General features: G+C 46.3%; 3 protein-coding genes, 1 non-coding gene and 1 pseudogene across 5 annotated transcripts; 3 read left to right on the forward strand and 2 right to left on the reverse strand.

The window, feature by feature from the left end:
* Positions 1-7660: 7660 nt before the first annotated feature.
* LOC136456486 (serine/threonine protein kinase OSK1-like) lies at positions 7661-13419 on the forward strand. The gene is made up of 11 exons (XM_066456388.1): positions 7661-7815; positions 8313-8494; positions 8974-9158; positions 9346-9528; positions 9619-9750; positions 9852-10037; positions 11420-11509; positions 11597-11680; positions 11914-12051; positions 12127-12339; positions 12949-13419. The coding sequence occupies exons 2-11, from the start codon at positions 8320-8322 to the stop codon at positions 13060-13062; spliced, it is 1500 nt and encodes a 499-aa protein (XP_066312485.1). The 5' UTR covers positions 7661-7815; positions 8313-8319; the 3' UTR covers positions 13063-13419.
* Positions 13420-19667: 6248 nt separating this feature from the next.
* Positions 19668-21831, reverse strand: LOC136458921 (uncharacterized; annotated as a pseudogene).
* An 8908-nt stretch (positions 21832-30739) lies between these two features.
* Positions 30740-35790, forward strand: LOC136456487 (uncharacterized). Its single transcript, XM_066456389.1, has 7 exons — positions 30740-31638; positions 32136-32375; positions 33150-33239; positions 33738-33887; positions 34183-34307; positions 34731-34860; positions 34937-35790. Exons 1-7 carry the CDS (start codon positions 31012-31014, stop codon positions 35060-35062), a joined length of 1488 nt encoding a protein of 495 aa, XP_066312486.1. The 5' UTR covers positions 30740-31011; the 3' UTR covers positions 35063-35790.
* A 223-nt stretch (positions 35791-36013) lies between these two features.
* LOC136456489 (subtilisin-like serine-protease S) lies at positions 36014-37739 on the forward strand. Of its 2 annotated transcripts, none has more exons than XM_066456390.1 (3): positions 36014-36499; positions 36589-36680; positions 36790-37739. In XM_066456390.1, exons 1-3 carry the CDS (start codon positions 36303-36305, stop codon positions 36876-36878), a joined length of 378 nt encoding a protein of 125 aa, XP_066312487.1. In that variant the 5' UTR covers positions 36014-36302; the 3' UTR covers positions 36879-37739. The 2 variants fall into 2 exon arrangements, with proteins under 2 accessions (XP_066312487.1, XP_066312488.1); XM_066456391.1 differs by having other exon boundaries at positions 37049-37739.
* Positions 37505-37613, reverse strand: LOC136462059 (small nucleolar RNA R71). Its single transcript, XR_010760583.1, has one exon. It is a non-coding gene; the product is annotated as a small nucleolar RNA R71 (small nucleolar RNA).
* Positions 37740-71570: the final 33831 nt, after the last annotated feature.

The raw sequence follows: 71570 nt of genomic DNA on the forward strand, positions 1-71570 counted from the left end.
TCTTCATTCCCCGGCTCGATGGATTCATCTACTGCCCTGGCTATGGATTTGCCTCTTGTCTTGACAATGGTTGAGTGAGAGGAATCAAGGGCTCTATTTCTAACACTTTCAAGGGTGGAGGTGCTATAGGCACTACAACACTGGTTCTCCTTCTTTCTGGTGGGTGGACAGGGATCCCCTCCAAGATCGAGGAATCCTGCCCTTCAGTAGCCAGCGTCCTTCGCTTGGCCCTAGTGAACAGATAGGCCTCTCCCAACTGATGAACATGTCAATCTTTAGCCTACTTCAGAGCTTCCGACATGGTAGTATCCAGACTCTCAGCGGCTGCCACACTAGTATGCGCTTCGGCAAGCTGCATCTGGAGCATCCTAGAGAAGATCTCGGCTTCCTCAGCTCGCTTGAGGCACTTCCTTAGCTCCGAGGCTTGCTGGTCATACTGCTCATCCAGAGCAAGCAGGTATGCGGTCAAGTGCACCATGGTAGGACTATCTTCTTGCATATCCTACCCTTGCAAGGCCTTCATATGAGCCCTCCATGCCTGTCGATTCTTGTCCAAAGGTGGAAAGAACCTCATGGGGGTATGGGCAATGGGCTCTTCATAGATCTGGCAAAGGTACCACAAGGCTTTGTGGGCCACAACCTAGTAGGTGTCAATGAAGCGAAATCTGATTGCAGTCACATTCTAGGCTTTGGTGAGATCAGGAAACTCTTCACTCTTTCTAATGTAGATGGTAACCTCACACAGCTCGGTGCCATGCTTCTCATACTCACGACCCTCATACTTAGGATGATCTTTGACTCTAAGCTTTTGCAGGGTGGCATGTAGGATTCTGAGAAAACCCTCAACATTTAAGCAGTAAGTACTAACCTAGGCTCCTGCCATTCCTAGCGATGGTTGCAAGGAAGGCTGAGCGAAAAGCTTGCTCCAAAGAAAAGCTAAACGAGCTAAAGTGCACTGAGTGGTGGTACCAATGGCTAAGCTAGACCCTACTTATAGAGGCAGAGCGGCCAGTGGTCCAGGCGTGGTCCACGAGGTTCCTGCGCGGGATCACTATGAACGAATCGACCAAATCCTTCGCGCGTTCGAGGCGAGTGATGTCTGAGGCTATTACTGACTAGTATGACTGTAGGGCAAGAGTCCAACAAGAGCGCATAAAAAGGGTATAGGGAGACGTGGGTCATGATGAGCGTGAACCATGGGCGAACATGGAGCACGAAGCCATAGTGCAGAAATAACTCTAGAACAGGAACGAGTCAATCATGCACAATATGACACACGTGACATCTATGGATAACGTATCCACAAGCAATACGGCCACTACAATGCATAACAAGATATGCATAAATATACGTCCTATACGTTCTTCCACTATTACCAACATATAGGGCAACCGTTCTTAGAATTTTGGCACATCGTTCTCTCTCTATAGCTAGTCGATACTATCGGACTATGCTCGAGGTCAGTGTACCTATAGAAAACTTGATTAAGTCTACCTAGGTCAGCAGAGTGCCATCTATCCTAGATACATAACCATAGTAATAGGGCTACTTATATAACTTCGCATGCAAATGTCCTATTCTTTTGAAAAGAATTTATTGTCAAATTTTATTTTAGAAAAGGTTTTCGAAGCTTTATTTCCTTATTTGTTCTCTAATACCACTTGTGGCAGAACCGCCCAATCTAATACCTCATAGGAGTGCTCGTCTTCCATTAGACATTTAGCACTCAAGGGAGGACACCAAATTACACGGTCTCATCGAGCACACCCTAGAAGAGAACCCAAAAATCCACATTTTTACATCAGGACCACAAATCAGAGAATAAAGCTTACATCATTAGTAACCAATTCTTACATCACTTTTAATACAATATCAGAGTAAAATATTTATTATTATAACAGCGGAATGTATCATATTATCAGAGTTATGAACCATTTAATTGAACAGCGGGGTATAAACATGTGAACATAGCTATAGCGGAATTAAACATCTATTTATGACATGATAAAGTATTGATATATAAACTACGACAATAGATTACAAAACTTTCATTTATAATTACAAAACTTTCATTTATAAAAACATTTTGTGAGATTTATAAATAAAAACTATGATCGCAGCGTAAAGAAAATCTTCTCTAAGCCCACCAGGAGGAATCCACACACAAGGGTCAGCTCTAGCATCCACCTATCACCTGCAATAGAGGGAAATAAAACCCTTAGTACTTAATTGTACTCAGCAAACTTACCCGATAGGAGGAAAGAAAAGACTCAAGGATATGCAAGGCTATCTGGCTTATGGATTTATTGCATCTGCAGGAGCATTACTAAAAGTACATCCTTATATTCGATTTTTATTAGCAGTGCATTAGTTCATTAACTACCATTCTATGTAAACACCTATGCTACTTTCAAGCAGGTGGTAAGCAATCAGAATCCTTTTTTCCATCTTTCTTCTTTCAGTTATTACTACGGTGCTAGGCCGTAGACAAGCCATACCGGATCGCCTGGTGATTCATGAATTAATGCCCCCAGCTAGGTACCCTAAAAACACATGCCCCGATTGTACCCCAGGCACAAGCAGGACCAACCCATCACTCTCTTGTCATGGGGTTCAGGCCTCTGTCCAAACTCTCCAAGCCCCCGCTTCTAAGTCCCAGACTTAGTGCGGTGCAAGGACCTTCACCATCCCTGCCTCCCATCAGTCGGTCCAAAAAGAGCCAGAACCCACGATAAGAGAGCAACAAGTCTTCCAAGCGCCCATATCCAAGTATATGCTTGGGATAATAAGTCTGTGACTTGCCTAGAGTTTTATGCAACGACCGGTCCTTAACCGACACAGATAGGAAAAGCAGTGTAACCAAGTCATGCCCCATGGTCGCAGGATACAACCTCTTACACCCACTAATACCCAATCCATATCCCTGCCCGGTCACCATTTTTCTTTTCCACCATTTATATTTCCAAGTGATGATAATACAGTAATATATTTTTTATATCTCGCGAGTGATAGGCAATCACTCGACTTCAACTGGAGTCTTATAGTATAACAATCTATATGATCTTGTCATACTAGTAAGACTCATGGGATGAAGATATATATATGCAAGTGAGTTTCATTCAACTCTTTAAAACTTAATGCACAAATATAATTTAAAGTGCAGCAAAATAGGGGTTATACACCGGGGCTTATCTGGGTAAAATATAATCAAAAGTTAGCTTTCCATCATGGCGACACGATCTCCAAAAGCAACATCTCTCCAGCAACTCCCGATGACTCCACGATCCATTGACGTCCCTATTATGTTATGCAATACGATGCAATACAAAGACGTGATTAATCAACTACAACCGTGACTCATAAAATACGATTTACGCCACTCAAGTTAATGAGCTAGTTCTAACGACGACCGTACTTTGGCTACATATCCATGTTGTCGAATAAAGCGTTATTTCCTAACAAATATTTTAGTTATACAAACCTAGGTTGTTTCTTTATTTCATTGTATCGATTTAATCTTTATTCGAAATAGGACATCATTATCTATCTCACAAACTAATTATTCTGGAGCTACAAAAATTACCGTGAGCGGCTAATAATATTAGTAATTAACTGTAAAATTTTCAGAGTCACCCTATCACCGATTTCTCATCGAAATTCCTATAAGTTCACCTTTTAACAATATTAAGCATGTTAAAATAATTAGAGCAATCCTAAAAATATATAGAACCTATGCGAACGAAATTAACTATTAGATATATCATGATTTTAGGAACCCAACAAAACTGGTTTGACATTTTTATGATTTCTCTATATTTTATTATCAATTTTCAAGTATTCAGACGCTTGCTGAAATTAACAAAACATCGAAAAAGGAAAAAGGTCCTTGAGCCCAAAGCGGCCCAGCTCGGCTTGGTCCAGCGAGCAAAGCAGCCTAGGCGGATGAGGCGCGCGCTGGCGCGAGCAGCCCAATCGCAGGTGGCGATAGGCCAGCAGTGCGAGCAGGCCAGCCCTTGCGCGGAAGAGCGCGGCCAGAGGACTAGGTGGGCGCGGGCGGGCGTGGGCAGGAGCGGCCCAACTAGCCAGGCTAGTGGCCCACCGGCGTGCACGCGGCAGCGGCCCAAGGTCGACTGCGGCCCACGCGGCCAAGGCCCAAAGGGGCACGCCACATGCAAAAAGAACCCTACAGTTTACCAAATTGATCCGTAGTCCAACATACACTGTTCATCTGAGTCTAGCGGTTCGTATTTGGACCCAACAAAATGTTCTATTTCCATTTCTCACCTTCCCTTTCTTCCCTAAACGTAGAGCACGGAGCAATCCACTGGCCCATGTGGCGGTCCGCCACCGGTGAGGGCGAGCTTCCTGGCCGCACGGCAAGGCGACGTCCGACTGCACCCACGCCAGGCCCTAGCCGAGCCCACAGTAGTCCGCGGTGGTCTAGCCACAGTGGCTGGCGGCTGCCGGCGGACACGGCAGGCAGCAACAGCGCTGCAGCGATGGAGGGGGGTCGGGGAAGCGACGCGCAGGCTCCTAGGCACTGGCGGACCTAGCGCGCACCCGGCTATGTGGTGCCATGGAGGCAGAGCCTCGTGGTAGCGGCAGTGGCAGGGCGTACCGGGCGGACGGCGTCGGGGGAGGCCACTACGGCACGTGAGCGCATGTGAGGAGACAACGACGACGCAGCAGGCGTGACTGGAGGCGGTGGGGTGCTGCGGGGCAATGCGGGCCTAGGCGCGTGCTCGCGCGAAGACAGGGGGAAGGAAAACCGGCGACTGATGAGAGGAGGCGGGACAACGACAGCAGAGGTGCGGCCGGACGTGGACGATGGTGGAGGAGGCGCTTGGAAGGGACAGCACCATGGAGCAGCTGTACTAGCGCGGGGCATGGAGCTCGCACGCGTAGGAGGTGGGAGCAGTAGGGCCCAACGGCGGCAGCGGCCATGACGACAACGGGCGCAACCTTGGCGGGTGCTGCACAGCAGCGGCATGGCAGGCGCCGACCCGGCCGAGACCAGCAGAGTGAGGCGAGATGCTGGCGATGGAGGCCAATAAGAGCAGACGCGCGAGCGAGAGAGCTAGGAGTCGTGCGATTCATCGTCAATTTTGTAGTCGCGACGTGGAACAGAACCACGTGTAGGCAGCAGGACAGGCACCACAGCTCGGCTCTGCGCGCGACATAGTGGTAGAGCGGAAGTGACGCAACGAGCTAGCAGCCAGCGCAGCCAGGCCGGGCAGACCCACGCGCGTGCATGCGTTACACGGGCCACACTCGTGGGGTCACGAGTCCAGGTGCGGTGACTACGGAAGAGGCAGCACAACACCGTTACCGACACAGCATGGCCCACCTAGGCGTCCTTGTCACAGTGGTTGACATGGTACGCACAGGACCGGTTGACGACGGGGAAAGAAGGCAAGGCCAAGGCCGTAGTCGATGGTGTGATGTTCGCGCGATGCGGCTTAAAGAAGACATGCCGCAAAGTATCATGACGAGATGGCTCGGCTTGTCTACGTGCGGACGGCGACAGCAGAACAGCGGCCGCGTACCGAGCCCACCGCACAAAACCAACACACAAGGCGACGTGGGGAGAGCAGCGGCATCACGACAAGGTCATTAGTTCGACGGGACAACGGAGGCAGTGGCTACTCGGTGGTGCACGGCAGAGCCAGGAAGAGCAGTACACGGCAGCAGCAAGGACGCTCGCACACGACGCCGGGCGCAGGACAGCAGTGGTAATCAAGGTGCAGCAGAGATGATGGACGAAGCTGGCAGTGACCAGGAGCATGTAATTTTAAGCAACGCGAAATTGCTAATGATCATGATTGAGGTTCAACTAATGTCACGGTGCTAAAGTTGAGCTCATCAGCTATCTCACGGAGCAATCTGCACAACAAACGGGCCACTCGAGAGGAAGATACAAATGCACCAACTTGGGTTCGTCACTCGGGCACCAGTTCGCGAACTGAGTTCCGGAACATGGGTTACAATGCGTTACGAAAGAACTTCGGGATATTTTTAGGGTAACCTTGCAACATCAAACCAACCTACGAAATACACCAAGCCAAGGTACTCGCCGTGAATTATCAAATTATACAAAAACATGAATATATTGTTTTTATCATTTTATGTGAGTTTAATTTTTTTAAACACGAGAGCTTGGTTAATTAATTTCTTTTAGGCCTTAATTAAGGTGCTAAGTGAGGTCGTAACACCAGAGGTGTTACACCTGGCCTAGCCCTAGCCAGCAATGGCCCCTCTCCTGGGGTGCTCCTGGCGTCGCCGCGAGCGGGATGTGGACGTTGGGCCCGACGCATCAGAGGCGGAGGTCTTCCTGGCCGCCAACCAGGCGTCCGGACCCCGTGGTGGAGCGACAGCGGCGGTCGAGCGGCTACGGTCTCCCTCTCCACGAGCAGCAACGCCGGTCGATCGGCAGGTTTGTTGCCCGCGGTGAGCGGCCCCAACGGTAGAGAAAGCGAGTGAAGGGCGAGCGATGCGGTGGAGGTGCCTATGGTGGTTGGTGCTGCGTGGGGAAAGTGTCGCTCTCCTTTCTTTTTTTTTAGAAAATGTGTATATGCCGTGAGGGTAGGAGGAGTGTGAGCCAGTCCGTAGGCTAGCTAGAAGTGTTGGTTCGGATGAATGCGGGACGGACGTCCGCGCTGGAGCATTAGTGTTTTTCTTTTGCCCCAAGAGACTGTGAAGTGTGAACCACACTACAGTGCAATTGCTTTGCTTATGGTGTGTTTGCCATACCGTGGCATTGTTATGACGAGTGAACATGACCGAAATTGTTCGCTGCTTTGCATTGTGCTCGTTTTTGTTACTAGAAAACCATCCGTGAAGTGTGAACCACACTACAGTGCAATTGCTTTGCTTATGGTGTGTTTGCCATACTATGTCGTTGTTATGACGAGTGAACGTGACCGAAATTGTTCGCTGTTTTGCATCGTGCTCGTATTTGTTACCAGAAAACCAACCATGAAGTGCGAACCACACTACAATGCAATTACTTTGCTTATGGTGTGTTTGCCATACTGTGTCGTTGTTATGACAAGTGAACATGACCGAAATTGTGCTGCTTTGCATCATGCTCGTATTTGTTACCAGAAAACTAACCGTGAAGTGCGAACCACACTACAGTGTAATTGCTTTGCTTATGGTGTGTTTGCCATGTGTCGTTGCTACGATGAGTGAACATGATCGAAATGGTTTGTTGCTTTGCATCGTGCTAAGCCTGTTCGGCTAGTATTAAAGTCGGCTAATAAGCCAACTAAAACTGTTTTGTTATGAGAGAAAAATACTGTAAATTTTATCTGATAAACCGACTAATAAGTTCAAACGAACAGGCCCATTTGTTACGAAAACCAACGGTGCAAAGGAAAGGAACAACGAAACTGGGCAAATCACAACGGGAACGTGTTGTCACCACCGTTGCAAAGAAAAAAGGGCACCGACCCGTCACATCTAACCCCGCAAAACGACAGACCGATCGATCCCCCGGCGTCTGCCGTTGCCCCTTGCCCGCCCGCCTGGCCCTCACCGCCACCAGCGAACCGCACGGGGGCGCACGCATCTCCGCGCGCCACGGACTCCGCCTGCGGCCTCGCGAATCGCGTCGCGTTGCGGGGGTCGCTTTCGGCCCTGGACCCCGCTGCCGGAATCGAATCTCCCCTCCTCCCCCTTCCGGCCTTCCCCTCCGTCCTCCCGACCCGTGACGACGCATCGCTTCGCACCCTTCCCCTCCCTCGTGTCTCGCCGCATCTCCGCCCCCTCCTGACGAGCCGCCGCCGCCGCCGCCGCTTCCCCTCCAGCGGTCAGGTAGGGGTCTCCGCCTCAGTGCCTCCATCCCCTTTCTCTGCCTCCTCCTCGCCCTCATCCTCCGTGGTCCGGGATTAGACGATGCGCCTTTTTCCTGAGCAGCGAATCAGTGACGCGCTTGTGTTTCGGGTCATTGGTGCTCGTTTTATTGGTCGGGAAGTAAGCGAGATTCGGTGGTTAGCTACCATGCAGATCTGTGAGCTCTCGAGCGTGGCATCGCGTCCTGGTTGTTCGGGGGCTATCGGGCTTTTTAGACCTGAATCAGGTGGGGAAAAGGTGGAGTCAATTTTGAGGGAGATGTTCATTTTCCCCTTCGAATTAAGTATTTCCGTGATTTGGCTCGAACTAATTGGAAGTGCGGGGGCAATTTCAACTGACGAATCAGCTGGATCTGACCTGCTCAATAAGCCTTCATAGCCGAGTGTGATATGCATGTGAATTTTGCAGCGATTGCATTCGCGTTTCCTTAATCATATTTGGGTTTGGCTGAAATTTAGGCGGAAGATGGAGGGAACAGGCAAGGATGGCAATCCTTTGAGGAATTACCGGATTGGTAAGACTCTGGGGATTGGCTCTTTCGGTAAGGTGAAAATTGCGGAGCATATAAGTACTGGACACAAGGTGGCAATCAAGATCCTCAACCGTCGTAAAATCAGAGGCATGGAGATGGAAGAGAAAGGTTGGTGTCTCATGGTTGTTTGCCTTGCCCTGTTAACCTTACGAATTGAATACAGAGTCTAGTATTACGTATGTGCAAACATCCTCCATGGCAATTCGATTTTCGTCTAATAAACCGTAGTTAGTTCCTGAGGACTATGCAATTATCTGGTTTAGTGGTATGTGTTAAGGTTCTACACCATTGTTATACTGATTGAACTTCTCATATGGCATGACACTGTCCTTGCACTATAATGTACATAATTACAAGTGATATAAGCAACTTGCAAGCGCACCACTATTTTCTTGCTGTTCATTTGGAAGGACAACTGTGCATATTTCTTCGTTACGTTGGCTGGGAGTAATGATTACCTGCAACCTTTAGCTAGTCACGATTCCAATGAGTATCATTCATCCTCTATATTTGCTATTACCTATCTAGTTGCTAGGCTGTTATGTGAACATTCTGCCTGAACTGCTTGATGTTTTACCTTTTTGCAGTTAAAAGAGAGATTAAGATATTGAGGTTATTTATGCACCCACATATCATCCGCCTCTATGAGGTTATAGACACGGCAGCTGATATTTATGTTGTTATGGAGTATGTTAAGTCTGGGGAATTGTTTGATTACATTGTTGAAAAAGGTAGGCTGCAGGAGGAAGAGGCTCGACATTTCTTCCAACAGGTGATGTTTTATGGCCCTGATCCCTTTATTGGCGAATTTGTATTCTATTTCTTTGCTTTGTTTACATGTGCTACAATTGCATGATAAATATACGGTGACTAGAAGGCTAAAGGTCAAAACATATGTGTTATTCCTCTTAAGTGCTCGTATGTGATAGTATACTCTTTTTTTGACCCTCTTGCTACAGATTATATCCGGTGTTGAATATTGCCATAGAAACATGGTGGTGCATCGTGATCTAAAGCCAGAAAACCTCCTTTTGGATTCAAAATGTAATGTTAAGATTGCAGATTTTGGCTTAAGTAATGTTATGCGGGATGGCCATTTTCTCAAGACAAGTTGTGGTAGCCCAAATTATGCTGCTCCTGAGGTAAGCTTTCTCTATTGAGTTGAAGATAAAAAGAATAGATCAACGTGGTGCTGTATTTCCACCCTTACAATATCCTTTTATTTTCTGTAGGTGATATCTGGTAAATTATATGCTGGGCCTGAGGTTGATGTATGGAGCTGTGGGGTTATTCTTTATGCTCTTCTATGTGGCACTTTGCCATTTGATGACGAGAACATTCCAAACCTTTTTAAGAAAATAAAGGTTAGAAAGCATCTGCAGTGTTCTATATTAGCAATGTACATTATTACTTGTTCGTGCTGATTTAGAGCTTATCTATATCTCCCCATCCTCTTGCATTTTAGGGTGGAATATATACACTTCCTAGCCATTTGTCGGGTGCAGCAAGGGATTTGATTCCAAGAATGCTGGTTGTTGACCCAATGAAGCGGATCACCATTCGTGAAATTCGTGAACATGATTGGTTCAAAATTCATCTCCCACGCTATTTGACTGTGCCTCCTCCAGATAGTGCACAACAAGTTAAAAAGGTACAGTTTGTTCTGCATTACTTTGCATTGATGTACTTCGCACTCAGCTAATATAAGCTACCCACTGTGCTTTGGGTGGCACTTGGGCTAAATATTTCTCCTTGTGATATCTGAACACTAACCCCTATTGGGCCACCGCAGCACCAAATGGGCACATATGTCAACGTCATTGAATTGGGATAATTAGGCCAGTCTCAGTAGGGATTTCATCAGAGTTTTATGGGCATTAAATATGTTGATGTAGCGCCGTATTGATGAAAAGAGAGATGATAAAAGTTTCATGAGAGTAGAGATAGTTTCATGGGGATGAAACTCTTTTACACTATTTCCAAAATATGGATGTGTTGGAAACCGGACCATGAAATCCCCACTGAGACTGGCCTTAAGTACCCCTCCGTTCCAAATTATATAGTTCATTTTAGCTTAGTCCTAAGTCAAACTTTCTAACTTTGACCAAGTTTATAGAATAATTCATCAACACCTATAATATAAAGTTAGTTTCATTAAATTCTCCATGAAATATGTCTTGATAGTCCATTTATTTGAACTTGTAGATGTTAATATATTTTTCCTAAAAACATGGTCAAAGTTACAGAAGTTTGACTTAGAACAACAAAGCTAAATGGAAAGTCTGGAACTTAGGGAGTACTATCTATTTTCTATATGTAGCACTTCTCTATATGAGGCCATGGTCTATATTTTCAGATAGCAAGAATGTTGAAGCAGAAATGACTCCACTCTATGTTTAGACTCTACATGTCTGTCCAAAAAAGAACCCCTTCTTCGTCTGATGGCAACGTATCAGGTGCAAACCAACCAATCTGTGCAAACTTGGAAACTACCAATCAGGACCACTAGATGTTGATCCAATGGATGGGGTGAGAGGTGTGATTTTTTTGCGTTTAAGCCCCCCACCCGCCGGCCTTTTTTTTTTGCGCATAAGCCCCGTCACCCCATCCATTGGATCAGTATCTAGTGGTCCTGATTGGTAGTTTCCAAGTTTGCACAGGTTGGTTGGTTTGCACCTGATATGTTGTCTCGTCTGATAACATCCAGGGCTCCCCTGTATGGTGTTTACCTTGATATGATATAGACATCATTACACACTGTCTCTTTTTGTGTTATATTTTTCTTCTGCATTGTTAGTATCTTCTATCTTATTAAAGTATTTCATCTTCCTAATAATGTTTTCTGTAACCTTTTTTCTTTAAACTGTATCTAGTATCCACTATTTCCCATTCCACTTGTGTAACCTTTTTTCTGTCTTGTGTGAATGTGATCTACTCTAGCAGTATTGGGTCTGCATTGTGGTAGCATGCTTTTTTTCTTCTGGCCACGTAGTTTACATAAGATAATGTTTAAATTTGCTCCCCCTTTTGTAGATTGATGAGGAAACTCTCCGTGAGGTTATAGGTATGGGGTATGACAAGAACCTGTTGGTGGAATCAATCCAAAACAGGCTGCAAAATGAGGTATTATATTTTTTGCACTTTATTGTCTTCATACATCTTTTTTTACTGTAATGGTTGTGACTGGATCATTGGACTTAAAATGTACAGGCGACTGTTGCTTATTACTTACTGTTGGACAATAGGCTTCGCACAACCAGTGGCTATCTTGGAGCTGAATGTCAAGAAGCTATGGTGAGCAAATGAGTCATATTATATTTTTATCCCTTGATAGTTCAGCTTACTCTGTTGATCCACAGTTCCACATCATATATTGTTTGCTGTGGTAATTTAAATCCAGACAATTTTCCTCATCATATATTGTTTGCTGTGGTAATTTAAATCCAGACAATTTTCCACATCTTATATTGTTTGCTGCGGTGACTTAAATCCAGACAATTTTTCTGTTTTGTTTTCTTGGCACACAGGACTCCTCATTTTCAAACATAGCATCATATGAATCACCAAGTTCAGCACGTGGTAATCGACAACAAATATTTATGGAGTCTCCGGTTGGCTTGAGACCGCATTTTCCAGCTGAGAGGAAATGGGCTCTTGGGCTTCAGGTAATCTAATTTCAAGTTGCCTCTATTGTTTAACTATTTGCTTCTTCCATTCAACATTTCTTTGTTTTGTGCTAGTCGCGAGCACATCCAAGAGAAATAATGACTGAAGTGCTGAAAGCTCTGCAAGAATTGAATGTTTACTGGAAAAAGATTGGTCACTATAACATGAAGTGCAGATGGAGTCCTGGCTTTCCTGGTCAAATTCATAACAATCATAACTTCAGTGCAGAGTCCATTGAAACTGATGGCCAAAGTGAGAAGTTAAATTTAGTTAAGTTTGAAATTCAGGTATGATTCATGTTTTTTTTTCTATTTCTGGTATATTTAATATTTATTACTAATGTCTCAATAGAAGACCTTCTGGTGCGATTTACAATCTCCTACTGTCTTTATACCCTCTGGTTAAACGCTGGGACCTTTATAGATGTTATATAATACTGCAAATCTGGCTCTTCCCCTGAGATCCCTTGCGCTTCAATATCCTTTTATATATATATATATATACTAAATTTCCAGTTGTTAACATGTGGAGATAGCCCATTATTTTAAGGATGGGACATCTTCACAAATCTCGTGGAGTACAAATTGCACTTGATTTCATATCCCATGCACTCTGCCATCCTTATGCTTGCTCCAATAATGATGACTGCTTCCATCCAATGCATATATAGTCAAGACTTATTTGAATTGAATTTATCATTATGTATAACACACTATACATTTTGTTTCCATATGTATTTACCACTTATGTTGCGCACTAAATTGTGGCGCTGACATACCTGCATCTGATGCAATCTCGCATGATCAAGAATCCTATACGACTGGGACCACATTTTCTTTATTCGTATTGTGTGCGCTTTATTTTTCATCTTTGTGATGTGTCGTCACTTGTTGCAGCTTTACAAAACAAGAGACGAGAAATACCTCCTCGACTTGCAAAGAGTCAGTGGACCACAGCTCCTCTTTCTGGACTTGTGCGCGGACTTTCTAGCTCAGCTTAGAGTTCTTTGATTCCCTGTGTCTGCTTTCCATCAATTGCATTCCTTGCATTACACTAGAGGAATGTCGAATTGCTCACAAAGCTGTAAATAGTAATCATATCTCCAGTAGTTTGATTTCTGGAGTATGTAGATCGTAGACATGCGAAGCTGTTGTGCCTGGCTATCATCTGAACCAGACTTTGTGGAGCTAGATGGCTCCTGGTTCTTTACAGCTGGCCGGCTGCCGGTGAAGGCACTAGGATATACAATGAACTAGATCAATGCTTTTGCTGGCTTTAATGTCTATCTACATGAATAATTTCAGCTCTCATAATGGTTAATTCAAAGCTGAGCAGCGTACAGGTCAATTGAGATGCATTTTAAGGCATTGTTTACAGCCTTTTGGGGATTTTTAATCTCTACCTGGTAATCAGTCTGGCATTACTTTTGACTGGAGTTAGGTACACGACGCAACTTCCAGTTTACAGTCGGACAGGTTGCAGCATGATCATGAAACATTCTGTATGTGCTACAGTCGAACCCAAATGTACTATGATGAACCTATTTGCTTGAAGTACTGAACCTGCTTGGCCCAGGCAAGGATTCCCAGGCGCTGGATTTTGGTGGCCTGGGTCCAGATTCTTGCCTGGCTGCAAACCTCAAACCTGCCTGGCAGCCAGCAAGCAAGCATGCCCGCATGAATTTTGGTCCTCTTTGAACTTACTACAAAGGGTAAATCGAACGACATTGATAGTTCATCCAGTTTCGATCAATATCATTTTCTGTATTATAATATTGCTTTTTACCATGGAAGTTCTCATTTTGAGGTTTTAGCACAGCCTTTTTTTTTACCGTTTTTTTAAATCCCATACCAATTGGTTTCGGATTTTGTATTACAGTACCGTTTCTGATTGTTTTCATCCCTAATAGTTTAGGGATAATAAATATTTTTTTTCAAAAAAATATCTAATTTTTTCTAGAAAAACATGCAATTAAAATACCTAAAATCTTGTTTAACTTAGACAGTTCTATTTTAGTTTCGAAAAATATGGAACTAGTTTCAGTTTTTTTTTCCTAAAAAATCATTATCTGTCTTATGATGCCTCACCTGGAAATATTTAAGTCTTCAATGTATTCCTTTTGATGTGTATTTGTTATTAAAGTAGATGTCAAATCCCCTAGCACCCTGCTAAATACCCATATACCCATAACAGAACGTCATATGCTTCAACTATCAAACCGGAGGTACCAATTACCGTCACATCGCACATGAGCTGCCTACACGAACACAAAATCTAAGTATTTGCTTGCTGAATAGGCTCCTTGTTCCAAGATATAACAGATTATAAATGTATAATCAAGTATGGTGGATAGTAATTGGGACTATAAGCCAAGAAGCAGGTACTCGATCTTGAGTCCGAGAAAACAGGGGAAAACGAGAACGTGTAAGAGTATGTTTAAGAGTCTTTTTTAAACTCATTCTTTAAATCCTTATTTGAAGAATCATTTGAATAAAAATCGTGTTCCATATATTTTCATCATCCAACAACTTTTCTATATCTTTTATATGTTTTAGAGAGCCAGTCTCGCTATTCATTTTGGCTAATGAGAAATCAAAAATAGAGGATGATAATGTTTGGAGATTTAATTAAAGAAGCTATTTGAGCATTTTTTTTTACAAAAATCTCTAGTCATATGAATAAAAAACGATATAGAGACTTTTGGAGTTGCTCTAATGGATGGTTGTCCATAGCTGCCATAGCTTTGATGTCATCCTCCCTCAAGGTTTACGATTTGAAGGGGATTTAATAAACTCCATACAATCTCCTTCAATCCCTTCCAATCCTCTCGGGTAGGAGATTAACTGAACAAGACCTCAGTGTCTTTTTGGTTGTGCTTGTTGTCGTCGAAGCCACTTGGCCTTCTACATAGTCTGAATTGTCAATATTGCCTAATTATAATAAACAACAAGAACATCCACTAGCAAAAAGACAACTTGTTAAGAGCTAAATTAGGCAATTGAAATAGGGAGAGTAAATCGAACAAATAGTTAGTTTAGGGGGCTATTTGAACATAGGAAAAACTTAAATTGACTAATTTGGACTTTTTTCTTCTTATTGTCCTTCTCAGTGCAACTGTAAAGATATAATATATTGTACACTTAATATTGAAAGCAGGAAGAATTATTTCGTAAGTCATCTGACAAGTTTCTCTGACATGTGGAACCATGTTATCGTTGCCTTCTATGGAGTCTCATTCTTATTTAATGAGATGACATGCAAAAATGATGTCGTGACATATAGGCCCCGTTCGCTGGTCTGAAAAATATTGTTCTGGCTGAATTGTTGTAAGAGAAAAAACTGTTCCGGCTGAAAAAAAAAAAAGAAGCCGAGCAAGCCGAATATAGGATAAGCCGAACGAGGCCATAATTGAGAGAGAGAGAGATGAACCTAATTCACATAGTTATCAACGTATTGGAAACTGAGTGAAAATCCATTAAAAACATTCCATTTCATAATGTCGTGCATCGTTCAAATATTTAGACCTATAAAACTGAAATGAAATTGTGTCTGTAGATTTTATTTCATTTTATCATTCACGCCTCACTCTTAAAAACAGTATAATGAAACCTAGCATTGGAAATGACCTAACGAAACTATGCACTGTAAATTTTGTTTCATTTATCATCCACACGCTGACACGCCTCACTTTCAAAAGTAATGTAATGAAACACTGAAAATGCCCTAATGAACGCATCAGAGCGATTGCTACGGTAACGCATGACAGTATTTTAGTTACAGTGGTGATTTCGCGCCGGTATGCTACAGTGCTTGACGGCCAATCTGGACGTCTCGTTTTGATCCCGTGCTGGCGGTACCTACTGGCTACTGCTAAGTTGCGGTATTAGCGACCACACAGAAATTTGTCCGCATGAAGAACTGATCCAAAATTCCAAATGACAGGTCATTGCACTTCAAGAACGACAATGATTTAGATTAAAAAAAAAAGAGAGAGAACGACAATATTTGCCACGCTCTGATTGGATTTTGACCAGATTTTACAATACATAACCGCAGGAAAGAATCACATAGCAAAAGAACTACACCATTCTAATTAAATCTCAGATCTAGCAAAGACAAAAGGAGAAACAACGGAGGCCTGGCGAAAGCAAAGGTCAGTCAGATGGAGCAGTCCCGAACAACAAGGCGGGCGCAGCGGCGGCATCGCATCACTTCAAGCGAGCGTGCGCGGCGCCGGAGGGCGGGTCGCAGGAGAAGACCTGGCGTGGGAGGCGCCACGCCTCGGTGGCCCCGAAGCACATGTCGTCGAGCGCCTCGCTGCGGCACCACCGGCACCCAGCTCTCGCCGCGCAATCGCCCCGCGTCGCCTGATCCTGGCACGGTGGCGGCCGCCCCGCGCGGCCCGATCCGACCTTGCCCTTGCCCTTGCCCGCCCCGGCGGCGGCAGCGGCCGCCGGCGCCGAGACCGCCGCCACGCAGACCAGGAGGACCAGCACGGCTGTGGCCGCGGATCTGGTTCTTCTGGCCATCTTCGGCTGCAGTTGTCAGGGCTCAGGGGTCCGAAGGGAGTCCCGAATGCGGAGAGCCGGAGACAGCACAACGCGGGCACAGTGGGTAAATAAACCGATAATAATAGAGAAAATTGCTATTATAGGACACGAAACAATGCGCTTTGTTATTATAGGATTCTAATCGTCGACTTCGCTAAAACGATACTGACACTTTGTTTTAGATGACATTTGATCATTTTAATCACTTTTCTCATTTCAAATACATGTATTTTATCATGGGAGGACCGTATTGCCCTTGCGCATGGGCTGCCTGGCTGCTGTTACCGCCGCCGCCGGGCCTGGGCAGGCTGGCTGGCTGCTGCCCAGCACGCGACGAGCACCCGCGGCGGCCTGCGCGCTAGCGGGGTGGCGCCGAGCGCGCCATGCCGGAGAGCGCGACGAGCACCCGCGGCGGTACGCGCTCATTGCCGCTCTTCCTCCTCGCCGTGGCCACAAGCTTGTCTCGCTTGACTCCGACGACGATGCTTTTGATAATGACTCCGACGAGGAGGTGGTGGCGGTGCAGCTCACCGCACAACGCCGGCAAGCTCTGGCTGAGAGCCTGAGCATGGTTGAGCCGAAGCCGCCGCGCGCTCCGTGCCCTGCCCTGCTGTTAGCTTGATGACGGCATCATGACATCGTGTCTATGTCATATACTTCCTTTTTCCTCTTAAAATATAAAACCAAAATACATAAATACCTTTACTCATTCTCGTCACCACGGCCAGTGCTCGTCACCACGTTTCGTTTCATCTTCGTTTGACGCACCGCTCACAGCCGCCGCCGTACCTGGGGCCTCCGACGCTGCCTGGTTAGTAGTACTCCGTCTTAGATCCTCCTCGTTTACATCAGTAGGCCAGTCTCGACGAATCCGCGAGAGCTAATCGATAGGCACATCAGATACAACTCGAGATCGTGTGAGAAAATCGGTTTTTAGGGCAGATGCGCAGCAGATTCCCAAGCCGAATGCGCGCACCTGCCGCTCTTGGATTACGCTGCCCTTGTTCCAAGATTTTTTTTTCTTTTCCTTGCTGGGATAGTCTACTGATGGGTGATATGTATTGGACTAGGGATACAATGCTTAATATCTAAACTCATCTGTAATTTGTCTTCAGGCGTTGGCCGGCCCTGCCATGGCCGCGCCGGCAGCAGAAGGCATGGACGCGGCAGTAGAAGGTCCAGCAAAAGGTCTGGACGAGCCGGCAGAAGACATGTCCACTGCTCTAGCCCTAGCGAGATTGCTGCTTCCAACTGCTTCTCTTCCGGCAGTAGAGTGCAACCTTCCTGTTCTTGAAGTGCAAAGGTATATATGCTTGTATGCTTTCTGTTTGTTTTTTACCACGATAGTAGTACATATTAGTTAAAGTTGATTTCACTTGCTTATGTCCCAAGTAGATCATGTGAAAAATATGGAAAGAGTCGGTTGGGATAAGATACAAATAGTGGAGACACATGGTGATGAAGGTCGTATTGCACTTATGAGTGAGTCGCAGATTAGATGAATTATTTTAGCTATGATAAGATGTAAACCTATGATTTATTTGATATGACTTGAATCTTGTTGGGAACAACATTATGATGTGAGATGAATTCATGTGTACTTAATATTGTGTTATATGCCTGAATTTTACTCTATTTTTTTGATTTTTTACTGTATTTTTATAAATTTTAATAATGTGTGACATACCCGTCGGCGACGGCAAGTGTGCCAGCCAGCCTGCCCAGGCGGCGGCGGCGGCAAGCCTGCCAGCCAGGCCAGGCGGTGGCGGCGGCAACCAGCCAACCTGCCCAGGCCAGGCGGCGGCAGGCAGCCCACGCACCGGTCAAACGAAACGTCGGAAGATGGAGATGAAGATGAGACGATACGTGGTGACGAGCATTGGCCGTGGTGACGAGGATGAGTAAAGGTATTTATGCATTTTTGGTTTTATATTTCAATAGGAAAAAGGAAGTATATGACATAGGCACGATGTCATGATGCGTCATCAAGCTAACAGCATGACAGGGCATGGAGCACGCTGCGGCTTTGGCTCAGCCGCGCTCAGGCTCTCAGCCAGAGCTTGCCGGCGCTGTGCGGTGAGCTGCACCGCTACCTCCTCCTCGTCGGAGTCACCATCGAAAGCATCGTCGTCGTAGTCAAGCGAGACGAGCTTGTGGCCACGGCGAGGAGGAAGAGCGGCCATGTGGACCATGTGGAAAGGTGGCCATGTGGACCGGCCCCATAGCCATGGGATGGGACTATGGGAGCAACGCGGTTCCCTCATCCGCTTCGGTTTGAAAAAAAAGTCTAAGGGCTCGTTCGATTCTATTTAATCTGGGCTATGAACCATTCCTGTTGACAGAAGCTTATTCAAATTATATAATCAGCATGTTCGTTTTGGCTGAAACGATCGTGGATTATTACTGCTGGCTGGTTTGGTGTGAGAGAAAACATGATTATTACTGCTGGCTGGTTTGGTGTAAGAGAAAAATACTGTTCTGGCTTATAATCCACGATCGTTTACGATCAAGCGAACAGACTTAATGAATCCGGCCTGGAATATTTTCTGGCAGTTATTCCCCTTCAAACGAACGCGGCCTAAATCGTCTCACTCAACTTTTGCGGAAATCTGCTTTTCCTCACTGAATTCTAAAACCGGGTAAACCATCTCTCTAAACTTTTAAAACGGATCGTTTTACCTCACTGACCGAGTTACTCGGTTTCAGAGTTCATGGAAGAAAAACAGACTTTCGCAAAAGGTAAGGGAGGTAATGTGGACTTTTTCCATTCAGTTTTACATCAGCCAACGGGGGGTGCTACTGCACTGGAGTAAATCTCCATCTTCCACAGTTTTTAGGTCGAACTCATGGCACGTTTTATAAGTTCAGTTGGGGAGATGCATGCACGCCGCGCCATGCCGCCATCCAACTCTTCAGGTCAGGATAAGTAAGTTGAGTTGAAATCTCACTCTGATGATCTGGTCAAGACGGCATAAACATACACCCTGATCTCTACATGTACTATGTTCTTCCAATCACCTCATACATATACCATGAAATTATCCTCCAGTAGTTCTAACCGTACTCAGATGTTCAATAGGACGGAGTAGTAGTATAGCCTCTGAAACGAAGCCTGCACAATTGACGACTCACACGAGGAAATAGACTAACTGTGGGTCGACGCTCTTGGGAATACGTCTAGCACGAGTGCTACTGAGCCCACTGCAAGTGGTGGTAGCCAAGGACTCCGCCAGGCAGTGCGCGAATGCCATGTAGCTCTGGTAGCCGTTCTCGGCTTTGACTCGTCCACCGGGATTGCCGACGTTGTTTGGCACGAGTCCACGGGCGCAGCTGTGGTCGTAGTGCCAGTCTCCGGTTTTCCAGTCGAAGGTGTACAGCGGCAGGAACCGGTGGCCGAAGCTGGCGACGAAGGCAACGGCGTCCAACACGAACTGGGCCTCCTGCATCGACGTGTAGTAGGCGAGGCTGACGCGCGTCCACCCGGGTCGCACCCCGTGGTAGCCCTGTACACATACGTACCATCCGAGTAAAACAAGTGATCGATCACTCGATCCACGTTTAATCATTGGGTTTACGTACCTGCTCCACGGCAGATCTGATGGCTTTGGCGCGCGCCGGACTGATGCCGAGGAGCCGGTGGGCGTATGGCCCCGCGCACGCGCATCCCTGCGCGCGCCTGCACACCGAACAGGTCGTTCAGAAGCTTCGTCACGAACCGGCAGTGCAGCTGCAGCCTACTGCCCCATCCGCCCTCGGCCTCGGGAGGCTCAGTCGCATCTCGGTCTCGCGGGGCGTACACCACGAAGGAGAGCACCGGGAGCCGAGGCGCGCTCGCGGCGTTGTCCGCACCTTGCAGCAGGCGCAGGTTGGGGTTGGCCCCCGCGCGGACACGGCGGAGAGCCAGCGCGAGCATGCGTGCCTCCTGCGCCTCGATGCACGCCTCCCCGACCCACTCCTTCACTCGGAACGCCAGCGCCGCCCGGACCTTCTGTATGATCGCCGGCGTTCCGGCGTCCTCGCGCTCCTCGGCGTCCTCGCAGTACACCGTGTCGCCGTAGGCGCTGACGTAGTGTACGGTGCCCCCGCCGCAGGTGGACGGCGCGGTGCCGCGGAGGGCGTAGAGCCGCGACGCCATGGCCAGCACGCCGGGGCTCCCCGGCCCACCGAGGAACTTGTGCGCGCTCAGGAACACGGCGTCGTAGCCGTCGTCCGCGTCGCCGTCGCCCGACGGCCGCATGTCGACGCGCACGTAGGGCGCGCTGCACGCGAAGTCGAAGCAGGCGTAGGCGCCGTGGCGGTGCAGGACCGCCGCCACGGCGCGGGTGTCTGTGCGCAGCCCGGTGACGTTGCTGCACGCCGAGAAGGCGCCCAGCATGGGCCGCCCCGAGGGCGCGCGCGAATGCCAGCTCCGCCTCCAGCGCGGCCAGGTCCAGGACGCCGCCGTCAGCCGTCCTCGGGGTCGGGGCGCAGCCCGATCTCCACCACCTCCGCGAGGCTCTCCCGCCAGCTGAGAAGGTTCGAGTGGTGCTCGTAGGGCCCCACGAAGACCACCCACCGGTCGGACGGCGGCAGCGCGGCCAGCACCGCGGCGCGCAGCGTGGGTGGGACGGCCATGCCCGTCACTTCCTGTAGCCGCTTGATGGCCGCGGTGCACCCCGTGCCGCAGAACAGCAGAATGTCCTGCGGCCCGGCGCCCAGGCTGCGCTTCACGTACCGCGCCGCGTCCCCGGCCAGCTTGCTCGTGTGCAGGCCCACGTAGCTGTCCGTCGTGTGAGTGTTTCCTGCCAATCGCCGTCCACATGCGTATATAAGCACCGAGTCGTATTTGTGTGTCGAGGAAAATAGGAGCTATTCACGGCACGTATGGTACTCACCATAGAAAGGCAGAACGTTCCGAGTGACGAACTCCTCGACGAACCGCAGGCAGCGGCCGGACGCCGTGTGGTCCGCGTACGTGATGCGGCGAGTGCCGAACGGGGACGCGAACTCTGCTTCCGCGCCGATGATCTGCGACCTCAGCCGCTCCAGTTTCTCGGTCGGTGCGTCGTCGTTGTCCGCCTCGGCCTTATTGTTGACGTCGTCACCATGGCCCAGAACAAGACCATCGAACAGGAGGCCATCGGAATGCTCTGTTGTTGCTGCTACTGCTGCTGCTGCTACAGGAGATGCAGCGCCAGTACATACATTATTGGTTGAAACGAGCGGCACGCGCAGAACGAGAAGCGGCATATCCAATTGGTGAATAAATGGTGGTTTAAGCTGATGGTAATCTAACCCGATCGAGTGGGCAGACAAGAGATGATGTCGCTGAACGAAGGATCGTTTGAGCAGGCATATATAGGGAGCTAAGGCTAGCTGCTCTTCCGGCCTTCACGTAGGAGTAGAACCAACACACAAACATTTTCCTGTGTTCCGTGATCTGTGTGGGTGCCTGCCGGCTTCCGTGCCGTGGGAGACGGGACGAGCAAACCAAGGACTGATCACATACCAAGGGGCCGGCACGGCAATACCGCAGACCGCCACGCCAAATGCAAGTGCAGAAGTGCTAATCGGCGTGGCCACCTGGGTCGGCGAACGAAATTAGGCAAACGGTGCCCGTAGCCCGTAGGCGAGCGCGCGACACGGTGGGGGCGTATCGTTTCGTTTCGGTGGATGGCCCCTGGGTCTGATTCGACATCACCAATGCAGCGGGCTGCAGGCCGGCCGCGTCACTCCACCAATCAGAGCGAGCAGAGCATGTCATTCTGGCACCTGTGGGTGGGCGGTGGTTTTGCGTTTGCAGTTGGAACCGGCCCATTGGAAGACTTCTCTTGCTCCGCCGAACATAAGGGAGAGGGCTGGCGCAGCGCGGCAGCAGGCAGCAGGCAGCAGGCAGCATGAGCTCGGACTGCCCAACGAAAACATGGAGTTCAAGGCCCATCAGGAAGCATGGGCTTGGCCCGTCTTATACGCAGGACCTGTCCAAACAAACAGTTATCACTTATCTCCTCTACAACGTGATCCATTTTATTCTACAGGATAATTTCGGTTCATAGTTCATTTTCACATATCACTTTCTTTCTCCACATGACACAGCGCCACACCACCTGCTATCCTGTATTCTACTAACATGTTCTTCGCCATGTTCCTCACATATATCCTCAGATCTCCACGCATGGAGCCGATTCTTGACAGAAGAGATCTGCATGTTGCAACACAGCTGCATGCAACTTGCAAAAGCCGGAATGATGCGCTAAGATATCAGTGTACAGATTTCGTCTTGCAGCGGATAATAATATAATAAGCCGAGAGGTTTGGTTCGTCCTTGTACCGGCAAAATCCAGATCCATTGAAAATTTGACCAAGCAACAAACCATCTGAACCTGAATATATATCTAAATCAATTACCTGTCAATGCACGCGTAAGTGGCTATACCATGCATCAGCCTGACTTCAGATACTTCGCGGGCGTACACGTGGGTACACCCGAAAAATCTGAATACCGTGTCGTGTGGCTACGGTCAATTCTTTGTTTCCGCTGTATGATTCACGGAAGACACTGAGCCGATCACGATTAAATTCACTGAATTCGCAACCCGACTTTATATGTTATCCAGAACGAGAAGGATCGTGAAAGCGAGAGCATCTTTCGACTGTTAGCAGCTTATACGCGTATAGCGAGAGCATCTTTCCACTGTTAGAAGCTTATACGCATACATATGTGCAGATCAGTTGGAAAATTTCTTGTTGTCATGAGCTAGGTGCACATGAATATCCTTGCCGGCTGCAGTCAGTCCTGTCATCGCGCGTTAATTGTGGACGGGTATTTCTTTAGCTCTCCTCTGTTTTTCTCGACCCCATGGCCGATCATGAAGAAAGGCCGGACGGGTAGAATAATGCTTATTTTGCTTGATTTTGCGGTGCTAGCAGACTGCTTACAAGTTACAACACCTCCATGGCCAAGCGTCGTTTTCACCTCTTTTTCTTGAAGTATATGAATCTCACAAGTGGCGCCACTTGGTGGCGTGATTCTGCTGGTGCCGCGCGATATAACATAAAAAACAGCGATACGTATTTTCTTTCATTCTTTTTTTTTTCAGAATTTGCATGGCACGGAAGCATGGAACAACGTCTCCAATAGTCCTAACGAGTAACGACTAACAAGACAGCTAGTGGCCGCTTCAAATATCTATCCGTGTTCTTTCCAGATTTCGGGCAATATTTTACATACGCACTGTAGCTGACTGGAGCATTTCTGTGTCTTGTACGTGGACGCGCCGTTAGACCCGCGTACATCTGCTGAATATTGTGCTCTTCAATTATCGTCAGTAGGCGTCGACACGCATACTTTTCTCAACATGTCACTTTCTTCTCCTAACGCAGTAGGGCCGAAGAATTGAAACGCGCTGTTGCTTAGTGTGTCCTGTGTGGCAGCGAGAGGATTAGAGGAAGATTAGGGGGTTTTTATTTTTATAATAATATATACTCCTGCTTGGTTGCGTTCCCATCCCATCAATCTTCAATCTCCGTCGGCCACTGACCACTGACGAAATATTTTTAGTGCCATTGTGTTATCGAACATTGTTTATGCGTTAGGAGACGGGGTTCGATCAGCAAGTTCGTCATTTGGCTCTACAACAAGCCAGTAGCCACCAAAAACCTGTCGGCGTCCATCAAAGTTTAGGTCAAGCCTTGTCGACCTTTCTTTCCATTCCAGGGGTAACACCGTAACAGGCTAACAGCTGCACTAGTGCAGATAAAACTGGTTTTTTTTTTTGGAAAGTAGCCATATCGTTTTGTAACAAAGCATCAGCCGGATGGTTTAGCTTCGATCGCACGGCTGGCGGCTGCGCCTGTCGCCTGCCCTGAGCTGAATTTCCACGCCAACACAAATAAGCCGCTCGCAACGCACCAACGCAAGTTGAGATTTGCCCCATGCCGCGTCGACCGGTTTCCCACTTGCAGATTAACTTCCATACCCGTGCATGGTGCATGATCAATGCTTTTTTCAGTCCACGATCGCGCTGTTTTGGTTAACATGCACGAATATGCTCTTGCAAGGCTTGCCGTTGGTCACACAACCGGACAACGCAGCAAGTGGGAAAAGGAAGCGACAACGAAATAAAACGGGAGCTATCAGAGCACACACCACACACTCAGAAGGAGCATCATGCAATGTGCAACTTGTTTGATGAAGCACCGGAATTGCCCTGCTGGGGTTGCCAAACTGCGCACGCCACTGCGGCACTGCCATTTTACTTGAGGCCTCGTTTAGTTTAAAAAGTTTTTCCAAAAAGTGCTACAGTAACCATCACATCGAATCTTGCGATACGTGCATGGAGCATTAAATGTAGACGAAAAAAATTAATTGCACAGTTTGGTTGGAAATCGCGAGACGAACATTTTGAACCTAATTAGTCCATGATTGAATACTAATTGCCAAATAAAAATGAAAATGCTACAGTAGCCAAATTCCCAAATTTCGCCCAACTAAACAAGGCCTGAGTCGTCGCTCATCGCATTGGCAAGGCAACGGAGAAAACACGCGTGCGCCCGAGAGGAAATAGACAAACCAGTAGGAAAAAGCGGCCAGACAGGGTTCGCGCGGAGATAATTGGAATTTTGTCATTATGAAACGTGGGATTCGCTCTTTTACCATCTCGCAAAAGGGATTCGCTCGTTTGCCACTATAAAATTAGACACACTTTCCTAGAATGCCCTTTCCATATTTTGTTGCCAATTTTTTTTCGTGACCTCTTTTCTTTCCCGTTTTGCTCCCTGCTCACCAGCAACCGTATCCAATCCATTCGATCCCCCATTCGTTCGGTCACGGGACAGACCGACGCCGCCAGGGCTGACGCGTACTCGCCGAGAGCCCGCCACCCCGACGCGTCCACGTCGGCCCCCCGCCGCCGCCCCGACGCGTCCGCGCCAGCCCACCTCCTCGGTTGTCTCCCCGTAGCCAGCCAGGGGTCCCGGCACCGTCGCCCACGCCCGCGCTGCTCCAAGTGCTAGATGGACAACCACCGGCCAGATCTCATCCTATGGTACGCATTCTTGCTAGCGTGTAGATTAGCCTAGCACATGGTTCGCCATAATGCCTGCTTCTTTTGTGAGCCTAGTGCGGTTCTACATACCTTCTTCGTTGTCTTACAAACGCTCTACTACTTAGCTTCTTTTTTACCAGTGCTCCCATATGATAGTTTCTGAGTTGTGAACTTGATTGCCTGGTTTTTTAGACCCATCATTAAAATGAATTAATCTTTCTTGTTTTCAATGGTCTGGACGTTCGCGATAAACCTGATGGCTTTTGATTTATTAAGTTGACCCTCATAACCCAATGCCTTTTCATTTATTAAGTTTACGCTTATGTGCTGTTTTTCAATGATAAAATGGCACCTAGGCTATGCTCATGTACATAGAACTTTGAACCATTCTGGTGGTAATTAAGAAGTAAAAAAAGAATAGTTCTTAGTCCTCTAATTTATGATGGTAATCTAACTTTGGAGATCTTCTAACTGTACCACTTTTTTTTTCTGTACTAGGCTTGATGGAGAGCCTGAACTTAGCTTAGCAGCGATAGAACCTCCTGCACAACAGCTACGGACACCTCTTGTTGATTGGGATACGCTATGCATTGAAGAAAGTCGAGATTTAGAGGGAAGAATAGAGATGGTGGATGATGAGGTGATGTATGCATTGTTGGGACTTAGGCTTGAGGATGAGGAGGCTGATAAGGCAAGGGAGGCAGCTAGGAAAGTTTGCGGTGAACAGAACGACGATACTTGGGAAGTTGATACAACTGGGGCAGCCGTTGATGTTGATGACTATTTACCAGGGGAGAGGACTGTGGTGCATGATCCAAATCGGCCTAGAATGGATCTTGACACAGTGTATCCTAACATGAAGGAGTTTAGATTGGCTGTGAGACAATTTACTATAAATGAAGAGTTTGAACTACACATTGTCAAAACAGACCCAACTAGATACATTGCTGATTGCCAATGAGAAGATTGTCCTTGGCATCTTGTTGGGCGTAGACAACCTGATGGGTGCACCATTATGATACTAACTTGCATTTTTTGTCCTTCTATTATTGTTTGCATTCACTAATTAATTTTTTTTGTAGGTGACAAAGCTTATTGGTGACCACACATGTACATCAAGTGCTAGGAGGAAGACTACGACACCAACCAGTGCTTGGGTTGCTACAAAGGCAATACATCACCTTAGAAAGAAAACAAGTATGGGTTGTAAGGAACTGCAAAAAACTTTACAGGATGAGCAGAAGTGCCAAATTCATTATGGCACTATTTGGAAAAGGTAGGCAAATTGCTTTGAGAGAATTGTATGGCAAATGGGAAGATAGCTTTCAGCTACTATTCAATTAGAGGGCAGAGGTACTAAAGAAGTCTCCAGGCAGTGTTATTGAGATTGACATTAAGAAGGTAGACGTCATGTTCTATTTCCATAGATTTTTTTGTGCACTACAACCTTGCATTGAAGGTTTCTTAGAAGGATGTAGGTCATACCTTAGCATAGACTCTACTGCACTTAATGGTAGATGGAATGGTCATTTAGCTGCTGCTTGTGGTATAGATGACCACAACTAGATGTACCAGTTGCTTTCGGCTTCATTGATGGCGAGACAACATAACTGGACTTGGTTTATGACTCATTTACATAAGGCCATAGGAGATCTTCCTGTTTTAGCTATCTCGTCAGATGCATGCAAAGGTCTGGAAAATGCAGTTCAAATAGTGTTTCCTAAGGCTGAACATAGGGAGTGCTTTAGACATCTAATGAACAACTTTATTAAAAAGTATGGTGGTGATGTATTCTCTAAGATGTATCCTGCAGCTAGAGCTTATAGACAAGAAGTTTGCGGTTACTTTTTCAATTCAATTGTTGAAGCTACTCCTGATGTGTTGGTTTGGATAGAGGCTCACCATTATAAGCTATGGATGAGATCTGCCTTCAATCCTGACATTAAATGTGATTATATCACTAATAACTTTACTGAAGTGTTTAACAATTGGATCAAGGACTGGAAAGACCTTCTTGTTATGGAGCTCACAGACAAACTCAGAGAGATGATAATGGTGTTGTGGGGGAAAAGGAGAAGAATATTAGAAAGGCTTTATGAGATGCTTTGGCTTTGATAACAAGTGTACAGTCCGCTAATGTAAATATGGAGGACTTTGTGCATGAGTATTACTCGGTTGAGAGGTTCCAGGCAGCCTATAAGAGACTTATAAAGCCATTGTCTGATAGGTCACAGTGGCCAGATGTTGATTTGTCGTTTGTGCTTAAGGTACCCCTTGACAAGAAGGCAGTTGGTAGGTACAGAAAACTCAGGATGAAAAGCTTCCTTGAAGGTAGTGGAAGCAAAGGATAGAAGACAGCCAAGGAAGCAGCAAACAAGGCAGATAAACAAGTTGCGAATGAGGCACAAAACAACAAGAAAACGATGATTAGAGGCAAAAGGAAGTGCAAGAAATGTGGAGAATTGGGCCATGGTGAAACAAGCTACAAATGCCATCTTAATAGGACTAAGAAAAGGCAAGACCTACTATATTCACTTGCTGTCCTAAATTGTTGTGCTCATTAGCTTGAATATTTATCTCTAAACTTGCAGGCAAAGAAAGCCAAAGAAAAATACAACAAAGTATGATGACAATGCAAAGATCCCAACAAAAAGAGCAAAGAAGGAAGATGACAGTGCTGCTGAACCAACACTGCAAGAAATGGCACCACCAGCCCCAAATCCTTCCAATGACCAAGTCTTGGCACCAGCAGCCCCAAATCCTTCCAATGCCCAAGTCTTGGCATCAGCAGCCCCAAATGCACTCTCCAGCCCCACAAGGCTCACAAGAGAGCAGATCCTTCAAAACAGCCCCGTTAGGGTGACAAGAGGGTATGCAACAGATTAATTCTCACTGTTTTATACTTGTACACGAGCAAAAATTGACTCATAGTGGTACTTTTATTGCAGCCGACTCCACACACTGCTAGGTAAAGGTGTGGATCCCATCATTGCTGTCTCACCAGACAAGACAATCCAAAAGAGGAGCCCATAAAAAAAACTAAAAATCAATTGATGCTTTGTGTCTGGAATGTCTAAAATTATATCTGGACCTGATCCTATGTACAATATCAGAAAAAGGATGGCCATTGATCTACACATGTAGCTTCGTGACCAACTCCACCTCCAGCTCTAAAAATTTCTAGAGCCAGACAACCAGCTCCAAAAAATTTCATAGAAATAGAGCTGGCCGTACATCCAACCCCATTTACACATGGCAGCCTCAGATTCAAGGGCAAGGGAGGATATAAAATTACAATCAAACAATAAAGAAAATTCATCAATCACAGCTTGTCGATTTTCCCCATTTCTGTGTTCCAGCGCCCGACTTTCCTGTCCTTTTTCTCAATTCAGTTCCAGCGCAGCTGAACGTGAAACTGAAGTGATCACATATGAATGCTGTGTTTTTTATGTGTATAAACTGACGCTGCAAAAGGCTGCATAGTTTGTTTTTTTTGCGAGGAAAAAAGCAACAAGATCAACAGAAAGTTGCAAGGTGAGCTAGGTTGACAGAACATGTGTAGATTCAGTACCATGGTTAGCTCAGATAACAAGGTCAGACAACGGCAAAAAAAATGTGACACTAGCAAACACCTATTTAACATATATTTCAGTTTCATGTTTACACTCAGCCAATCACTAATCGCAATAATCAAACTAGTGCCACAAGCTAAAACTAGTGTTGCCAATTGATCACAGATGAATAGGCAGTTCACAAAATCATCTGTGCATATTGGCATCCAACTAGCAGCAAAAGCTAACTAATCGGTACTGATACAACACAGTTCTAGAACATAATCTTGCTTCACTTGCTAATAAGCACTACCACACCTAAAAGAACTATGACAGTCATAACTAAACAGAGCACCACCAAAGTTTGGACCAGATCGATAAGCTTGTCCATCTTAAGATAGATCCTATCTTCATCAAAAATCCTGCTTAAGCTTCGTTTCTTCTTAACATTTAGTTTCACCATGACCTTCTAATGGCACTGCAGCTAGCAAATCTTCTTTAAGCTTCTTTGCGACTACTTTCTTGTACTCTTCCAACCACCTAAAGAATGGACATTTCTTCACTGCCTGTGGAAATGACAATACAATGATACATAACACAGTTTATTTATCCAAACCTTGACACAAGTACTTAGTTCATCCAGTTGTATATGACAATAAACAACAAAGCAATATATACTCACAAATTCATTATAGTTTACGCATTTGAAGAAAATTCTGCCGTTGTTTTTTCAGGATTTGCATTCCACTACTTTATCACCATATTCTGGGCATAGAATCAGGGGATCCCACTAGGACCAAGTGGATACAGAGAAAGGGCAGATGTTGGGATGAACGACGAACTAGACGAACCCTCACTCATAGCCTGGCGTGTGTGGCGGCGACCTGGGGAAGGAGCACCCGGACGGGCAGGACCAGCGGCCGCAGATCCAACGACGGGAGAGAGCGGGGACCTGCTCGTGGCGGCACCGGCGGGTTTACGTAGACGCGTCGGGGCGGCGGCGGCTGTGGCCGGGCGGCGGCGGCGGCTGTGGGTGGAATAGAGCCATCGAGAACCTGGAGTTGCGGCGGCGGCGGCTGTGGGCGGACCTGGAGTTGAGCCAGCAGAGGTCGTCTACCGGCCAGGGCTTTCCGTGAACTCCTGTGAAGAGACCGTTAACGAGTGAAACGAAGAGATAAGGCTCACGAGTAAAACTGAAAAGAAAAGAGGTCGCAAAAAAAAAGCAACCAAATACAGAAAGAGCATTCTAATGTTCAGTTTTATAGTGGTAAATAGATGAATCCCTTTTATAGAATAGCAAAAGAGCGAATCCCACGTTTTATAATGGCAAAATTCTAATTATCTCGTACGCGCGAGAGCAACCGGACGGATAGGCACGGGCGCATGGCCACCGTTCTCAGCTCTCACCCCGGCACACCACAGGCGCGAGCTGAGCAGAGATGGCCGTGCCGCCGTGGTTGTCGCGCAGGCGGAGTCTGGGCACGCGTTTCGTTCTTATCCACTCCGGCGCAGGGAGCCGAAGCGGCACGGGCCCAGCCGGGTCAGGCCACGCTGCGGAAGCGGTGCGGGCGATCTTCTTCATCCACGTCGACACGGTCAAGGTCAAGGCCTTCTTTATCCTCCTCCTCCCCGTCCCTGATCCCTCCCGGACCTCACCCGGCGCGACCATCCCCGTCCTCTAATTATCATCATCATCGTCATCACACATCACACCTACCCGCTGCCATCCTCCTTTCCCCATCGCCGATTCCTCGCCTCTTCTCGCCAGCTCCGATTCGCTTCGAATTCCCGATTTGCTCGAACTCTAGCGACGCCGTGGTGACGCGACGCGCATGGAGATCTCCTTCGAGGCGTGGGAGGGCGTGCAGCGGCACGGCCAGGACCTCGCGGACCGCCTCGCGCAGGGCTTCACGGGCCTGCTCCAGGCGCCGCCGCAGTTCCCGTGGCCCCCCGCGCCGCACAAGCGGATGCCCTTCGACATCGACCTCCCCGTCGTCCCCTTCGGCGCCGCCGCCCGCGGCGTCCCGGGGAAGGACTTCCCCTTCCCCTTCCCCGCCGCCGCCGTCTCCTCGGTCATCGACATCGGCGGCAGGCTGGGCCAGGCCGGCGCCGAGCTCGGGGCGTCCGTAGGCGGGGCCGTGCAGCACGCCGTGCGCCATCTGCCCGTGCCGTTGCCGTTCCGGAACGGCCAGATCCGCCGGCGCAAGCTGCCGCCGCCGCCGCCTCAGGCGCCCCTGCCCCCCGCGGCTTCGGTGGGCGAGGGGGCGGTAGGGCTCTCCGTCGAAAGGGCTGCTGTGGATAGGTGCCCCCTCGAGGCGGCGGCGGCCGCCGCCGCTGCGGCGACTGGGAGCGCTGCCACATCGAGCGTCAGCGGTCATGTTAACGGAGACGATTTGGACGAGGACGACGAGGGTTTCGGCTGTGATATTGGTACTCTTGGGAACTTCAAGAAGGCCAACGTACGATCTAACTCGTGCTTGCTGTTTTATGGATTTTGGCATGTCGTGAAGTTTGCATCTCATATTACACACGATCGCACTTAGAATTGAGGGTGTCCGGTCTAGCAACTGGGTTGTATGTCTCTGCCATCTGATTTATTGCGATCCTCTTCCTCACAGTTAATCATATAGCCACTGGAAGGATCTGCCATTTTAATCCACAGATTTAAGCCATGATCTTTTTGTGTCAAGAAAAAACTAAGATTATTGCATGCAACCCTGAACTCAACTCACGGACAAGGTATAACCTAGACATCAGAGGCAAATTGCACTTGTACCGGTGGTACACACATGGATGTTATATCAAAAGTTGTACAAAAAGTACTTAGGTTAAAACTAACCTAACATTTTGAACCAACCAAATATTTTTTTATGGACTTGTGGAATCCTAATCTCTTTTCATGTTACATTGGCATGTTGCAACATAGTACTTATCTTCTCGCTTGATGATTATATAGGGTACTGTAAATATGTCGGCAACATACAATACCAGGACTCAAGACATTGAGAGTTCTGTTGTTGCACGTGGGGACCTCTGGAGGCTAGAGGCATCGCGTGGTGGATCAACTTCTGGAAATGATACTTCGCCCCTGTACCTTATTCAGTTGGGCCCTCTACTATTTGTTCGAGACTCTACGCTTCTCTTGCCTGTTCATCTATCAAAGCAACACCTGCTTTGGTATGGTTATGATCGCAAGGTACTCAACCTTTCTATTTTGTTATAAGCTTGAACTTTGACAAACCTCTCTCTTTTTTTTTAACACCACAGGCGAACCAAATTTCATTACCCAAAAGCAACTAAATTACAAAAGTTTTACGATCCATAGTGTTATACTCCACCACGATAACGACCTGCCAGATTGAACTGAACACGCAGGGTTCTGCCAACAGGCAACCAAACACTTTTGTAATGGTTCATCAAACCACTTGTAATGATTGATCAACTAGTTTGGTTTACACTTGTGTTTGGTACTTTATTTTGTCATTTTACTACCATTAAATATAGCTCTCCTTTATATGGGCAATGTTATGGTCTTTATTATTTATTGAAGATTAAACTATATGCCAGGTCTACCTTGATTTGCAAATCTATCTAGGTTATTATTTGCTAGTCTATTGCAATGCATATGATGTACAAAGATGTTACTGGTAGGTTTGCTATGTATGAGCTTATGTGGGACTGTTGGTCATTTTTTCTATTGTGTTTCTCTGACATCGTATACGTCAGATATTATCTTCTTACTTCATAGTTAAAATAAAGTGCCTGTTTTTAAAGGCTTGAAAGTCACCCTTTTTTTTTTCTCCAAAATAATCACCACACTCATACCCCAAAGCTAATCAAATAGCTATGGCATTGTCTTAAACCGCAGTCTACAATCACTTAACTAGCTTCTATGATGCATACATATGCATCTATGTCTTTCTAATATTTTGTCCTTTTACATTACTATAAACTTGATATTTCATTACAGAATGGAGTCCATTCCCTCTGTCCAGCTATATGGTCAAAACATAGGAGATGGCTGATGATGTCAATGATGTGTCTCAATCCAATAGCTTGTGTAAGTATCATTCGTCATCCTCTTCAATGATGTGAGATCTATTAAGAATTAAGATTAAAATAACTGACTCAATGATCTTTCAGGAGAGCTTTTCTTTGTATTGCTTTGTACTGTAGTTATATGCCAATATTAAAGGATACATTTTGTCATGGTTCCTCAATTATAAGGTTACCTTTTCCCAGGTAGTCTGAGAGATAAGCACATTCATTTGGCTTTGAGGCTAACGTACTATCGATCAGAATAATACTAAAAATTAATTAGCGTATAAGCTTCTTTTCTGTATTTGGCAATGAGTGCAGTAGCCACCTGTTTTCTGAAAATTGTGTTCAAAAGGCTATGTTGTTGTTGTTGTTGTTGTTGTTGTTATAATGCCGCAGCAATGCTTTCAAAAATATCAACAAGCATAGTTCCAGTGATTCCAGTTAAATTTGCTTGGTAGTCCTTGCATTTTCCTCGTGCATATGAAGCTGAGTATTAATAATACTACCTTTATTGCAGTCGTTTATGGATCTGCAATTCCCTAATGGGCAACTAACATATGTTGCTGGTGAGGGCATATCAGCCAGTGGTTTTCTTCCATTATTTGGTGGGTTGCTTCAAGCTCATGGAAAATATCCTGGAGAAACAAGAGTGAGCTTTTCTTGCAAGGTTAGTATTTTCAGTTTATGTTCCCTATATTAATCAGCTGTGGTGTCAAATTTTGTTTACATGCTCTTTAAGTAAGTCTCTATCAACATTTATATTGGCCTGGCAGGTTGCAGGCCCTGGTATTTCTTAAACAAATTGTGCTAGTACATAGTGAGGCATTAAAGAATGGTGATATGTATTAAATGTGTGACCAGTAATTGCTATATATTATGTCTTGTCATCAATTTTTTATGATGTTTACCTTGTTCCAATAGTATATGAGTTCAATGACACTTGTTCCCTCTTTTCTTTGAAGAATAAGCGTGGCACAAGGTTCACTCCTATGTTTCAATGGCCCGACAAATCTGTTTCATTAGGAATTACTCAACCCTTGGCATGGAAAAGATCTGGTCTTATGGTGAGACCCAGCATACAAGTCAGGTAGTTTTCTGAAAACATATGGACGACACTGCAACATTTATGTTAGGTAGATATTTAGGTTTTGATATCAGTACTATCCATCCAGTAAAGAGGTGTTTGGATTACAGAAACATCAAATTACATGACAAGTATTACTGGATTACAAAATAGTTATCTATAGTATATATTTAGGGACCTATAAACAGATTTCTTTTTAGTAACTTGGCTTGAAATGATTACTTCTTCTTGCTATCCTTGTTCATGTTGTGCTAAAAGCTGTGCTTCGTTGCGTTAGAATTTAAAATCGCAATGCTTGATAAATACTGTATGCTAGGGAACTGTTGGCAGATGTAGTTCATGAATAGTCCTGTTCTTTGTTGTTGGTTTCTTTGAATCCTTGTTCTCTTTGTTGTAACACCCTTGTTCTCGGTGCTCTATTGGCAGTGTGTGCCCTACGTTTGGAGGAAGTGATCCTGGGGTACGTGCAGAAGTTGTCCATTCATTGAAAGAGGAATTGAATCTGATGTGTGGCCTCTCTTGCTCACGGCATCCATCAGCTTATACTGCTCTCTCTGTAAGTTCTAGTTAACATTTCTGATTGGTTATTTCTAGGATTATAGTTTGGATGTAATATAATCTCTACATGGCAGATTGGACGATCAAAGTGGAATGGTCAAGTGGGCAGTTCTGGAGTGGTAATCACCTTGGAAACACCTCTTAATAACATTGGAAGGCCATCCTTATCTGTTCAACTGAATGGTGGTTTTGAGTTGTGATCCTTCTGACTCCTTCACTGAAGCTGTACATACCAGTGTATATATTGCCATCACTAATGTTCGTGCTACTCAGCCGATCAACCTAGAAAAGTTTGTTGAAGTGGGCTGCAGGCTTGCAGGTCGTTTTTGTTACTGTAGTCTATAGGTCTCAAGTCTCAACTCAACAAATCAGCAGCTATAGTACCCATGTGGGCACAGAAGTCAACCGCTTTGTTCCCCACTCAGACAAATCGCAATCCTTAAAAGGGACACTGATACTTGCAGCTGTTGAGCTCATATTTTTAGAAGTTCATGAAAGGGGAGAGCCACGGGCTCATGTTGCTATGTCCTGCCTCCGTGTGGGAGCCACGCGGTCATGCAAGATGTTCGTCCAGAAGCTCTTCTTTTGGTGCAAGACAGATAATGCGTGACGCAAACTCTGCAATTGAACATTAACAATTATTGTCTTGTGCGGACCTTATTAACATAAACGGTCTGTTCGTTGGTTGGTTTCTAGGCTGATAAGTCTGGCTGGTGCTGGTTTATTGTGAGAGGAAAACACTGTTAGTTGGCTGATAAGCCCTGGCTGAAACCAACATCCGAACAGGCCGAAAATCTGGCCACTGTTTAGTTTGCATCGTTGGATGTTGAGACAAACTAGCTGGTGCTGGTGTATTATTGGCTGCAATCTTGTATTCGTCTACATGTATTGATTAATGAATGGAAGACTAGCCAACAAATCTGCTGTCGCTGGTGTCTTCAATTCGAACTTATGAGAATTTTGACTTATCTTTGCGAAAAGAAATTTGCCGATTTATTTTAACAAATCTGGTAACGGTGTCATCAGCATGTTCCTGTGTTTTTGTGAGGAATACAGGTAGTTACATGTAGTTTTGTGAGATTGTGTAGTTACATGTAGTTTTGTGAGATTAGGTTTTAACTACTTGTTCCAACGCTTGCATTTATGGATGCTATGAACCAGTTGAAATAATGTTGCGATTTGTAACCGAGTACCAATTCAATATAAGCGCAAGGAAGCAGTTATGAATGTTATGGACTAGACGAAATAAATTTGTGCGCAAGCAAGCAGTTTTGAATGTTTTGAACTAGACGAAATAATTTTGTGATTTGTAACCGAGTATCAACCCAATATAAGTGCAAAGGAAGTGCCCTCGTTAAGCAGCAGGTGAAGCATCTGTGTCTACAACACAAAGCTACTCTACACGCTTTTAGGCCTGGCGTTGCAGACTCCAGTTCAGCCATGAAGCTCGCTCTCACAGCTGTGCTACCACTGCTACTGCTCATCTTCTTCTCGCCGGCCGCCATGTCGTCCTCGGCTTTGGCTCCATCCGGCCCCGACGGGCACGGCCCCGGCGTCTACATTGTCTTCGTCAGCCGCGCCGACTACGTTGATTCCGTGGACTACGACCTCCGCCTGCTCGCTTCCGTCGTCGGCAGGTCGCTGTGACCACGTCCATGCCTGCACTAGCTATGACAGTACGTCCGGGGACCTCACCAGCACTGACCCATCCTTTGCTTTGTTGCAGCACGGCAGAGGCGAAGGCCGCGCTGCTCTACCACTACAGCAGCATTGGCTTCGCGGCGCGGCTAGCACCGGAGCACGCCCATCAACTGTCAAGTGAGTGCACCTGGTTAATCTAGATCAGCATTATTATGCCTCATGGGATTTTGTTACGTCCGAAGTTCCGAATGAGTTTCAGAGAACGTTTCGGTTTAATGTGTTTCAGAGAAGGACGGCGTCGCGGTCATCAAGGACAAGACGTTCCCTATCCAGGAAGACGGTGGCTTGCCTGGCTTCTTCAAAGAGAATGTCTGAAAGATCAAATGTACCTCGCTCTTCTGCACGATGCTTAGACACGTTTGGACTTTGGAGCACACAACTGCGGCGATCTGAAACGTGTTATATGAGAACATACTCATTCCCTTCTCACGATCTGAAACATGTTCACTGAAGTTTGGAGTACACTTTTATGTCCTCTTTTGCAGATCTCCTGAATGATTAACCTAGCAAATCTCATGGAGTACACTTTTATGCTTACTTGAAACATGTTCACTGAAACATGTTCGCGCGGAGGTTGAAGATGACTGTAGGGGAGACTTCGCGATGGGCATCTGGTTGGGAGTTGGGGCGCTTATGGACCAACGTTATTAATGGGACGCTAACTTTGAGCTTAAGTCAACGTTAATCACGATGGTTCAAGCTAGTCCGTTTTGTGGTAAAGCCCACGAGGATACAGATGCTCACCTCCAACACTTTTTTGAGATTTGTAGCACATTCACCACTAAGAGAGTGACCCAAGAGGCTATACGTCTTCGTCTTTTCTCCTTCTCTTTATTAGGAAAGGCTAAGCAATGGTTTTATTCTAACCGTAACGCTGTAGATACATGGGACAAGTGTTCCAACGCTTTCCTAGTCAAGTTCTTCCCTATAGGGAAAGACTAATGCTCTTCGCAATAAGATCTCTAGTTTTCAACAACTAGCAGAAGAGTCGATTCCTGAGACTTGCGAACGAATGCAAGAGTATGTCTCTGCATGCCCACACCATGGCATGGAAGACTGACTTTTGATCCAGAACTTCTACCATGTGTTAGTTTTGTTAGATAGGAGCCATTTAGATGCTGCTGCTGGTGGAGCATTCTTTTCGCTAAGTGTTGCAGATGCTAAGACACAGATCGAGAAGATAGGGTTTCCAATCAAGGATGGAGTGTGGTAGAACCGCCTAATCTAATGCTTCCCAGGAGTACTCGTCTTTCTTTAGACACTAAGTACCCAAGGGAGAATACTAAATTACTCGATTTCGTCGGACACACCCTAGGGGAGAACTATGAAAATCCATATTTTTACATCAGGATCACAAATGAGAGAATAAAGCTTATATTATTCTTAACCATTTCTTACGTCACTTTCAATACAACATCAGAGTATAATATTTATTATTATAACAGCGGAATGTAATCATATTATCAGAGTTATAAATAATTTAATTGAACAGCGGAATATAAACACGTGAACTAGAGTTACAGCGAAATTAAACATCTATTCATGGCATGATGAATCATTGATAGGTAAACTATGACAACCGATTATAAAATTTTTATTTAGAAAAAAATATTTGGTGAGAGTTATAAATGAAAACCTATGATCGTGGCATAAAGGAAATCCTCTCTGAGCCTACCAGGAGGAATCCACACACAAGAGTCAACTCTAGCATCCACCTGTCACCTGCAATAGGGGGAAATAAAACCCAGAGTACTCAATTGTACTCAGCAAGACTTACCCGATAAGAGGAAAGAAAAGACTCAAAGGATATGCAAGGCTATTTGACTTGTGGGTTTATTGCATTTGCAGGAGCATTACTATAAGTGTGTCCTTATATTCGATTTTTCTTAGCAGTGCATTAGTTCATTAACTAACCCTTCTATGTAAGCATCTGTGCTACTTTCAAGCAGGTGGTAAGCAATCATATTTTCTTTTTCCATTCCATCTTTTATCTCCCAGTTCTTACTACGGTGCTAGGCCTTCGACAAGCCGTACCAGATTTCCCGACGATTCGCGAATCAATGCCCCCAGTTGGGTATCCCGGAAAAACACACGCCCCAGTTTGTACCCAAGGACACAAGCAGGACCAACCCATCACCCTCCTGTCCTGGGTGTCTAGGTCCCTGTCCAAACTGAGACTCCAAGCCCCCGCCCCTAAGTCCCGGACTCAGTGCGGTATAAGGACCTCCTAGCCCAAAAACCACCAAAACAGTCGGTCCGAAAAGAGCCAGATCCACGATAACAGAGCAACAAGTCTTCCAAACGCCCATACCCAAGTATGTGCTCGGGATAATAAGTCTGTGACTTGCCTAGAGTCTTACGCAACGGCCGATCCTTAACCGACACAAATAGAGAAAGCAGTGTAACCAAGCTATGCCCTGCGTCCGCGGCGACACAACCTCTTACACCCACCAATACCCAAACCATATCCCTGTCCGGTCACCATTTTTCCTTTCCACCATTTATATTTTCCAAGTGATAATAATACAGTAATATATTTCATATATCTCATGAGTGGCAACCATCACTCGACATCTACCGAAGTCCTATAGCATAGCAATCTACACGATCCTGTCATACTAGTAAGACTCATAGGATATATATATGCAAGTGGATTTTATTCAACTCCTGAAAACTTAATGCATAAATATAATTTAAAGTGTAGAAAAGTAGAGGTTATGCACCGGGGCTTGCCTGTGTAAGATATATATTAAAAAGTTAGTATCTGCATCTTCAGATCATCCACCATCATCTGAATAGAAAACCCATTGCATCATCTCCTAGAGAGAATACCATTACACCACCTTCGGATTCCCAATCATCCTTCAATTGATTCGTTGATCCATCATCGTACCTATATGATATGCAATGCGATGCAATGCCAAGACATAATTAATCGACTGCAACCATGACTCGGAAAATACGATTTACGCCACTCAAGTTAACAAGCTAGTTCTAACGACGATCATACTTAGACTACATATTCATGTTGTCGAAAAAGACGTTATTTCCCAAATAGTATTTCAGTTATACAAACCCAAGTGGTTTCTTTATTTCATTCTATCGATTTAATCATTATTCGAAATAGGGCATCATTATCTATCTAACAAACTAATTATTTTGGAGCTACAACAATTACAATGAGTACCTAATATTGCTAGGAACCTACTATAGAAATTTCAGATCCAACACTATTACCAATTTACCATAATAATTCCTACAAGTTTACATTTTCATAATATTAAGCATTCTAAATCAATCAGAGCAACCCTAGAAACATCTTAAAACTAGGTGAACAAATTATACTAACAAGTAGATCATGATTTTAGGAGACTAACAAAATTGGTTTGACATTTTTATGATTTTCTACACTTTATTTTCAATTTTTGAAAGACACTGAATTAACAAAACCAAAACAATGCAACAAGACTAGGCCCGGGTGGCCAAGCTCGGCCCGCAAGCGCGTGGTGGCCCAGCAGCCAGAACGGTCGGTCCACGCGGACTGCGACTACGCGCGCAGTGGCTGGCCCTAGCGAGACACGACAACCTAGGCGCGCAGGCAGCGGCGCGAACGGGCCAGCGCGCTGGCGCGAGCGGCCCATCAAGCCGGCCCACTCGGCCAGGGCAAGACGGCAGCGAAACTTTTGCGATGAGCCCCCTGGGTTTTCTCAAAACTAATCCGTAGGACATAAGCACTATTTACTTGAGTTACGTATTTCACAATAAGAACCCTGTATAAAACTTCTTCTTGGATTCTCACCCATTTCTTCATCCTCCAAAGCAGAGCAAGCACCGTCCGGCAACGGAAACGCGCGCATCTAGGTGGCTACAGGGCACGGCGGCCGGCGAGACAAGCTCCGACATCGGGTGGGCATGGCGTGCTTGCGCGCGTAGCGACACGGTGGAAGCAAACGACGGTAGGGACGTTGCGAGGCGTGGCACGATGACCTCAGCGTGCAATGACGCTGGCCGAGCGGCTCCAGGCGATGTGGGCACAAGGCACGACGTGGTGGCGTGTGGCCACAATGGGCCAGGGCGGGCACGGATGTAACACCCCTAGTGTTACGGACTCGTTTAGCACCGCGATTTAGGCCTAAGTCAAATTTTTGAAATGAGTTTCTCAGAATTTTTGATTTAAATATACTTGATGAGATAAGTGAATTCGGTGACCTAGTTTTGTGGACTCGAATCAACACCAAGTTAAATTATTTAGTGCGTAGAAATATTTAGGAATGTCCGATAACGGTTCTAGCAAATAAAGAGCATGATTTTTTGTTGCATTTAAAATATCGAGTAACAAACTTTAGTGCTTTAACCGTGTTTGAAAATATAATAGTCGGCTTGTTAAATGAATATTTGAGCGCTTAAATAATAACGAGAGTGTCGCTAGCCACTCGCCTCACCTACCTCACCGGTACGACGCGCGTGCTGTTGGATGAGTTGGTCGGACTGCTGCTACCATGTATAGCTTTGCTTGTTTTCCCTCCCTCACTGCTTGTCTTTGTTTCTCTGATTGTCTGCCTTGCTTGTCTCTGTGGCCGCGGTCTTGTCCGTGCCAACCGGCATGCCCTGCCGGCCACTTTGGGCCAGGCCATCCTGCCATCGTGTTTAAGAAGTAACCGAGTCCGCACGCATCTCCTTGCTTTTCCTCTGTCTATGTTGCCTCTGTCGCTGTATTGTTCGCGTCCCGCCGAGTTGAGTCGTCTCATCCATGCCACTGTTGTTCTACGTCTGGCGCTGTGTTGCTCATGTGTGTGCTCCCTCTGGACAAGTTGGGCAAGGCACTGCTGCTCACATTAATAACACGTCCGTCGGAAGCTCTCGCTCGCTCTGATTGCCTCCTGTGCCGAGCCTCTCGTCGCTAGTTTCCACCTCCCTTTTCATCTCTGCAGCCATAGGGGAGGCGTTCCAACTCCTGCTCGTTGCCCAGCTTGCTCTCTTACCCGCCCCCAACTCTGCTTGCCTCGGTCGCCGACGCGCGCCATGCCTATTGCCCGCAAAGGCGCACCCGTGCCCCGCTGCCTCTTCCGCGGCCTGCGCTGGTCCAGCAGCGCCCATCGTGGCCGCGCTCCCATCATCGGCCATCGCGCGTGCATGTGCTCCCGGGTCCCCTGCTGCGTCCTCACACCGAACTGGCTACTCCTTCGCCATCGGGTGCGCCCGCGCCAGGTCTGCCTAGTGCCGTAGCTGCACCTCGTGCCCACCGTTGTCCTGCCCCTCCCATGCGCCCATGTCCACAGTCACCGGCGCTCCCCCTCCAACGCCGCTCTTTCGCCTCCATCTCCACATGTCGAATCGCAGCGCCTCCTCTCATCTGTAAGGTCGAGATGGCGGACTAGAGGGGGGTGAATAGTCCTTTCTAAAATTAATTACGTCGGCTAACTGAAATAAGTGTGGAATTAAAACTATCGGTCTAGCCAAGACTACACCCATCTATTTATGTTCTCTAGCATCTTCCAAAGATATTAATTAAGCAACAAAGGTGTCAGGCTAGCTAGAGCTCACCTAACCAATTCTAGAAGCAAGGCCACACAAACCTATGCCACTAGTACTTTAAGCAACAAGGGAGCTCCTACACATGCTAGTAAGCAAAAGCACAAAGCCAACTAAGCTCACTAGCAATGCTCAATAACAAGGCAACCAAAGCCAAATTAGAGAGCGCAAATACTTAGCTACACAAACTAAGCAATATGACTAACAAGGTTACACAAACCAAATTAGCCACGCAAGGAAGCTATTTCTATGCTACACAAGCAAGAAGGCAACTAGTGAGCTACACAAGCTAACTGATTACAAGAGCAACTACACAAGCACAATGTATATAAAAGTAATCACAAACTTGTGTAAAGGGATTCCAAACCAATGGGAAGAACAAGGTTGACATGGTGATTTTTCTCCCAAGGTTCATGTGCTTGCCAACACGCTAGTCCCCGTTGTGTCGACCGCTCACTTGGTGGTTTGGTGACTAATTGGCATCACCCGCCAAGCCCACACATCGGACACCACAAGAACCTACTCTAAAAGTGATAGTAGCTCAATGACACGCTTAACTAGAGTTGCTCTTCGCGGCTCCCGTGGGGCGAGCACAATGCCCCTCACAAAGCTCTTCTCTGGAGCACCGCACAAGCTTCTTGCAGACTTCGACGGAGACCACCACCAAGCCGTCTAGGAGGTGGCAACCTCTAAGAGTAACAAGCACCATTGGCTTGCAACTCAATCACCTAGTGCCACTCGATGCAACCTCACGATGCAATCCCACTAGAATCGCTCTATCACACAATCGGATGATCACTATCAAGCATATGTGAGATGGAGGGCTTCCAAGCACTCTCAAGCATGGACATAAAGTCTCCCGAGGTGCTCAGCCCCAGCCATGGCTGAGACCCCCTTCTATTTATAGCCCCATGGGCTAAACTAGCCGTTACCCCTTCACTGGGTGTTTTTTGGGTTGACCGAACGCGTCGGTCATATCGATCGGACGCTGGACCTCAGCGTCCGGTCAACTGATGCTCGCCATATGTCGCCTCTGTTCAACCTCAGTTGCTTGGTCTCAACGGTCAAGTGATGACCGGATGTAGCTGCTCAAAGTGACCGGACGTAGGACCCTAGCGTCCGGTCGTTTCTAGTAAGGTTTCAGTCACAATCAGACGTGTCCGATCGGTCATGATTGGATACAACATCAGCGTCCGGTCCTTCTCCAACTTCTCTACGTCGCCTACGTCACCATACGTCAGCCTGACCGGACACACCCTACCAGCGTCCGGTCACTCTTAGCGCGAGTGTCCGGTCGAAGACCAACGCCTGCGCGCTCACTCCTACCACTGACCGGACGCAGGACCCCAGCATCCAGTCACCACATGACCAGCGTTCGGTCCACTTTGTGAGACCCTGTCTTTTCTGTATAGGGCACCGGTGGAGTTACAAACCCTTGCCTCCGTTTCTTCACCGAGTTGATCCACATCAATTCCAACTTCATCTCCTTTATAAATGTGCCAGTACCACCAAGTGTACACCACCATGTGTATGTGTGTTAGCATTTTCACAATCATTTTCCAAAGGATTAGCCACTCAACTTGCCCATGCCACTCAATCCTAGCGACGATGCAAAGTTAGATCACTCAAGTGACACTAGATGACCGATATGCAAACAAGTTTGCCCTTCTTGATAGTACAACCATCTATCCTAAACCCGATCATAAACTTCTCTACACACCTATGACCGGTGAAATAAAATGCCCTAGGTTATACCTTTGCCTTGCGCATTCCATTCCATCTCCTCTAATGTCGATGCAACACATGCACCAACACAATCAACAATGATATGATCCACTTCATATCATCACGTGATCATATTGGTTCATCGATCTTGACTTCACTTGTTTTTCACCGTTGCCTTCGTCCATCGGCGCCAAGTCTTGCTCAAGCTTCACTGCCACGCGGTCTATCGCTCCAAAGCCTCCGACTTGTCCTTCACGCTTACAACCGGTCCATCAAGCCAAGTCTTATCTTGATCTTCTCAACCTTGATCACATGACTCAATGTCATGTCTCATGTGCAATAAGCTCCTTCATCATCACATGTGTGAGCTTTGCAATATCTCCAAACCATTTTCACGTTCATGGCATATGTTGCTCACACACATGTACTTATGGACTAATCACCTGTGTATCTCACATAAACACAATTAGTCCACCTAGGGTAGTCACTCAATTACCAAAACCACACAAGAACCTTTCACCATCGTCGTCCGTGCTGGGAGTCATCGTTGCCACCGAGACCACTGCGGCCACGCAGCCAGCCGCCTCTCCTTTCTCCTTCCCGCGTCGTGTGTCTTTGGCCGCAATGCCTCATTGTGGCCACTGTAGCGCCACTGTACACCATAGTCACCGTGCTGCGTCCACCATCGACCGTGCCATGCCGCATCGTTGAGAAGTCATGCTCATTGCCGTTGTTCGTAGCTGCGCCCACCACCATCATAGCCACCTCGCGCCGAGCCTGCACCTCCATCAAGCTCCGTGTCATGGCCGCACCACCGTCGCGCCCCGCCACGGCCAGCTTGCCGCCACCATGGCTCGCATGGGCAGGCTGCCAAGGGCTGGTTCTGGTGTTGCCATGGCCATCCCAAGGTCGCATAGGTTCCCATGCAGCTCGTCGATGGGTTGTCCACCGCCGCCGTGTCTTTCCCGGCCCCACAACACCGTTGCCACCGCCACCTGCCGATTCCTTTGTGGAGTGCTTTGTTTTGGGGAAAGAGAGCAGGTGAGAATGATGAATAGAAGCTAATACAAGGTTTTAGTTGGGAAATATATGACTTAAAGGAATAGTGTTGTGGTCTGGTGGGTGGATTAGGTAGAAGTACAAGGGCTTATTCGCATAATGGTGTCGCCGCCGCTGGGCTCGCTCGCGTGGGCCGTCCGCTTCTAGTTTGCTAGGCCGGCCTTGTGCTACCGCGCTTGGGCCGCGCGCTGTGCTTCTATGGGCTGAGCCGCGCACGCCGGAAGTGGGCCACGCTGAGGCCACGCCCGCTGTGGGCCGATTTGGTGATAGCTGGCCCTTTTGTTTTTCTAAAGCACTTGATAATTTAGTTTCGAAAGTAAACTTGTAAAATCAATATAAAATAGTATAGGGATCCAAAAATGGTGAAACCAGTTTTGTTTAGTTCCTAAAATTATGATCTACCTGTTAGTATATTTTGTTCACATAGTATGATAATACTTGAAAGCTATATAATTAATTTAAGGTACTTAATATTATAAAAATATAAACCTGTAGGAATTGTTGTGATAAATTGGTAATAGTGTTGAATCTGAAATCTTTATAGTAGGCTCCTAGCAATATTAGGTACTCACTGTAATTTTTGTAGTTCTGGAATAATTAGTTGCTAAATAGATGATGATGTCCTATTTCGAATAAAGAATAAATTAATAGAATGGGATAAAGAAACAACTTGGGTTTGTATAACTAAAACTTTGGTTGGAAAGTAACGCTTGATTCGACAACATGGATACGTAGACTAGCGTGTTAGAACTATCTCGTTAGCTTGTGAGACATAATCGTATTTCTAAGCATTTCGGTTGTCATCGATTATTTACATCTATGCATTTGCATCAATGCATATCATATAGGTACGATGATGGATCAACGGATCAATTGAAGGATGATTGGGAATCCAAAGATGGTGTAATGGTATTCTCTCTAGGAGATGATGCAATGGGATTTCTATTCAGTTGATGGTGGATGATCTGAAGATGCAGATACTAACTTTTTAATATATATCTTACCCAAGCAAGCCCCGGTGCATAACCTCTACTTTTCTGTAGTTTAAATTATATTTGTGTATTAAGTTTTAAGGAGTTGAATGAAACCCACTTGCCTATATATATCTTTATCCTATGAGTCTTACTAGTATGACAGGATCGGGTAGATTGCTATGCTATAGGAACTGGTAGAAGTCGAGTGATTGCATGTCACTCGCGAGATATACAAAATATGTTACTATATCATTATTGAAAGGTCCTAATAGCTAGAGGGGGGTGAATAGCCTGATAAAAATTTCTACAACAACACTTAACAAAATGGTTAGACAATTATTAGGCGAAGCAAGTGTTGCGCTAGCCTACTCAAAATGCAAGCCACCTACCACAATTCTAGTTTAGATAGTGTCTATTCACACAATAGCTATGACACTACCCTATATTAGTGTGCTCTCAAAGGCTAACTAAAGAGCCACACCAACCAAGCAAGCAAGCTCTCACAACTAGCTACACTAAAGAGCTTGCCAACTAGTTTGCGGTAAAGTAAAGAGACTGATCAAGAAGATTATACCGCCGTGTAGATGAAGGAACCAATCAATCACAAGGATGAATAACAATGAAGACCAATCACCTCGGAATCAATGATGAACACAATAATTTTTACCGAGGTTCACTTGCTTGCCGGCAAGCTAGTCCTCGTTGTGGCGATTCACTCACTTGAAGGTTCACGTGCTAATTGGCTTCACACGCCAAACCCTCAATAGGGTGCCACACAACCAACACAAGATGAGGATCACACAAGCCACGAGCAATCCACTAGAGTACCTTTTGACTCTCCATCAGGGAAAGGTCAAGAACCCCTCACAATCACCATGATCGGAGCCACAAACAATCACCACCCTCCGCTCGATGATCCTCGCTGCTCCAAGCTATCTAGGTGGCAGCAACCCCCAAGAGTAACAAGCAAATCCCATAGCAAAACACGAACACCAAGTGCCTCTAGATGTAATCACTCAAGCAATGCACTTGGATTCTCTTCCAATCTCATAAAGATGATGAATCAATGATGGAGATAAGTGGGAGGGCTTTGGCTAAGCTCACAAGGTTGCTATATCAATGCAAATCGCCAAGAGTATGAGCTTGAACCAGCCATGGGGCTTCAATAAAAGCCCCCATGAAATAGAGCTATTGTACCCCTTCACTGGGCGCAACACGGGCTGACCGGACGCTCCAGTCATATTGACCGGACGCTGGACCTCAGCATCCAGTCGCTCGATGATAGCCATGTGTCCCGATCTCAACGGTCACTTGAGTTGACCGGACACTCCGCATAATACTGACCGAACACTGAGCCACCAGCGTCTAGTCATTTCCAGTAAGGTTCCAGAAACAACTTTCCTTAATCGGACCCTGACAGCGTCCGGTCACACATTGACTTTCATCGTCGCTGTCCGACAATAGGACCGGACCCTGGACCTTAGCGTTCGGTCAGTCCATGACCTAGCGTCTGATCGATTGACCGATGCCAGTGTCTTCACTATTACAACTAACCAGACGCGCCGGTTCCTCAGAGACCAGCGTCCGATCACCTTGTGACCAGCGAGACTAACTCCTTTTCACCTCTAACTTCTTCACCCTTGCTCAAATGTGTCAACCACCAAGTGTATCACCTTGTGCACATGTGTTAGCATATTTTCACAAACATTTTCAAGGATGTTAGCATTCCACTAGATCCTAAATGCATATGCAATGAGTTAGAGCATCTAGTGACACTTTGATAACTGCATTTTGATATGAGTTTCACCTCTCTTAATAGTACGGCTATCAAACCTAAATATGATCACACTCTCTAAGTGTCTTGATCACCGAAACAAAATAGCTCCTACAATTTGTACCTTTGCCTTAAGCTTTTTGTTTTTTTTCTCTTTCTTCTTTCTAAGTCCAAGCACTTGATCATCACCATGGCGTCGCCATCTTTATGTCATGATCTTCATTTGCTTCACCACTTGGAATGTGCTACCTATCTCATGATTACTTGATAAACTAGGTTAGCACTTAGGGTTTCATCAATTCACCAAAACCAAACTAGAGCTTTCAATCTCCCCCTTTTTGGTAATTGATGACAACCCTTATATAAAGATATAAATTAAAATTCAATTGAATCCATGTTGGTTGCCTAAGCATATTTACCATGTGTAAAAGGATATGGACAAGTTTCATGAACTCCATATGGTAGCAATTTCTCCCCCTACATATGTGCTAAGAGTTTGGATTATAGCTTGCACATATGCTTAGATAGGAAATATAGGAGACAATGTCTACCAAATGATGCTAAGGTATAAAAGATGGACCTTTGAAGCGTGATACCAATCGGAGTGCACCATTATACCATCCTTAGCACCATAGTTAGTTCTATACCACTTATAAACATACTTTAAAAAGATACCACTTGTAAAGACTTACTTGGAAATGAAAGTTATCTAGTGATTTCATTTCATCATTCAACCTTACAACTATCATACATCACACAAGCATGGATATTTTAAATTTAAAACTTTAAAACTTGTGCCATGCAAGCAAACATATGAAATGCACATTCAAATACACCATACAAGTTAATGGACTTGCTCCCCCTACTTATGTGCTCAAAATTTTAATTGATCCCTTTTCTTTGTCATATCTCTCCCCCTATGTCAAACTCTCCCCCTATTACTTATATCTTTATTTCTCTCCCCCTTTGTCATCAATGACCACAAAGGTTTAAATTTTAGATAGGTAGAGATTATCAATGTCAATCAATGGGGTGAGGATCATATTCCCAAATTTGGTCCAATCTAGATCATTTGCCAGAGATATTTAACTCGGTTTGATCCAAGGACAAGCTTCTTCACACTTCCAAATAAGGGTTATCTTGTACCATGTTGAGTTAAATACTTAGAGCTTATTTTCTAGATCAAACACTAGGTTTACAAGCCCATAAACATGTCATATGCTACCGTTAGATCAAGTCAATCATAGAAGCAATAGTGATACCATATAAACATCAAAATCATTTGATTTCCATGAATGAGCCTAATAAAATAGAACCACTTGAAAGGTCCTAATAAAATTGAAAATGTGACTAGATGCACTAATCATGTCCTTAACAAGGATGTATGTCATGCCAATCAGCTTTTACCTTGGATTGCTCGAAGGAGAGGCATGCCATATGAGTGGGGGGTGCATCAACACATATTTGAGAAATCCAATATGTTCAACTCATTCCTTAGCTTGCAAAACCTTTTCTTATCCAATGGCTTGGTGAATATATCGGCAAGTTGATCTTCGGTGCCTACACTCTCAATACAAATGTCCCCCTTTTGTTGGTGATCTCTTATGAAATGGTGGAGGACATCAATGTGCTTTGTTCTTGTATGTTGAACCGGATTGTTGGTCAACTTGATTGCACTCTCATTGTCACATAGCAATGGCACTTTCTTAAACTTGATTCCAAAATCACTCAAAGTGGCCTTCATCCAAAGTACTTGTGCACAACAACTACCAGCGGATATGTATTCGGTTTCAGTGGTTGATAATATAACACTATTTTACTTCTTTGATGACCATGAAACAAGTGATCTTCCCAACAATTGACATGTGCCCGAGGTGCTCTTCCTTTCAACCTTGCATCTCGCATAATCTGAGTCGAAGTAACCAACTAGCTCAAACTTTGCTCCTTTGGGATACCACAAACCAATATTTGGTGTATGCTTCAAGTACCTCAATATTCTCTTTGTAGCCTTCAAATGACTTTCTCTTGGTGAGGCTTGAAATCTTGCACACATGCATACACTAAACATGACATCCGGCCTTGATGCGGTCACATAGAGTAGGCTTCCAATCATGGACCGATACAATTTTTGATCCACCATATTTCCCCTTGCATCACTATCCAAGTTGTCATTTGTTCCATTGGTGTGCTAATGACTTTGCTATCACTCATGCCAAACTTCTTAATCATGTCCTTGATATACTTGCCTTGACTCACAAATGTACCATTCTTCAATTGCTTGATTTGAAGACCAAGGAAGTAACTCAACTCTCCAATCATGGACATCTCAAACTCATTAGCCATCATCTTTCTAAACTCATCACAAAAGTCTTGATTTGTTGATCCAAATATGATGTCATCAACATAGATTTGCAACACAAACAAGTCTTTTCCAATCTTCTTGATGAAAAGAGCGATGTCAACCTTACCCATTGTGAACCCTTTAGAGAGTAGGAAATCCCTCAACCTCTCATACCATGCTCTAGGTGCTTGCTTCAAGCCATACAATGCTTTCTTTAACTTGTACACATGGTTGGGCTTCTTGTCATCTTCAAAACCAGGAGGTTGCTCAACATATACTTCTTCATTGATGTAGCCATTGGGAAATGCACTCTTAACATCCATTTGATAGAGCTTGATGTTGTGGGCACAAGCATAGGCTAGCAAAATTCTTATTGCTTCCAATCTAGCAACCGAGGCATATGTTTCTCCAAAGTCAAGACCTTCAACTTGTGTATAGCCTTGTGCTACTAATCTTGCTTTGTTCCTTACTACTATCCCATCTTGATCTTGCTTGTTTCTAAAGACCCATTTGGTTCTAATCACATTGTATCCCTTTGGTCTCTACTAATTCCCATACTTGATTTCTTGTGAAGTTATTCAATTCTTCATGCATAGCATTCACCCAATCAACATCCTTCAATACTTCATCTATCTTCTTTGGTTCAATGGATGACACAAATGAGAAATGCTCACAAAATGAAGCCAATCTTGATCTAGTTTGCACACCTCTTGAAATATCAACAATGATAGTGTCCAATGGATGATCCCTTGCAACATTGGTTGGTTGGAGGATTGAAACTTGATTGCTTGCACTTGCTTGATCATTGGGTTGAGATGATGTACTAGCCACTTGATCTTGTTTATTATCATGAGATCCACTTGCACTAACTTGATTTGTTTCATCTTGCACATTTGAGTTAGAGAGCACTTGCACTTGATCATCTTCATCATCATTCACTTGCTTAGGCCTCAATTCACCAATATCTATGTTCTTCATTGCATTTGAAAGTTGAATGCCTCTAACATCTTCCAAGTTCTCATTCTCTACTTGTGAACCCTTGGTTTCATCAAATTCAACATCATGAACTTCCTCAAGAGTACCACTATCCAAATTCCAAACTCTATATGCTTTGCTTGTAGTGAAATAACCAAGTAGGAATCCTTCATCACATTTCTTGTCAAACTTGCCCAATCTAGTGCCTTTCTTCAAGATATAGCATTTGCAACCAAAGACCCAAAAATATGCAATGTTGGGCTTTCTACCATTCAAGAGCTCATATGGTGTCTTCTCTTTCAATGGATGATAATAGAGGCGGTTGCTACAATAGCAAGCCGTGTTGATAGCTTCGGCCCAAAAAGATTTACTCACATTATACTTACTAAGCATAGACCTTGCCATATCAATAAGTGTTCTATTCTTCTTAACAAGACCATTTGATTGAGGTGTGTACTTGGCCAAGAATTGATGTCTAATTCCAAATTCATCACACAACTCATCAATTCTAGTGTTCTTGAACTCACTACCATTGTCACTTCGAACTCTCTTGATGGTTGTTTCAAACTCATTGTGAATACCTTTGACAAATGATTTGAATGTGGTGAACACATCACTTTTGTCCACTAGAAAGAATACCCTGTGTATCTAGTGTAGTCATCCACTATCACAAAACCATATTTGTTACCACTAATGTTAGTGTATTGTGTTGGCCCAAACAAGTCGATGTGCAATAACTCAAGTACTTTACTAGTGCTCATCATGCTTTTCTTAGGATGGGTGTTTCCAACTTATTTGCTGGCTTGACAAGAGCTACATAGTTTATCCTTCTCAAACACAACATCTTTCAAGCCTCTAACCAAGTCATGCTTAACCAATCTATTCAATTGTTTCATTCCAACATGACCAAGCCTTCTATGCCATAACCAACCCATGCTAGACTTAGTGAATGAGCATGTAGATAATTTAGCTTCACTAGCATTGAAATCAACCAAGTATAGATTCTCATATCTAAAGCCTTTGAAGATCAAATTAGAGCCATCTACACTTATGATCTCTACATCATCTACCCCAATATGCATTTGAATCCAAGATCACATAATTGAGCTACGGATAGCAAATTGAAGTTCAAGCTCTCTACTAGCAATACATTGGATATGCTCATGTCATTGGATATCACAATCTTACCAAGCCCTTTGACCATGCCTTTGCTATTATCACCAAATGTGATACTATCATAACCATCATTGCCATTGGTGTTGATTGAGTTGAACATCCTTGCATCACCTATCATGTGTTGAGTGCACCCACTATCAAGAACCCAATGCCTTCCTCTGGCTTTGTAATTAACCTACAAAAGAAGATCAATTTTTTTAGGCACCCAAACTTGCTTGGGTCCTTGAAGGTTAGTCACTAAGCTCTTTGGTACCCAAATGGTTTTCTTCTTTGAGCCCATCCATGGTTTACCAATGAACTTAGCCTTTACACCATTTGCACCCTTGGTAAGTAAATAGAAAGAATCAATCTTAATAGAGGATACATTAGCTTGTGGCTTCTTGTTCATGCACTTTTGCTCTATATGACCAACTTGCTTGCAACTAGTGCAAAACCAACTACTGTTCTTCACAAAACTAGTCTTGTGAGGAGCAAAGTGTGGCAGAACCTCCTAAGTTATAGGGCCCACATGCACCTGTCACTGTCCGACGACCTTTGACATTTATGCATATGTTTCCATTAACTTAAAAAGACTGTCGGGTGTCCTTGGGGAACCCCAAATCATCCACGATTTCCGAGCAGGATCACGTTACAGAGTCATTATAATATTACAACATTTATTCAAATATCGACATCAGAGTAAAAACAGCGGAAGTCTTACAATAACATAATTTACAAAATAGTAACTTCAAACCTCATAGCTAAGTTCGATGATTATTACAAAACAAAATAGTGGAGTGGCATTATAATATAATACAAAACACATAATGAAACTGCTCTGCCCAAGGGCCACACATTTACTTCTCATCGTCATCACAAGGAACAACTGTCATGCAGCACGATCCAAAACAGATCTGCTCATGAGGCTCACCTGCAACAAGGGGTCAATGAACCCTGAGTACAAAAGTACTCAACAAGACTTAACCGAAATAAAACTGATAGAACTCAGGAATGCCGGCTCATGGGATTCAAGGTATGGCTTTAGCAATAATCAAAGTTCTTTTGCGTAAAAGCTCTTTAACAAAAATCTTTATATAGAAAACTTCATAAAATCATATACAAAGCTGACATGATCTATGTTGAGATCATGAAACTTCATATCCAACACCTTCACAAGCCTTATTCGAATTCCAGTTATTAATACTACGATGATGAACAGTGAGTTGAGTCTCCTTAACCGAGGAGCAACGATGATTCGAACCGATTATAAACCCAGCTGGGAATTCTAGACCACACGATATATGCAGATCCCTGACCTACATATACCAACCTACACTCAGATCCTCTAAAACAAGAATGGGTCCGTGCCACCCGAGAATACAGTACTCCACCAATCCAGCCCATTGCCACGTGGGTACACGCTATTCCCGCCATCTCTCCACTCCTAGTGCGCAAGTAGCCATTCTCATAATAGAATAGCCAAGTAAAGGCTTACCGGAGTATGTGGTTAGTACTACAAATTCTCACCTCATGCAATTCAACAACGGACGTGCCTTAACAGACACAGGCGGAAAGAACCCGCTCACAAGACCTCCATGTCTTGTGGCTCACACTCACCGAGTCCGCCCGGTCTAGATTTATTACTCCACATTCCCATATCACATGATAACATAAGTTAACCAAAATTCCATTTAAAGTTTGCAGGTGATAGGTAATCACCCGACTTTCATCGTTCTACGCATAGCTAAGCAAAACTAGGCATATACGAATTTAAAACTGGTAATATGGTAAATATGGAATAACAAGGTTGGTAATGCACCAATTTGTTTTTCACTTGACTCCTAATCACTTAATGCAGTAAAGAGAAGCAAAAGCGAAATCAATTTGTAAAATACAAGGTAGGGTTGTATGCATCCGGGGCTTGCCTTCGTTGACGGAAAAATCCGGTTCCTGTGACGTTTCACAAGTATTCGATCCGACCTCAATAGACGGATTAACCTCCTCAACAACTTGGTTAACTATCACGTGTTCACCTTCATTCACTACACGTAATAACAATGCCATGTTTAGCATGATGCGGAATACGAAACATGATGCTCGATGATGGATGCAACAATTAACAATTTGAATACAACTTTCCTTCGCGGTACAGTTGCAAGTCAAACAAACTAAATCTTTTTCATAACACATACATCAATTACCAAGGATCATTATCAACAAATGACCCAAGGTCATCACTCAATCAAAATTTCAAACAAAACCTAAATCATTAAAGGTTACTATTTGCTTTTATGAATTAATTATTTAATTCAAAATTATGAAATAAATCAACTTATTCTAATTGAGCTCAAATTTTTTTTAAATGTTCATTACATGATAAGTAAGTGGCAAAACAAATTTCATAATTTTTGGATAATTAAATAAGCCTAGAAAAATCATGGAAATCCATTAATTAATAAATTGAGCAATTTTTATCACATTAAAAAAGTACTGAAAAACATTATTTCATATTTTTCTGAAATACTATACATCATAGAGAAGTCACACAAAAATTTTCATAATTTTTGGAGCTCTAAATAAATCTACACAAAAATAACAAATTACATCACTATTCATTCAAATCTAAAAATAGAAAAAATCCATTTGAACGCTGAGTCGCTGACACCATGACCCCACATGTCATCTTCAACCTCCGATGTTGACTCTGATGATGATGGTGCTGACCGGCGCAAACTCACCGACGGTGAGATCATCGGCGACAGACAAAGCTCTAATACGTTCACGACAACAGGACGCATCGATTGGTGGCAAAATCAAGACCCAACCGCGACTAGACCGAGCACAACGCTGGCCATGGCGGACGCGAATGCATGGCGGCGCTATGCTGGTGACAACAGGCCGGTAGCAGTTAAACAAAAGGTCTAGGAAGCATCAGTAGCTTACCTCGAACGGTTTGGAGTCAATTACCGAGCCTAAGGAGCAACAGCAAGGTGGTTCGACGATCAGCGCAAGCACGGTGGAGCAAAACATCGTCGGCGATGGTGTACCAGCGACTACAGTGGTCAAAATGAGCAACCAACTATGGATTAAGTACCATAGCATCGAGATGAAACGGAATCAACCAAAACCAAGGACAGAGATGCACCGTGGAGCTCTGGCCACGACGAATCGTGCTCGGCGGAGGGGTTGCCAGTCGCGAGGAAGAAGACGATGCAACTCGAGTTCCCGATGAAGACAAGCCGAATTGGTGGGTTGGCTGGATGCACAAGGAGTATGCAAAGTTGGAACTAGCTTATCAGTGACGGTGGAGCACAACAACGATGGCGCGGGCTCACTGGAGATGAGCAAGGCGACAGGAAAAACAGAGCAAGGAGAAAGGGCAAAGACGACGGCGGCTGAGGCTATAAAGGGGGCCAAGAAGCTCGAGGAAGCCACGCTGTGGCCTTTACCGTGCCAGCGCGACACCAAAATGGCCACGACCGCGCCTAGAACGCCGAAGAAGGAAACACTGGCAATGTAGCTTCGGCGGTGGACACTGTTCACAAAAATTACAGATTTGCCATTCGCCAAAATTCACAAATTACTCTTAAATTTTCATAACAACTCAAAAATCTCCAAAGACAAAAGTTGTTCAAAATCAAAAGTTCTACAACTTTGCTTTTGTAACCATCTCCTAATTCGGTCTAGATTTTGAAATGAACTTTTGAATTTGAATAGGGAAATTTACCGAATTACGCCTTTTTGAATTACTCCAAATTTTTCTAAACAACTTGAAAAACTCCAAAAACAAACTTTGTATAACTTGTCAAGCTCTACACTTTTGCTTTTGGGCTCAACCCCAAAATATGCTTAGATTTTAAAATGGATTTTTAGAGTAGGGTTTAAATATTGAAAATCAGGGTTTTCGGAATTTCAAATCAATACAAAGATTTTGAACTTGATTCAAACAATACCAAGCAATGCTTATAACATAAATGTAAACTTATTTTAGTGAATGCATACAAAGTTTTTTAATATGACCAAATGCCTTGCAATGCATATGATGACATGGCAGTTTTAGTATTTAAACACCCAGGGTGTTACACAAAGGCCGCCTTGCCTTTCTTGGGGGTATAGCCCAATCCCTCTTTGTGGAGAGAAGCTCTTTGGCTACCCAAGCACATAAGCAAGCGGTCCTCACCACCATAAGCCTTAGCCAAGGTGTGAGTGAGCTTATTGACCTCCTTCTTGAGGTTCTCATTCTCAACCACCAGTGAGGCATCACAAGTGAGACCATCACTACTAGATGAGGTAGAAGTGGAAGTGCTACAAGAAGGGTTAGTAGGAGCGACAATGATAGACATAGATAGTGATTCATCAATTATGTCACAAGTTAAACCTACATTGCAAGTTTCATCATGCTTCTTTTTATTTTGCTCATCAAGCAAAGATGAATAAGCCTTTTCAAGCTTTTTGTGAGCTTTGCCAAACTTCTCATTAGCTTCCTCTAGCCTCTCATGAGATGCATTGAGCTTATCAAAGGCTTGCTTAAGGGCATTTAGTTCCTTATGCAAGCTTTTGCATTCCCTTCTCTTGATGTCAAAGTGTTCTCTAGCATCCTCTAGCATGTCAAACAATTCATCTTTGGTGGGTTCATCATCATCACTATCACTATCATGGTTATTTTCATTTTCATTTTCATCATCATGTTCCTAATTGCTTTCATCATCACTAGTTTGTACCATAGTGGCCTTAGCCATGAAGCATGATGAAGATTCGAAGAGAGAAGGCTTCTCATTGATTGCAATGCTTGCAAGAACCTTCTTCTTGGTGGTCTTGTTATCATCACTATCATCATCATCATCACTTGAGGAAGCATCACTATCCCAAGTGACTACATATGAACCACCCTTCTTCTTCTTGAATGCCATCTTGTCCTTCTTCTCTTTCTTTTCCTTCTTGTCCTTCTTGTTCTTCTTGTTGTCATCATCATTGCCGCTATTGTATTAGCATTGAGCAACAAGATAATCTTTGCTTCCACACTTGAAGCACCTTCTTGACTCTTCTTTATTCTTGGATGAAGACTTCTTTCTTCTAGCATGGTAGCCCTTCTTCACCATAAACTTGCCAAATCTCTTGACAAATAGAGCCATCTTCTCATCATCATCATCATCCCAAGATTCATCTTCTTCACTTGATGTTTCTTACTTAGCTTTGCCCTTGGATGATGTGGACTTGAATGCCACACACTTCTTCTTCTCATCTTTCTTCTCCTTCTTTACTTCCTTCTCATCTTCATCTCTATATGTATCATCGGTCATGATGTCTCCCAACACTTGGTTTGGTGTCATGGTGTCCAAATCACTCCTTACTAGAATAGTGACCAATATGCCAAATCTTGAAGGTAAGCATCTCAAGAACTTGTGGGAGAAGTCCTTATCCTTCACCTCTTCTCCAAGTGCTTTGAGATCATTGATAAGCACTTGAAGCCTATGAAACATCTCCGGCACACTCTCATCCTCGTTCATCTTGAAGCTTGCAAACTTCTCCTTGAGAATGTAAGCTTTTGCACCCTTCACGGCTTGAGTGCCCTCAAATGACTCTTCCAACTTCTTCTAAGCCTCATGAGCCATCTCAATATTCTTGATTTGCTCAAATGTTCTCTCATCAATTGTATCATGAATAGCACTTAGAGCAATATCATTGTTTTGGAGAAGCACTTCTTCGGCCGTGGTGGGATTCTTCAGATCACCAATCTCAATTTTAGTTTCTACCACCTTCCACACCTTTCTATTGATTGACTTGATGTGTGTGGTCATCTCTAATTTCCAATAAGGATAATTTGTGCCATCAAATTGGGGTGGCTTCTTGGTGTTGTTGATTTAAGCCATTTTTACCACTTGAAAGGTCCTAATGGCTAGAGGAGGATGAATAGCCTAATAAAAATTTCTACAACAACACTTAACAAAATGGTTAGACAATTATGAGGCGAAGCAAGTGTTGCGCTAGCCTCCTCAAAATGCAAACCACCTACCATAATTCTAGTTTAGATAGTGTCTATTCACACAATAGCTATGACACTACCCTATGTTAGTGTGCTCTCAAAGGCTAACTAAAGAGCCACACCAACCAACCAAGCAAGCTTTCACAACTAGCTACACTAAAGAGCTTGTCAACTAGTTTGTGGAAAAGTAAAGAGAGTGATCAAGAAGGTTATACCATCATATAGATGAAGGAACCAATCAACCACAAGGATGAATAGCAATGAAGACCAATCACCTCAGAATCAATGATGAACACAATAATTTTTATCGAGGTTCACTTGCTTGCCGACAAGCTAGTCCTCGTTGTGACGATTCACTCACTTGGAGGTTCATGCGCTAATTGGCTTCACACGCCAAACCCTCAATAGGGTGCCACACAACCAACACAAGATGAGGATCACACAAGCCACGAGCAATCCACTAGAGTACCTTTTGGCTCTCCACCAGGGAAAGGTCAAGAACCTCTCACAATCACCATGATCAGAGCTAGAGACAATCACCACCCTCCGCTTGACGATCCTCGCTGCTCCAAGCCATCTAGGTGGCGGCAACCCCCAAGAGTAACAAGCAAATCCTGCAGCGAAACACAAACACCAAGTGCCTCTAGATGCAATCACTCAAGCAATGCACTTGGATTCTCTCTCAATCTCACAAAGATGATGAATCAATGATGGAGATGAGTGGGAGGGCTTTGGCTAAGCTCACAAGGTTGCTATGTCAATGCAAATCACCAAGAGTATGAGCTTGAACCGGCCATGGGGCTTAAATAGAAGCCCCCATGAAATAGAGCCATTGTACCCCTTCACTGGTCGTAACACGGGCTGATTAGATGCTCCGGTCATATTGATCGAACGCTGGACCTCAGCGTCCGGTCACCTAACGACAGCCATGTGTCCTGATCTCAATGGTCACTTGAGTTGACCGGACACTGCGCACAATATTGACTGGACGCTGAGCCACCAGCGTCCGGTCGTTTCTAGTAAGGTTCCAGAAACAACTTTCCTTGACCGAACCCTGACAACATCTGGTAACACATTGACTTTCATCATCACTGTCTGATAATAGGACTGGACCCTAGACCTTAGCGTCTGGTCAGTCCATGACCTAGCGTCCGATCGATTGACCGACGCTAGCATCTTCACTGTTACAACTGACCGGACACGCCGGTTCCTCAGAGACCAGCGTCCGGTCACCTTGTGACCAGTGAGACTAACTCCTTTTCACCTCTAACTTCTTTACCCTTGCTCAAATGTGCCAACCACCAAGTGTATCACCTTGTTAACATGTGTTAGCATATTTTCACAAACATTTTCAAGGGTGTTAGCATTCCACTAGATCCTAAATGCATATGCAATGAGTTAGAGCATCTAGTGGCACTTTGATAATCGCATTTTGATACGAGTTTCACCCCTCTTAATAGTACAGCTATCAAACCTAAATGTGATCACACTCTCTAAGTGTCTTGATCACCAAAACAAAATAGCTCCAACAATTTGTACCTTTGCCTTGAGCTTTTTGTTTTTTTCTCTTTCTTCTTTCTAAGTCCAAGCACTTGATCATCACCATGGCGTCACCATCTTTATGTCATGATCTTCATTTGCTTCACCACTTGGAATGTGCTACCTATCTCATGATCACTTGATAAACTAGGTTATCACTTAGGGTTTTATCAATTCACCAAAACCAAACTAGAGCTTTCAATTATCACTTGGAAAATATAAATAGTTGAAAGGAAAAATGGTGATCGGGCAGGGATATGGTTTGGGTATTGGTGGGTGTAAGAGGTTGTGTCGCCATGGACATGGGGCATGACTTGGTTACACTGCTTTCCCTGTTTGTGTTAGTTAAGGACCGGTCATTGCATAAGCCATCGAGGTAAGTCACAGATTTATTATCCCAAGCACATACTTGTGTATGAGTGCTTGGAAGACTTGTTGCTCTCTTGTCATGGGTTTTGGCTCTTTCTAGACTGACTGTTAGGGTTTTGTTTTGGTGGAGAAGGTCCTTGCATCGCACTGAGTTTGGGACTCAGAGGCGGGGGCTTGGAGTCCTAGTTTGGATGGGTACCTAGGACCCAGAATAGGAGAGTGATGGGTTGGTCCTACTTGTGCCTTGGGTACAAGCGAGGCGTATGTTTTTGGGGTACCCACCTAGGGACATTGATTTTGTGAATCACCGCCGAGTTGGTATGACTTGTTTCATGCCTAGCACCGTAGTAAGAACTGAAAGATGAAAGATGGAATGGAAAAAGGAAATCTGATTGCTTACCACCTGCTTGGAAGTAGCACAGGTGCTTACATAGAATGGTTAGTTAATGAACCAATGTGGCTATTAATAAAAATCGAATATAAGGATGCACACATAGTAATGCTTCCTTCAAATGCAATAAACCCACAAGCTACATAGACTTGCATATCCTTAGAGACTTTTCTTTCCTCCTATTGGGTAAGTCTTGCTAAGTACAATTTAGTACTCAGGGTTTTATCCCCCCTGTTGCAGGTGATAGGAGGATGCTAGAGCTGACCCTTGTGTGTGGATACCTTCTAGTGGGCTCAGCGAGGATTCCTTTACGCTGCAATCGTAGTTGTTATTTATAACTCTTACCAAATGTTTTTATAAATGAAAGTTTCATAATCTGTTGTCATAGTTTATATATCAATACTTCATCATGTCATGATTAGATATTTATTTCCACTGTAATTTTGATTACATGTTTATATTCCGCTATTCAATTAAACTATTTATAACTCTGATAATATGATTACATTCTGATGTTATAATAATAAATATTATACTCTGATGTTGTATTAAAAGTAATGTAAGAAATGGTTAAGAATGATGTAAGCTTTATTCTCTCATTTGTGATCCTGATGGAAAAATGTGGATTTTCGGGTTCTCCCCTAGGGTGTGCTCGACGGAACCGAGTAATTTAGTGTTCTCCCTTGGGTGTTTAGAGTCTAATAGAAGATGAGCACTCCTAGGAGGCATTAGATTAGGCGGTTCTGCCATAGGTGGTATCAGAGCATAAATGAGAAAATAAAGTTTTGAAAACCTTTTCTAAACTAAAATTTGACAACAAACTCTTTTCAAAAAGTTAGGGTGCCTTTATGTGAAGTTATATAAGTAGCCCTATTACTATGGTTATGTATCTAGGATAGATGGCACTCTGCTGACTTAGGTAGACTTAATCAAGTTTCTACAGGTACACTGACTCGAGCATAGTCCGATAGTATCGACTAGTTATAGGGAGAGAATGATGTGCCAAAAATTAGAGAACGATTGCCCTATATGTTGGCAACAGTGAAAGGACGTATAGGACGTGCATTCATGCATATCCTATTTATGCATTGTAGTACTCGTATTGCTTGTAGATACGCCATCCTTAGGTGCCACGCGTGTTGTATTGTGCACGACTAGCTTGTTTCTGTTCTAGAGTTAGGTCTGCACTATGGCTTCATGTTTCGCGTTCGCCCATGTTCATGCCTATCGTGACCCATGTCTTCCCGTACCCCTTTTTCTATGCTCTTATAGGACACCTGCCCTGTAGTCGTACTAGTCAGTAATGGCATTATACGTCGCTCGTCTCGAACATGCGGAATTTGGTCAATTTAGTCATAGTGATCCCGTGCGGGAACCCTAGTGGACCGTGCCAGGCCCACTGCTGCTCTGCCTTTATAAGCAGAGCCTGGCTTAGCCATTAGTACCACCACTCGATGCAATTTAGCTCGTTTAGCTTTTCTTTTAAGCCAGCTTTTTGCTCAGCCTTTCTCACAACCACTGCCAGAAATGGTAGGAGCCTGGGTTAGTAGTTACTGCCTAAACGTTGAGGGTTTTCCTAGAATCCTACATGCCACCCTACAAAAGCTAAGAGTCAAAGATCATCCCGAGTATGAGGGCCATGAGTATGAGGAGCATGGCACCGAGCGGTGTGAGGTTACCGTCTACATCGGGAAGAGTGAAGAGTTCCCCGACCTCACTAAAGCCAGGAGTGTGACCGCAATCGGGTTTAGCTTCATCAACACCTACCAGGTTATGTCCTACAAAGCCTTGCGGTACCTCTGCTAGATCTATGAGGAGCCCATTGCCCGTACCCCCATGAGGTTCTTTCCACCTTTGGACAAGAATCGATGGGCATGGAGGGCTCGCATGGAGGCTTTGCAAGGGCAGGAGTCGTAAGAAGACAGTCCTACCATGGTGCACTTGATCACGTACCTGCTTGCTCTAAATGACACACGTGCAGGCGCAGACGGCATATGCGACAAGGATGCGGCGTTGCTTGTGTGCATGCCTTACTCTGATAAAAGAAAAAGGAAAGCAAAGAAGCAGAGGCAGACAGAGGCAACAGAGACAAGCAAGGTAGGCAACAGAGGCGAGGCATTGATGGTGCTGCAGGGATGATGTGATGAAGCGGGCAGATGGATGGTGGCGCATAGCGGGGCATGGTATGATAGAGCCATGTGCTCCCATTAAAATTCAGACAAGACGCTAGCGAGGGAGAGAAATACAATGGCGTAGGCACATAGACACGTCGGGGTGCAGAGCCACGACGGGAGACGAGACGGTGAATAATTGTCATGCAACGAGTATGTTGTATGCTAGGAAAAATAAATAAAGTTGTTGTGCTCTCTCTCGTCAGTTCGTGCTTATCAAATTAAACCCGTGAGTATATATATCATTCTATTTATTAATGAATTTTATTTTATTTATAAAAGTTGCTTTTCATGCTTAATCTAACCGAACAAACCGTTCGCTAGAATCATCGCTCGACATTTCTAAATATCTTTACACACTGAGTAATTTAACTTGGGCGTTTATTCGAGTCCGAAAAAATTAAGTCACACATGATTCACTTATCACGTCGAGTATGTTTTAAATAAAAAAATCTGAGAAACTCATTTCAAAAATTTTACGTAGACCTAAATCGTGGTGCTAAACAAGCTCATAACACCAGGGGTGTTACATGGAGCAATGATCGACTCCAACCCATAAATGAGGTATGCATTCAATTAAAGAAGTTGACATGCTTGCATCTAAGATGGATCTACTCATGAAACAAGTAGAACATTATGAGAAGATGAGTGCCCAAGAGACACTCAAAGCCATGGATTCCCACATGACTTGCGAAGTCAGTGGAGATGTTGGATATTCGAAAAATGCCTGTCCCGAGACCCAGGAGGATCTCAACTTCATCAACAATGACAACGGGTTTCATCCACAACAACATCAAGAATGGAATCACCGTGCCAATAATCAAGGAGGTAACAATTACTACTCTTCTTAACGTCCGAGTAATCAAGGTAATAGTTATGCTTTCCTTAGAGCTCTGTTCGCTTGAACTTATCAGCGCTACTTTTCTACCATGAACGGTGTTTTTCTCTCATAACAAATCAGCATCAGCAGCAGCCGAAAAATCAGCCAACCGAATAGAGCTATAGTAATGGTAGAACGACTGATAGCATTAATAAAAAAATTGCATGCTAATGAAAAGATGTTGGAAAATATAAATGCTAAATTGAATGAATTTTCTTCTGCCTTAAAGAATCAACTTAGTTTTAATAAAATAATAGAAACCCAATTAGTTCAAATAGCTGCTGCCATACCATCCTATGAAAAAGATAAAATTCCTGGCAAACCTGAAGGAACCATTGTCAGTGTTTTGGACCGGCGGGCCCTCAACCAACTAGTAAAAATGTACTGCGTGCCCCTAATCCTAGATGGTGATGCAAAGAGACACAAGGTTTATACTGGTTCGGGCAATAGATGCCCTACGTCCAGTCTGAGAGATCGATCTTGTATTCCTTGCACCAAAATGCTCATAGTAGGGGGTTACAAGCAGGGCGAGAGAGGGAGCTAGTCCCAGTCTCTACGTGGAGCGGCGTGGATGACTTGAGATCTTGGTCTAGGCAGCAGAGAAGCGTGCGTGTTACAGAATGTTGAGTGTGTGTTCATCTACCTCGTGAATCCGTCAGCCTCTCTCTTGTCATCCTCTCCTAAAATGACCCAAATCCCTCCCTTTTATAGTTGAAGGGGGGACATGGGTGATACATGTGTTAGCTATGTTGCGTCGTGCGAACAGAGGCGGCATGTCTGAGCCCTGTAGCCTATTACTATGGCTGTATGGTTGATAGAGTGGTCCTGCCCTTGAAGTGCTGGAGCAACGCACCGGTCACATCTAAACTTTGCGACGTGGGAGCTCCAGTGATTGCTGGATGCAGAGCCTGGCGAGCGACGTGCTGGTTGCTATGCATTGACTGCATGAGGAGCTAAGGCCCAGCTGGTGCCGAGGCTAAGCCATTATAGGGGGCTCGGTAGGCGCGCATCCTGAGGTTGCTGAGATGCCAAAGTAGACTGCCGAGGCATGGAGGGAGCAGTTGGTTCTATACACTGATTCTGAGGCTATAGTAACCTGGACTTAGACTCTGCATGCCATGTAGTTTCTAGAGTAGGGGGTAGGTAGCATAGCGCAGCATAGGCGCCGATCATGGCCATAGTACTGAGTATAGTGGTTGGTAACCCCTATCCTGTCCTATCTCAGGCGGCATGGCTTCAATGTGACTGGTGTCTAGTCGGCCACGCCGCTGTGTCGAGCCGTCGTTCGGCTCATATCACGAGAGCAGTTGAACACGCTGGTCGAACATGGCATCTTGTCCAGGAAGTTGATCGAGGTGGAAGCGACAGGGTTGTTTTGCCGAGCCGGCCTTAATCGAGGCAGAGAATCGGTGTCTCGTCTAAGGCTATACGCGTGGGACCTCGGGCGAGATGGAGAATTGGTTCCTCGGCCAAGGCCTTTCGCATGAGGCCTCGAGCGAGATGAAAAACTGGTAGGTCATTCGAGGCCCTCTGTGCGAGGCAGAGATTCGGTAGGCCGGCTGAGGCCTTCCGTGTGAGGCCTCTAGCGAGGCATAGAGTGGGTGGCTTCAGACATGGCCGGGGTTTGGCCAACAGCTATCCCTTGGCTTTGGTTTTGACGGTGTCTAAGTGATTTTTTCAATTGTTGCTTAGGGGACCCTTTCTCATGGTACCTGATAGTAGCCCCTAAGCCTCAGGGAGAGTGTGAGCGCTCTCTTTGAGGTTTTGTCAAGACTCGGCTCGCAGCAGCTCCTGTCAGGATGGTGTTCCATGCTCGAGGCCTTGGTGGGTGCGTGCGAGCGCACCCACTGGGTGTAGCCCCCAAGGCCCTAGAGGAGTGATTTCATTCCTCCAGGGTTTTTTCCTACGTTGTGAGAGGGGTTTCATTGCATTTGTTGGGCCCGTGAGTGCGAGTTCGGGTCGCTGGGCCTCAGCAGGGTTGCAGGAAGAGCCCCCTAGCCTCTGCGCAGAGTGAGAGGGCCGTCAGAGGTTCCCCTGGCTTTTTATGCGGCCCTCACGCATCCTTTTCATTCGGAAGGAGGGGTGGAGGGTGCCATGCTACCCTCGGTGGGCGCGAGCAGTGACACCCCCGGTGAGCTATTATCGGGTAAGTTCTAGTGGAGGCCCGAGCCCCATTCGCTAGGGGTCGGCTAGCGGTCTAGAGACACACTCCAAGAGTACTAGAGGGTTTCTCTAGTGGGTGCCGGGGCCATTCTCTAGGCCCCGGTGGCTCGGTGCCTCCCTACGGTGGGATCCCATTCAGAGACCTCCCTGCTGGTCTCAGACACGACTTAGGGCATCCCGAGCGATCGCTTGCTTGGGCCTTAGCCATGCACAGGCTCGTCCCTAGTCATCCCTGGCTCTGCTGCCCTAGGGTGGCTATCAAAACCCTCGGGGGCCTAGCCTTCGAACCCCTAGATCGTAACGGGCTCGATGCCCTTCATCGTGTTTTTTTGAGTCTTCAAGTGTGAGCTTAGGTTACTTGTCTTCGTCCTAGGTGTAGGAAGAGCCCCTGAGCCTCCGCATGGAGTGAAAGGGCAGTCGGAGGTTCCCCTGGCTTTTCATGCCACCTCGCGGGTCCTTTTCGTTTAGACAGAGGGGTTGTTTGCCGAGCCCCCTTGAGTGCGAGCCTGGGTTGCTGGGTCTCGGCAAGGTTGCAGGAAGAGCCCCCGAGCCTCTGCATGGAGCGAGAGGGCAATTAGGAGTTCCCCTGGCTTTTTTGTGCGCCCCTCGCGCATGAGGGTTTGTTTGCCAAGCCCCCCTCGGGTGTGAGCCTGGGTCGCAGGGTCTCGACATATTTGTAGGAAGAGCTCCCTAGCCTCTGTACGGAGCAAGAGGGTAGTCAGGAGTTCCCCTGGCTTTTTGTACGACCCTTGCGCATCCTTTTTGTTTGGAAGGAGGGGTTGTTTGCTGAGCCCCCTTGAGTGCGAGCCTAGGTCGCTGGGTCTCGACAAGGTTGCAGAAAGAGCCCCCTAGCCTCTGCATGGGGCGAGAGGGCCATCAGGGGTTCTCCTAGCTTTTTGTACGACCCTCACGCATCCTTTTCGTTCGGAAGGAGGGGTGGAATATGCCAGGCTACCCTCGATGGGCACGAGCGGTGGCACTTCCGGTGAGCTGTTATCGGGTAAGTCTGAGTGGAGGCCCATGCCCCATTCACTAGGGGTAGGCTAGCGGTCCAGAGATGCACTCCAAGAGTACTAGAGGGTTTCTCTAGTGGGTGCCAGGACCGTTCGCTGGGACCCAGTGGCTCAATGCCTCCCTACGGTGGGATCCCATTTGGAGACCTCCCTATCGGTCTCAGACATGACTTAGGGTGTCCCAAGCATTTCGCTTGCTTAGGTCTCGGCCCCGTATGGGCTCGCCCGTGGTCGTCCCTGACTTAGTTGCCCTGGGGCGGCTGTCGAAACCCTCGGGGGCCCTGCCTTTGAACCCCTAGACCGTAGCGGGCTCGGCGCCCAGTTCCTTCGTCTGAAAGAAATCAGGTGGGGGATATTCCCTCCCCCCATTGGTTCGACAATAGCAGGCGCGCCTTTTGAGGCGATTTTCTCAGGGAGGCGGAACGACGCCTGCCACTGCAGCGGTCGGACGCAACGCTGTGTCAGTGGATGGAACATAACTATTCACGTGATTAATGAGGGAAATGTGGGTACATGGGCGGTAAAATCAGATCTAGATTAACTATGTTGGATCTGGGGGAAACTTTCTCGATTTCGTCGCCCGCCCATTTCACCTTCTTCCTGCATAAATACGCAATGAGCCCCGCCCCTCCCCTCCTTACCTTGCCTGCATTTGCCCTTGCCACCCTTGAGCTGTTGCTAGAACAGAGAGCGCCAGGGAGAAGGAGAGAGAGAGAGGTGAGGTAGAGAGAGCGAGAGAGGCTCACCGTCCTAGCCGTATTCTCCGTCGCACCCATGGCTGGCGCTGTTGTCGTTGAGGTGGACTCTTGGGGTCAATTCGACATCACCGTGGAGACACTTCAGTCGCTCGTCGACAGCGGACTTCTTCGCCTGGTTACCGACCCCAACCAGCTAGAGTGGATCACTCTGTCGGGCGAGCCGGAGCCGAGGCCACGCGACGGCTATGTCGTGAGCTTCGTGTCCTTTCACGAGCATGGCCTTGGCTTGTCAGTGGATCGATTCATGTGGTTGCTCCCACACTACTACGGCGTGGAGCTCCACAACCTCAACCCCAACTCCATCACGTAGGCGGCCATCTTCTTCGCCGTCTGTGAGGGGTACCTGGGGATTGCTCCCCATTGGGAGTTGTGGCTCCACCTCTTCTGAGCGGAGCATACCACCAAGCCAATAGGCATGATGGGCACGAGGAGGGTAGTGAGGGCTGGCGGCTGCACTCTCCAAGTGTGCCAGGATCGGCAGCACCTTTACATCCTAGCCCAGCTCACCTCGACCAATCGCCGTTGGTACACCAGCTGGTTCTACATCTGCAACAACGACAGCGGGCTTCCCTCTTACACCGGGCGGATCATGGAGAGCTGTCCGGAGAAGTGGAGGTATGACATCCCAAAGGAGGATCAGCCCAAGCTATAGTCGCTCCTAGAGGGACTGGAGAGGCTACGTGGCCGTGGCCTCATGATGGCTGTGGTCGTGGCAGCCTTCCACCATCGGAGGGTGCTGCCGCTAATGGCTCGGTGGCAGCGCCTGTTCAAGATGAGACCGGATGAGCCGATCGAAGGCATCTGGATGGGAAGCTAAGGAGCGGTGGTCTGGCCCTATCGCGATGCGCCCGTTGTGGGGTACTTATCTTTGGTAAGTCACACGCTGCTGCAGCCCCCGAGGCCTCCTCATTCCTTACTATTTTCTGGTCCTTTATTTGTGTTCGCTATTCCTACAGGACATGAGGGACGTGCGAGCCTCCCCGCCACCCGTTCGCGAGGACACAGCACAGTGGGCGGTGAACCGAGCGCACACCAAGGCACAGAAGAGGCAAAAGGACGCCAAGGAGGCAAAGCGTACGAGGAAAATCCTCACGCACGAGGGACTAGAGAAGTGCCACTGGCAGCAAAGGTAGGACGATCTCCCGTTGGAGGCATCCCTGTCGCTATCACTATCGATGGACGCTTCGGATGGAGATGACGAGGGTGAGATGGGGCGGGGTCCCCTAGACCATCTCCCTAACGTCGGGAAGACGGTGCCCAGGGCATCGGCAAGTAGCCCGGTGCTCCCAGGAGGAGAAGGAGGAGACGCCTTGGGGCCGGCGATCACCCGCCCCGGGGCTGAGGCCAACACGCCCGAGGTGCGGGCGTTGGGAAAGCGCACTGTCAGCTTGTTGGGCTTGATGGTAGCAGTGGAGCAGGTGGCGTCAGGGGCGACGCAACTGCCCCCGTAGAGGACCGAGGGGGCACCGGGGTCCATCGAGGATCGGCCGGCGTTGGTGGATACAGAGGCCGTGCCTCTGTCACCGCCATCGCCTTCATAGAGGAGGGTCGCCGTGCCGAAGCGGTTGTAGCCCTGCTCAAGGTAAGCATATTTTTGGCAGAGTTGTAGTATTTTCCATTCGTTCTTTGGTCTCATGCTGACCCCGTAAGTATCTCTTCTTTAGCCAGAAGTGTCCTGTGGAGGTGCCCACCTTGGCACAACTTAAGGCGCTCAAGGTGAGCCCCAGCTCCACCGCCCACTGGGTGGCGGAGGTGCAAGCCGCCATACAATGTGGCGCGGCGTCGGCGAGGGCTGACCCGAAGGAGCCGGTCACCCAAGGAGGGGCTACCAAGGTGACCCCGACACAGACGGGGGAGGGAGCGCCTCTGCCCTACGAGATCGAGGCTCGTGAGTCAAATGGGGCCAAGGCGCCCTCAGTTGCTGAGGCCACCGAGGTCAAAGTCCCCTGGGCCTTCGAGGCTGAGGCGACGGAAGCCAGGGTGCCCAAGACCGCCGAGGCCACATCGGTGGGGGCTAGAGCCCCCGGGACCACTGAGGCCATGATGGCGGAGGCCAAAGCCCCTAGGACCACCGAGGCCGACATGATTGGGGCAAAGCCGTCGGCCCAGGAAGTGGAGATGAAGGCGGCAGAGGCCTCAGTGGCGCCCCTAGTCCAAGGCCTGTCGCTGTTGTGGGAGAGCGCCCAGGAGGCAGAGGTCCATATGATCTCCTCCGATGATACTTCCTGAGCATAGGAGGTGGTCGACGCCGAGGTGGCCGATGCCGTGGAACAGTCGGCTCTGACTCCAGGTGAGGGAAGCTCGGCCCTCGTGCGGGTATGACCCAAGCCTCGTGGGTGGGATCACCCATGTGTCCTATGGCAGAGCTAAGATGACCCTAAGGGGGAGCCTCTGTTCGCCCTCGAGGACATGGCTGAGGGCGGGCGCTGGGACACCTTCGAGCTATACCGCCAGCTAGTGGAGCGGTCACTGTGGACGGCGCTATCTGTGGTGGCCGACGATCTGCCCGGGGTTGCCTAGGTTCGCACCTTCTTTTCTCATGTGGTGTCGCCTTTTTCCGAGTTTTCTTGTAGTGAAAGACCCCTGTTCTGCTTACCCAGGAGCTCGAGACTCGGTCTCTTGGGAAGTCAGTCCGTCTCCGATGGGAGAGGGATGTCTGGGACTAGCTCCAGTGGCAGAAGGACCTGCTCGCTCGTGCCAACGAGCTTCTGTCGGTGTGGAGCACAGAGGTGGAGGACCTCTGCTTACGTGGTACCGATATGAAGGCTGCTGTGGCGGCAGCTCAAGAGTAGGTCGCCCCCTTGGTGGTGCGGGTTAGGGAGTTGGAGGAGGAGCTGACCCGCGTGGCCGGTGATCGGGACGCCTTTAGGTCCCAGGCTAGAGAAGCCATGGCCTCTATCAAGGCCCTTGCTAGACAGCTGGGGATAGAGCAGGGTGTGCACCAGCTGATGAAAGGTGCCTTGGATGAGGCCCTCAAGGCAGCTGAGGCATCCCGGACTGAGGCTGTGGTCTGGAGGGGAAAGGCCGAGGGTGAGTCTTATTCCCCTTGTTTTATTTATTTTTCTTGTGTTTGGCCCCTAACTCCTTGGTGTGATACAGAGCTAGAGGGAGAGGCTTCCAGGGCGACCGAGGCTTCCCGGGTCGAGGTCCAGCGCCTAAAGGAGAAGGCCGAGGCTTCTTGGGTCAAGGCCCAGCGCTGGAAGGGGAAAGCTGAGGCCTCCCGGGTCGAGGCCTGATGCTAGGAGGAGAAGGCCAAGGGTGAGTCCCATAGGCTTCTGCCCCTATTGGGCTTGTTTTCCTTTACGCTCAACTCCATTCCGTTGCTTTTGGCATAGAGCTAGAGAAGGAGGTCACCCGGGTAGCCGAGGCCTCCATCGCAGTGTAGGCGGTGCTTGAGACCGAGATCGGGGAGCATGATGCACTGAAGAGTGCCGCCCGTACCACCTACGAGGCCCTAGAAGTCGAGGGGGTTCAGTTAGGAAGCTCCCTCAGGAGCCGCCTGATTGCATTGAGTGGCCAAGTGTGCGAGCGACTTCGAGGGGTGCTGCACACGGGCGTTAAGCGTGCCCTGGCCATCATCGCCTTGCACTACATCGGCGTCGACCTCAAGGCCATCAGCAATGTCTACGTCCTACCTGATGATGACGGGGAGGCCGACGAGGAGGTAGCGAAGCTGATGGAGGCGGCGGAGGACCCCGGCATGACGTTGGCCAAGGTGTTCGAAGAGGAGGTGGTCCCTCCTACGCCGTCCATTGATGTTGGAGACCCTGAGGCTTGACCTAGGCCCAAGAGGCCATGTAATTAGATTAGGGATTGTGTTACCCTACCATAACGCTAGTGGCCATCGAGGCCTTTTTAAAGTAATCATGCGTCTACGCTTCTTTAATCGTTTTTCATTGTATTTTTGAGCCTCTGCCCTCTGTCTCGTTTCTGAACAAGTTTCTTGCAAAAAACTTCCTCAGAGCGCAAGCTGCCCCTCGGGCAAAAGGTGGTGATGAAGTGCCATAGCCCAAAGGCGTAGGCCATCTTGTGACTCAGCCGGCCCTCTGGCCTTGAGACAATCTTTTGGTCCTTAGGTTTTTTCACAATTGACTTGTCAGAGCACACTAGAGAGTTTGGCGTAGGATTTTTTTTGAAAAATGACTAAAAAATAGTGCATGGGATTTAGGGGGGGAGTCCCCCCTTCTAGCCCCCGAGGGAGGCTT

This window comes from Miscanthus floridulus, chromosome 6 (genome assembly GCF_019320115.1).
Source record: "Miscanthus floridulus cultivar M001 chromosome 6, ASM1932011v1, whole genome shotgun sequence".
Classification (NCBI taxonomy): domain Eukaryota; kingdom Viridiplantae; phylum Streptophyta; class Magnoliopsida; order Poales; family Poaceae; genus Miscanthus; species Miscanthus floridulus.

Excerpts from the sequence above, each read along its gene's own strand:
- LOC136456489 (XM_066456390.1), top strand. The coding sequence starts at position 36,303 with ATGAAGCTCGCTCTCACAGCTGTGCTACCACTGCTACTGCTCATCTTC. Across the intron at positions 36,500-36,588 it reads CTCGCTTCCGTCGTCGGCAG|CACGGCAGAGGCGAAGGCCG; the intron begins GTCGCTGTGACC and ends GCTTTGTTGCAG. Across the intron at positions 36,681-36,789 it reads GCACGCCCATCAACTGTCAA|AGAAGGACGGCGTCGCGGTC; the intron begins GTGAGTGCACCT and ends AATGTGTTTCAG.
- LOC136456486 (XM_066456388.1), top strand. The coding sequence starts at position 8,320 with ATGGAGGGAACAGGCAAGGATGGCAATCCTTTGAGGAATTACCGGATT. Across the intron at positions 9,751-9,851 it reads ACCTTTTTAAGAAAATAAAG|GGTGGAATATATACACTTCC; the intron begins GTTAGAAAGCAT and ends CTTGCATTTTAG. Across the intron at positions 12,052-12,126 it reads AATGGGCTCTTGGGCTTCAG|TCGCGAGCACATCCAAGAGA; the intron begins GTAATCTAATTT and ends GTTTTGTGCTAG.
- LOC136456487 (XM_066456389.1), top strand. The coding sequence starts at position 31,012 with ATGGAGATCTCCTTCGAGGCGTGGGAGGGCGTGCAGCGGCACGGCCAG. Across the intron at positions 33,240-33,737 it reads GTCTCAATCCAATAGCTTGT|TCGTTTATGGATCTGCAATT; the intron begins GTAAGTATCATT and ends CCTTTATTGCAG. Across the intron at positions 34,308-34,730 it reads AGACCCAGCATACAAGTCAG|TGTGTGCCCTACGTTTGGAG; the intron begins GTAGTTTTCTGA and ends CTCTATTGGCAG.